The sequence below is a fragment of the Dermacentor andersoni genome, chromosome 3 (assembly GCF_023375885.2).
Source record: "Dermacentor andersoni chromosome 3, qqDerAnde1_hic_scaffold, whole genome shotgun sequence".
Lineage (NCBI taxonomy): Eukaryota > Metazoa > Arthropoda > Arachnida > Ixodida > Ixodidae > Dermacentor > Dermacentor andersoni.
Window position 1 is genome coordinate 98,035,785 of NC_092816.1, and position 72,089 is coordinate 98,107,873.

The window sequence follows — 72,089 nt, forward strand, 5'->3', positions numbered from 1 at the left end:
GGAGTTGACTTGCAGCGAAGCGTCAAAGGTAAATTTATGCAGGCCTTTTTAGCCTTCTTATGGCAAAAGCAGCACTTCAGTAGGAATAAATCTGTGTTTGCAAAGTGCTTTTACCGTTCAGGTGTGTGACATATGCGTCTTCGGCAGGCAATGGCGAAGGGCTTTGGAATTGCTTTTCGAGAGGCGCACAGTGCTAATGTATCATTGATATACTATTAACTTCGTTGTTACGATGATTGCGGGCATACTGTACTAAACGATTGGGCATTCTGTTTAAATTTGCTTGAAATATTCAGCAAACCGATGGCCTCTCTACAGTGACAATCATTCCTGAGAATACAGTTGGACGACTTTCTCGAGGTCATTATTCCAACAATTTTCTTACCTAGCGTAACATGGGGCCCACATCTGGTGCCACAATGCTGGTAGCGCTCTTTTTTATTTACTTTGCTCAGCTCATTTGGCAGAAAAATATGCACAGCATTTGTTGCTTTTGGTTTGCTCGCGCTCTTTTTGGGACTCTATTAAAGTTGTACGTGAAAGATTTCTTTTAACAAAACATCTCTATAATATGTCTAAGCTGTATTAATTTATCTAAATTTATAGTAAGAGTGTTCGGTATTTTGTTGAATGAGAAGGCAAGAGCATTGTCAACTTTGAACACGGCAAGAAAGCGTTCGAGAGGATTATAGGCGATGTTGATGTGATCCTTATCCTCTTTCTATACCAGCAAACATCTCTGCAACATGTGCAGCCAGCAAAAATACTTCGCCTTAAATACAGGTGAGGCACAGCGTATGTGTGTTGAGAACCAGAAAATACCCCTGAGACACACATACGCCCAATGGACTTGATGAAATATACGTGGATGCGTTTTTTTTGTGCAACGCAATAAAGATCCACTGCATATAAAATGTAATGCATTCTTCATTTATGGTATTCTTTCCTAAAACTTAGACACAAAAGTGAGCTTCGACAAGCATATGCTTAGCATGCAGAACTTACTACGTTCAACACTTTTCCAAGTTTAGAGTTGAAACACTCAAACACATCATGCAGCTGAGAAAAACTAGTGTGGTCGTTTTGGCAAGACCATTCTTAGCAAGACCATTCTTAGAAAAATGACGTACTAAGGAGACCAGTATCTTTTCTCCTTAACAATTTACAAACAAAAGCTTTGCGTACAACGGAAAACGGGGCGCTGCCTCCGTGCCTTCTTCTCTTGTGTGCGCGTGATTCAGCCGCGATTGTCAACTCATCCTTACACGCTTTCACGTACAGCATACGGGGCGCGGCAAACATTTTATTGCCCTTGGACATCATACAAACATCACGGCCATGGTGACAGCAGAAATGTGCCAGGAGCGTCCATGCAACTGAAAAATATGACTTTCCCTTTTATTAGCAGGGTGGAAATGTCTGCGCTGCCTGCGTCGGTATGGTTTTCGGTATCGCAAGCCATAAAGAGTATCAGTTGTACTAAACACAGAAACATACACAGGAAAATGTACGCAAGGTAGACTACACCAAAACACCAAGACACGCTGTTCTTACGCTAAAGACTCAACTACAAATCGGGTCACTGTATATTGTTTGTATACTTAGAAGGAAGAAGTCCGGACACCGAGCAAAATGGTTCAAAACAGATATTTACGTTTAGACTCCCCCACGGGAGCCTTGTTCACAATGAAACAAGCGGCAGAGCTGCGGCCAGTTTATGTGTGGCTCAAAAGATGACTAAGGCCTCTGGCATACAAACGTAAATATCTATTTTAAACAATTTTGGTCGGTGTCCGGACCTCTTCCTTTTGAGTTTGCATCATCCCGACCAGAGGGGCTTCGGTCGTACTCTCGACTTCATATTGTTTGTATGTCTCAAATTTTGTTGTACTTATAATCTGTTCGTTTTGATTGTTCAGTACGAGTTCTTGTTCTTGTTAAAGAACACTTTCGGCAGAAATACGCAAAGGCGCTGTGGACATTGTGTTAAGCACAGCCCTCACTGGTTTATCCGCAAGCGTGATATACAAGTTGCCATGATATAGCATTCGTGTAATAGTTCATTCCTAAATTAGGGATATCTTTATTGTCAGGAAGTGATCATCGTTTTGCGTGACCCACTATATTGGTGCGAAGAATTTCGCAATGAACGTAGCTTTTCTGAGTCTTACGTACGTTGAAGTTCCGACTTTTTCTAAACATTCCTCCTTGTGAGCACTAATAGACCACCGGTTTCTCAACGGAGATATTAGCGAAAGAAAATTGCAGCTGTACGAACTTGCATATTTGAACGCACCGTATCATGCTCCAAAGTAGCAGAGGCCTTTCTTGTATAGCCTCTTCACCCGCAATTAACAATGCACTTGCTACTGCGGGACGATGCTTACGTTTTTCCAGTTCGAAAACTGTCGAGATTCATCGGAATAAATCTAGTAAATTATTTCCACGGAACTTGCTAAGTATCTGTGAAAAATCTACCCACAATTATATGGCCACGTTTCTTATTCACAAGATTCATTCTTTTGTGTGATGGTGAAGGGCGAAATTGTTGAAAAATGTTCGAAGTTGTTGCTCATTTAGGTTTCCATAGGTAGTCCTTGCTGCTGCTATTTGCCCAGTTTTTCTCCATTACTCGAGCAGGGTTCAAAGGGTGTCCTTCGGCTCGCTAGCCACCTGCGAATAGTGAACAACTATTTGTGAAGACATCATTTAGATATGGACTAACAAATACATCCTACGTTGGAAACGAACACAAAAGAAAAAAAGAACTTGGCGGTTTCCCCGACGTGTGAAGCACCGACAGTGACAGCAAGGTTTAGCGTGAAACTCCTCGGGCGGTGTTTTAACTATACGCGGGCCCGTCTAACGCGAACGCCAGGGCCTCGGGTGGGCCAAAATTTTTGGCCTACTTAAAATCTTTAGCAGGCCGAGTAGCGCCTGTAGTGACATTCCGCAGACGCCGTTACGTTGCCGGTAAAAGGCAGTCTCAGTAAATTTGTATCAATTTCTAGTTTGAGCACCTAAATGTTTTTTTTTTGCAATTTGATTATTTAGAAGCCTGAGATGATTTAGGACAAATATTATCGCCAGTGAATGATATTTTTCATGACAATCCGTACGAGATGTCATTCTGAAAAGTTCTGAGGAACAACCCAGTAAATAACGTAAGATCAGGTTTGAGACAATTTTGTTGTTGAATAGCAGGGCATGTGTCTACCTTGCACATAGGATATGCGTAAACATACAACTACATATACCTAAATATAGGCGGAACCTCATGGTAACGTGGATGGCGATGACAACAGAAAAATTTAACCTCCAGTGTCCATGTCATTGATACCGCACCAAAAAATAATCCATAACAGATGCATGGTAATTTGACAACTGATACACCCATTGTCAAATTTATTGCATTAGGCTGTAAAGCGTGTTCTCTTAGCCTTCGGAAGTAGTAAGGGTCAGGTTACTGCCTCACGGCTTCGTTCGAACGCAGCGGTATTTAGAACCCTGTGACGGCATCCACGGCTGCCGCGTTGCAGTACCTCCGCAGCCGTACAATCACCCAGCTGACCTCGCACGTGTAACCGGTCTAATGCGTCATAAGGAACCAAGGATATGGATTAGTGGTTAGAGAAACGGCGCCTATATGTTTTATGTAATCGACTGGATATACAAAAGGTAACTTTTACGTTGAAAACATTGATCGTTACGCTTCAAAGCAAATTTGGAAATCCGACATCTGTTGCGTTCAATTTGCTTTTGATATCGGCCGTGCCATCAAACTCTGGTTTTCAACGTCGCACGAAGGTAACTGCTCTTGAAGACAAAAACTATACGTCGACAAAAAATGACATTCACTTGTGGTAACGTCAAACTGCAGCTATCTTTAGGGCTCTTTTTCGAGCGAAGCTTGCATTACCTCACTTGTGTCAGCGTCGGTGTTGGCGAACGAAAAAAAAAAAGTCAAACCACGTGAAAATAAAAATTATTTTTCGAGATACGGACTTGAATCACCAAATTCCGGGTAGCAACATCACCACGCCAGCCGATTATCCCACTGTCGTTTTGTTCTTTATTGGCGACTTTGACATCATAAACAAATTATACATACAAGCTAAAACTTATCAGCAAGGATTCTTTTTCTGGCACGACATATTAAAATCTTCTCAATGCTGTCAATTTATCTGCCATGTCAGTCCAAGTTGGCTATTAAGGGAGTGCCCGATGGGCATCCCTGAACCGCACTACACCTTCAATGAAGTCATGGCGTGTAGGTCGCGATCTGAGATCCATGTGGATCTAAATGTAACTGTTTCTTTAACGTCCTTCGTAGTAAATCCCAGAAAAAGATGCGATTCCAGCAATCTGGAAACGCATACTCTATCGTTTCAGGTTGCTTAATTGCATAAGAAGCAAGGAAGCCACGGGACAAAAGTACCTCTGTTATGCATCCATGTTCTAATTGATAAGGCATTAGTGTTGTTGCGACATTGACGTGGTCCCGTAGCGCTCGTCACCCGTTTCGTGACAGAGCGCTGGTAGCGAAGACTCCGAGCCAGGCCTCGGTGAGAATAACAAAAGGGACTTTATACACTATATACAGGTCACTATACAGGACAAGATCGGATCGACACGGTGTCCGAGAGCTAACAGCACACGCGACTGTTCCCGCACGGCGACGTCCGGCGAGACTCCAACGCATAACACATCTCACTCCACTCGAGAGCGGCACTCGGCTCACAGTGGTTCGGTGGATCCGGTTCCCCAGGCGGTGGCGTCGGGGCTTATAAAGCTCCGAGAAACGATTGTCACTCAAACGACCCAATACAAAGCCAGTGCTCGACGGCCGTCCGAGAGGTCCAACCAGCGACCGCGCTGGCCACCCGCTTCAAAATTGCCGCGCGCGGTGACCTCCAGGAGAAAGGAAATACGGCGCCGGGCTGTCTAGCACTTTGTTGCACGTTTGGACATGTCGCTCACCGATGCGGCGCAGCATCTTGACTTGTCAAGGGAGCGTTAGGGCGCTGTGGCTTTCGGCGCAGCCCCGGGTAATTCCAAAAGGCGTTCGCAGGATAAATCTTGCATCTTGTAGATTCGGAATCCGGGCTGGTTGTAAGGGCACAACAGCATCCCCGCCATCAGATAAGGCGCCGGGAAGACGAGCTGCCTCCACGTGGCGCGGATGCCAGGCGGGCACGTTTGTCAGGCTCGTCCAAGTTAACGTCCAGTGTCCGGACGCCAGGTAACTTCACGTGCCCAGGTCCCACTCGCCAGGAGAGGAGCTCTGCTTCCAGCGTTGTCGCCAAGGCACCTCGACCAGCTCCGCTCTGGTCGTTCCCATGCCCTTGCTTCTCGCCACTGGTCATGGTTGGTCTTTCTGTAGCTTGCAAAACCGACCAGAAAAGGGCACCACCCAACACGAGCAAGTGCCCTCTGTCCCCCGTCAAACACCACACAAGGCCATAATCCAAATCAACCTAACTAAATTGCTATCCCCCTTTTTGCTCCCACTGCAACAAGAGGCGGGTGTACGATCTGGTACACAAGGCTCAAACAACCATTTTTCAAATTAACAACGCACCAAAATATCAGGAACAATTAATAATCAGCAATAATAATGAAAAATAGAATGGTCCCCTTGAAATCAATTGGACCGAAAACATACTACTGAGGAAGCAAATGAGGTCATTAATTTTTTTACCGATCTCCCTGCGAACATGACAGCTCGTAGCGAAGCAAGAGAAGGTAAGTAACGAATAGGTCACTGAAAGAAGCGAGACCTAGAATGCACGACTTAAAGCATCTGCGTTCGAGTTCAACCATCCCTTCTTATAACGGACAATGAGGCTGTGCTGCTGGAGGGTCATGCTCCGTCTCAGCAAACGGCCGCTTTTAGACGACATGCAACTTAACCAAGTTAGAGGGCAATGGTCCGTTTCCATAACAAACTTAGAACCGGAGACATAACAAGCCAGCTTCTGAACGGCCCACACAACGCAGGCGTACTCTTTCTCAAAGGTACTGTATGCCTCTTCTCTACAACTTAGTTTGCGACTTAAATACACAATTGGCCGTTCATGACCACTAGCATCTTCTTGGCATAGCGCCACTCCCATGCCGCGATCACTAGCGTCACATTGAATGATCAAACCTTTCGAAAAGTCTGGTTCCATCAGAACCGGCTTATGGCTCAATGCTCGCTTCAGCATTTGGAACGCATTTTCTTTCTTCGAGTCCCACGTCACTTACTTCGAAGGTGCGTTTTTTTGCTGACTTGTAGTATTCCTTTGTCAAAGTATTCGCCGCCTTCATGTGTTTTTTCTCTACAATATCTTTGGTTTTCTCGAGCCTCGGGTCTCCAACTCTTTCATTTTAAGCTCGTGCTGCAGGCTTCGGCGTCGGGGCTTATAAAGCCCCGAGAAACGATTGTCTCTCAAACGGCCCAATACAAAGCCAGCGCTCGACGGTCGTCCGAGGGGTACAACCAGAGACCGCGCTGGCCACCCGCTTCAATATTGCCGCGCGCGGGGATTTCCAGGGGAAAGGAAATACGGCGCCGGGCTGTCTAGCAGTTTGTTGCACGTTTGGACATGGCGTTCGCCGACGCTCCTCCACAGGACGTTGTTGCCTGGCGGCGCAGCATCTTGACTTGTCACGGGAGCGTTAGGGCACTGTGCCTTTCGGCGCAGCTCCGGGTTTGTCCAAAGGGCGTTCGCAGGATAAATCCTGCATCTTGTAGATTCAGAATTCGGGCTGGTTGTACGGGCACAACACTGTGTAGTTCAAAGAAAAAAATCTTTTACGGAAGGGTGTACTGGTATTCCTTTAATGGACCTCAACGGTTAGATATACGGTAAATCGGTACAGGGAGCATAGTGTCTATTAGCTCTTTAAACAATTTTTTCCTAAAAATAGTCACGAGATACTGCATTGAAAGGCGCACATGCAACATTTTGTACGGAAGCACGACTTCTCGCAGATAACCTTTAACAGCCCCATGCATTGCTTCACACGAGCATACGACAAATCCTGGAAGGTGGCGACACAAAAGCACTTGCATGACTTTGCAAAGGAACACATCATTCTTATCGCGAAGGTAAATAAAGCCCGACACAACTTGTCGCAGAAATAAATGTGCCAACCCAAGGCCCCAGTTGTTGACGGAGAAGAACAAGTATGTGCTACCGATTATTTCGCAAGTCGATGCCTATAAGAAAACGGCGAAGACACGGTGGATTTTTTTACTGTCGACCCACGAAGCACACAATGCATTCATAACATACCATATTATGGAGGTAAGAAATAGGTTGCAGACTGTGGCACACGAGAACGTTGACAGCTGTCCCCTTGGTCTCGCATTAGCCGTTTTCCTTTAGCCTCGCCGCTTATTCATTACAGTATGGATGCGGGTCACGATAGCAGTTGAGAGGCTCGTCTAGATACGCTCTTGCAGTGGTTGACAACTGAAGTAGAGAGAGGTAGTCTGGCGTTTCATCCCATTCTCGATACCAGAACTCTAACTATTCTGCCAATTTATTTGCGCCCCAGTGCATTTGCAGAAGGTTTCAACTACCACCAAGGCCTCACAAATACTATCTCTATTTGAACAGAATATAGCGATCTCCTTGGCATACGCTAAACTTTTGCCATGTCTTGACTGTAATTTGAGCCCAGTTATCAGTTCATTATTCTGGATGGCCTTGCACAAAGGCTCAAGGTAGGCGCGACGAGCAGGGGTGACAGCGGATATCCCTGCCTAACAGCAGAGTACATTTGTAAGCTGTCAGTGAGATCCCCATTTACAATGACCCTAGTTCAGCAGTTAGCATGCGCCATTCTGACACCTTCTGTTATTACGCTTTCTGCGTTCGAATGCTCTAATATGGCGAATAGAACATAGCGGGATACACGGTCGAATGCTTTAGCCATATCTAGCTGCAGCATAGCCACTGGGTCACCAAATACATCACAACTTTCTAGCACACTTCGAGCTACTTCTATGCTCGTGGCGAGGATTCGACCCTTGATACAAAGGCCTGATGCGTACAAACCAGCCTCGTTATCATATCCTGCAATAATTTGGCCAAAGCCTGCATAAATATCTTATAGCTGACGTTGCTAATCCTTATCAGGCGATAAGCCTGCACCAACTGACGTTTTTCAGGTGCCTCAGTTTTTGGGATGAGAATGATGTGCGAAGTTCGGAAGTGCAGTGGTGTATGTCTTTGTTGATATAATTCGGCGATAACACAGAGCACAATCTGGGCTATCAATCTTTTGAATGTTTTATAAAATGCTACACCTAGGCCGTCAGGGCCTGCAGGTGCCTTGCCAACAGGTAGTGCATCTATTGCGTTTTACGGAAGCGGCTCTTGCAGACACGTTCGTTCTGCTTCATCCTGGTTTGGCACTAAAGACAGAAATGGTGCTTTAAACCCCCTATAACGGTTTACAGTTGACCGAGCAATTCTTTGAAATGATCAGCGACGACGCGCATGATAACGTTGCCGTCCACCGAAACGTCATTCCCGCTTCTTATTTGACGTATTTCCTTATTGCAAGCGTATTGTTTTTTGCCCGATAACGGATGTTTTGTGGGTGTTTCGCCGGCCCACAGCGTCACGGCTCACGCAAGAATAACCCCCGCTTTGTGATTGTCTGCATCAATTGTTTTCAACTGAATGTTTATGCTTTTTAATTCGTTGGTGTGAGCTTGCAAGGCAACTTGTGAAAAGATGGCTGATACGGTGACCGACATTCAAGCCTCTATCAATTTTCTACTTATCAAACTGAAGTGTCTCAGCTACGGGCTCAAGTCGAGCCACTTTCCGGTACAGTCGCCCGTCAGGCTGAAATTCTAGACCAAACGACGGTGCAAATAAATGAACTTGTGCAATATGGCAGACGTTGAAATTTTGAAATCCATGGCCTCTCTTTGAAACCTGGCGAAGACTTCAAATCCTTCATATGCGACTTAGCTGGACAACTGGGCCTAAGGAATCTCCAGGAAGATGAGATTTGCCACATACGCCGTTTACCAGCCCAGAATAAATGTAGCACTAGCCCGCCTATTCTTGTACAAGCACAGAACACTTCAGTGAAAGAAAAATGGTTTCGCGCTCGGAGAGGTCTCCCGGATCTTGCTCAGCCGGAGAACTTTCCTCGTCTGTTCAGTAACGAAAATCTGAAGCGGATGAACCGGGAGCTCCTCCGGTTGGCCCGCTCTAAAGGAAAGGAAAATGGGTGCAAGTTCGTGTGGACGAGAAACGGAAAGGTTCTGGCGAGAAAGTCTAAGGGAGCACCTTTCATTCCAGTTGAAAAAATTCTCGGATTTGGATAAGATTGTCTAGACATGGCTGACATAGAGAGTATCAAATGCACTGACTTTGCGGATGTAAATTTTTTTCTGATGCCTGCACCAGCAGTTTCAAGTTGCACACGTAAACATTCGCAGCCTTCGGAAACATTGGAATCAGTTTTATGCCATCACTTCATCATCTCGCCTAACGTTCGATGCCTTTGTACTTACTGAAATTAACATTTCTTCCGAGAGCATTCCACAGTATTCATTGCGGGGTTGCCAAGCCTTTTCGTACACGCGACCAACCAAAAAAGGAGGAGGCATCGCAGTTTTTTATGATTAACATATGGGCTGCTTCACAGTTAACTTTTTCCTTTTCCCAAGCTGAAGTGAGAACGCTGTGCTTGAGCACACATGTTTTTTCGGTGATTCTGTTATCTGTTTACCGACCTCCCAGTTTCAATGTGCCGCTTTTCTTATCCGAGCTCGATTCCACATTGTCAACCTTATCGCTCGAAGAGCACGTGTGTATCATAGGTAATATCAATATTGACCTTTTGCTTCCTACTGTAGGCTTGGTCGCAGATTACCTAGATAGCCTTTCCAAATGGGGCTTGGAATGCGTCACTCATCAAGCGACTCGTGAGGAATGTTTGGCCGGCAAGCTCGCCGTGTCCTGCATTGATCACGTTATCGCTCGCGCTCAGAATCTAGCCATAAAATTCGCTATAGTAGAAATTAAACTTGCTGATCCTTACTTCGTTTGCGGCTCCAGTTATCCAGATACTGCGGCAGCACCCACAGATTCTAAAGAAACTAATTTCAGTGCTTGATCTGAAAGTATTTGATACGCTGGTGGCTCAATATCACTCGAAATCTTTTTAGCAATAGTGTCTCCTGCTGACCTTTATGACAAAGTCATAGAAGTGTTCCAGAACTCAAAAGAAAGGGCTACCCGAACAATACATATAAAACAACGTAACGTGGATAAGAAGGAGATGTCGTCTGACATACTTGCTGCAATAAAAGAAAAGACATACTTTTGGCCCAATGCAAGCGTGCCCGAAATTGTGCAGACCTACGGGTCCAATTAAAGCAGTTGAGAAATCAAGTTACTGCCATGATCGGCTCCGCGAAGCGAATACATTTTCGAGACAAATTTAAAGCTGCTAGTTACAGCAGTAAGAAAACATGGTCGTTAATAAACAGCTTTAGAGGCGCTAATACGTGAGCTAACATAATGAATTATTTTCCTTCCAGTTTATCCAGCGGCACACAGGATATTTCTGATCAGTTTAACAACCACTTCTGTGACGTAATCAGAAACACAAACTTACAGCGAGATTTGCGCACTTTGCGTCACAGCTTTAGTGAATCGGCGTATCTGCCTTCAATTTCTCAGGAAGAGCTAAGATCGATTATTTTCAGTTTAAAATGTAATAAATCTCCTGGAATCGACGGTATTTCGATTAATGATTTCCGCAGAACATATGAATATACCCAAGAGGTTTTGCTAGCACTACTCAATCGCATAATTTCAAGTGATGAAATTCCTGTAAAACTGAAAACAGCAATAGTTATACCTCTTTACAAAAGTGGAGCGCGGAATAAAACTGAAAATTATTGCCCAATTTCAATTCTACCTTCTATTGCTCAAATACTAGAAAAACGCTTATTGTTAATGGTGACAAGCTTTCTGGACGCCCACAGCATTTTGTCGCCGAGTCAGTATGGCTTCCGGATCGGCAAAAGCACTCACACCCTTCTGGAAGATTTCTCCGATCAGTTGAAGATGGCTTTTGATAATAATAAAGTAGCTTGTGCTCTTCTTCTTGATTGTAGTAAGGCTTTTGACAGTGTTCATGATGGTCTGTTGCTAAAGAAGCTTTCTTTGTTAGGATTTCGGGGTGCCTTCTGGTCGTTGTTAGCAAGTTTCCTTGAGGGCAGGCGTCAGGTCGTCCAGTTGGGCAAGTTCATGGCGCATTCTCCATTATTAATGCTGGAGTTCTGCAGGAATCTATACTCAGCCCGTTATTATTTATTATTTGTGTAAATGAGCTCTATAGCATGATACCCGTTTCTCTTTATCAATACGCCGATGACACGATGATCGTAACTTCTGCCCACAGCTATTACGATGCGATTGCTTCTTTACAGTCTGCGGCCACAAAAGCTATGGACTGGTTTCGAAATAACCTAATTAATATAAACGTATCTAAGACTCAATTATTCTGTTTCCATAATCCTTTGAGGAAGGCAGCCCTTTATTACCCTCTTGTTTTGCATTGTTCAGATTGTTCATCTTGCTCTTGTAGACCATTGCAGTACTCATCTGTTGTAAAGTATCTTGGTCTATATATTGACAGTGACCTTTCTTGGAACAGCCACTTTGCTTACGTTTGTAAAAAACTTCGCGCCGTATCATGTCTACTGTACAATATAAGATATTACATGCCCTTATCGGTAAGGAAAACAATAACACACGCTTTAGGCTACAGTCTGCTGCGGTATGGAATAACAATTTACGGGCACTGTGCTGTTCGCTGGCACAACCGAATAAATGCAGTACTGCATTCGCTCTTAAAAGACATATCTGATGATCTGAGCCTGAATGCTGACATAGACTGTTTCAAAATACTTTCGAAGCCAAATTTCAATGATCTTTTAATGCAAACGGTTGTTTTAAAACACTTCTGGTCCAGTGAATTCGTAGTTCCGTACACCTCTTCCCATTGCTTAAGGCCCAGGGACCCCTTTTGAAGGCCACGCTGTTCCACAAGGTACCCCCCAGCATCCTCTATGCAAAAAAAAAAAAAAAAAAAATACAAGTTAAAGAGACTGCTAAGGCGTATCTGTTTGTAAAGACGTATTTGTTTCTTTTGTTTACCGTTTTTGCTTGTGTTCATGCATGGGATTGTGCAATTCCTTTGCACCATGACGGTTAGATTGGTGTATGATCATATTATCTCATGGTCATTTCGTTCACACGCATTGCTGCGTTTCTGTTTCATTATTCTCGATGAAAATTCTTCTATTAAACACCGTATAAATTTTAATAACTTTTTTTCTGGTATGCTATACTCGAGTTCGCTGCTTATAATCTATTATGTACCGTGTATGGTTTTGCTGCCTGCCAGGCTCTGCCGCTCAAGCCTTTAAAGGCTTTGGCAGGCCTGTATGAATGTACTCATTTCATTGTTGGAAACAAAGGTACTATTATTACTACTATTATCTGGTTAGGAGCATTGTATATCCGTAAGAAATTCAAGTTGCTCACGAAGCAGTGTTTTGTTTCGTTTGTCTTCATACCGCAATGTGTGACTTCTTCCGATGGCTTTCATTTTCATCACTTCCTTAAACTCCTACCACTCTACACCAACGCCTAAAGATTGCATTGCGAGTAGCCTCTGTAACTTCTCATCTACGTCCTTAACGAAACCCTCATCCTCCATCAATTTTGCATTAACCTCGCACTGACAAACCTTTTACAGAGTCTACCGCACGACAAATATAATTCAAGTCTCCCAACAAAACTAGTACTTTTCCTCAATCGAGATACATAGGAAAACGCTCAAAAACAGTTTTTTCCTACCTCCATATTAGGAGCATACGCGCAAATGGTACGCAAGTTCATACCACAGCGCGACAAATCAACAACCAAGAGGCGGCCACTGCCACGAAAAGAGCGACTGCACAGTTATACCAATACTATTGCGGATCAGAAAGCACCAGATGCACTGACAGATTGACACACCCACAAATATCGCAATGCTGACGGAAAGCTGACACCATTCAGTCGGTCGCTTCCTGGCTATCAATTTTGGTTTCTTGCATCGCCACTACGTGTACACTGTTCTCTAAGAGAAGGCTACTAAGTTGACACTTATCGCCTTGCTCCAAAACCTCGTACATTCAGAGTCGCTACACATAATATTTCAGAAAGGTGGATTGCCATAGCGAGAGAATAAAAGATCATATTTTATGGTGTCTACCCTCCTGACAATATCGCAAACCTCTCACACCACATTTCAGGATCGGCAGCAAGGAATTACGGAGGCAGTTTCTCCACTTGCTGTGAGTGTGCCGCAGTGTTCGGCCGCTGTTTCCAGGACGTCCACTTCATATCTGCTGTTTTAAGAGGAGGCTCGTTACTGCCTATGTCATAGGGTGCAACACCTTGCGGGAGGCATCATCTTGCGACCATGGGCTCCGCCACCGGTTGGATGCTGTTCTGCGAAGTCGCGTCAGAAGTTTCCCTGCGTTCTTCGACGCCACCTCGGCGTCCTGAGCAGGAGGTAGAGGCATCTGTCCAGGAGTTGCGCTGCCCTTGGCTTGCGCTTCCAATTGATGCGGCCAAGGAGTAGCCGATGTGGTCTCCGGCACCACTGATCCGCTGGATTCTTTCGATGCCTCCGCCGCACCGGCCTCATCCATGAGGAGCGCTAAGGTTACATCACTGCTCACACGCCCGATGACGCTGGTGTACGTGAGTGCACTCTGGCCCTCGTCATGCCTGAAGCGACGGCACGAACCACACAATAAAATTCGACCATCACGCTGAATATGACCTTTGCTACGGCAGCGAAGGCACAGGGATAGCCTGCCCGACACGACCACGAGCGCCAGGTCTCCAGCTACGTTGACCTTGCGGGGCAGGTCGCCGTGCTTCACGCCAGCGTTCAACTTCAGGGAAACCAGCATCGTAGTTGACCCCTTATCAGACACGCCCTGTGCCTGCTACAGCTCTCTTGAGACGTCCGTCACCTTCCCAAATGACGAGAAGGCAACACGCACGTTCTTGTCTTGTACGCTGCGAAGGAGCCGGTGCAGCATGCTTCGGACGTCTCGGTTTGCAGGGTTGATCACAGACACCTCGCATTTTTCACTTTCAACTTGCCGATGCTAACCGTCTCCTTCAGGGCGTCTGCATCCCTGAATGTAACCGCCCACACACGACTCATGCGGTACGCCCCTAAGGAGATGATTTCCGGAAGGAGCGAAAGCGGAGCGAGCGCATCACAAAAATCTTCCACCCCGTGCGGGTGGGCAGTGGTGCCCCCGTGCAGGAAAATAGTATTTAAAACAAAACGACTTGTTGGCAAAGTAGGCAGTGCGACCTGGTATTCGTTGTCCGATGCAATAGCTCTGTTTTCGGCACCAGTTATGACCACTGTAGCCGCTCTGATGGAGCCCGTCATCGTATGTCCGTCACGCTCGGTGGCCGGAAGCAGAGTGATCAGCAACTGTTGGTTCATTAAACGCGCCTTTTAAAGCGGGGTTTTATATACATGAAGAAGTAGACGCAACGCAAGGGGCAAACAAATCACAGGCACCTCCTCCCTTCGGAGGAGGTGCCTCACGCCCGCCGTTTCTCACCAGTTCATGCGCGGCAGTCAGATCGGGAGGCCACGTTTTGTTTGTTCTGCCGCAGAGCAGGCTGCGTTGAAGGAACGGCAGTGGGAGCGGGCCGCGCATCGTGCATTCGGCCGAAGAACAGGCGGCGTTTGATTAACGCCACAGGGGAACTCGCTCGAGAAAGGGCTTGTCGTTGACATGCCCACCTCGCTGGAAGGAAGCAGGAAGGCGAGGCGTTACGACAACGGAAGCGGCGGATCCCGAGCTCTCCTTGCACCCCTCTTCACAGTAGTGGGGGTGGTCTTTTTTCTAGACTGCCCTTCATTATGGCTACTGCTTTCTGAGGTTGATAGTATTTATGCATCCAGAATGTTTAGCAGATCGTTAGGCATATTTATCACTGTTGTTGTTTTACATTCTCGAACCGACTCACTCTTCCTACTTAAAAATTTGAGGTGTGCCTCACTGGATATATATTTTAGACAGCGCCTATCTGGAGGCAATCAATTTGTAGCTCTTGAGATTTGAACCTAATGTACATTCGTAAAGCGACCAGTTAGTTTTCTAAATAAGCATATATCACATTTATGAAAAATAATCAGTGGGCAGAAACAGTAAGCCACAAATGAAATAATTTCGATTGAATTGAAACAGAATGTGTAAAAAATAAGGGAAACCTGGTTATTGATGACTGTCGACGTCAAGCTGAGAGCGTTTGAACGGTGTCTGATTTGATTAGGCGTCTATTCGGTCAATGGGCTAAGTCAGTATTACGCCTCCTCTGAGGTCACTAGCCAGTAGTGTCGCTGCTTAAATGAGCCGTTCATTCTCCTTCATATTCCTGCTTCTGTTGCACTCACTCCGCTTTATTGTCGTACCTCAAAGCGGCAACACGCTCGTGCTTTGCTGTTTTTGTTCGCCATCTGTTTCAACATATCTTCACGCGCTGCAGCAATTAGTAATGCGGAAATGTGAGATTGCGCATTTCCACAGCTATTTTTCTGCACACTGTCGCTTTGCATGCTCCTGTTTCCTTGGCAACAAATTAAATGGTCACCGTAGCATGTGATTATGTTGCTGATTTAATTTTTTCCTTTAATGATGATAAAAAAAGACGCCACTCCGCATAAAAAGCCGAAAGTCTAAAGTTCTCATCTATTATGTCGAATGTCCCGTTCTGGTTAAACAAATGCTGCGACAGTCATAGGTACCGTGATTTTGCCTATTGCAACCTTACTCAAATGCACTGCTGCACATGCTTTAATCGTTTACAGTAATTATTTATTAGCAATCATCAATTTGTTCCAGTAGATTTGAAGCAATAACGCTTGTGGTTCAATGCGGTGTAAAGTGATCAGTTTAACCCTGGTACGCTGATGTATGTTTATATTTACGAGAACAATGTTGCAGCAGATGACCTCAGAAAGACACTTCAAGGAATGGTTTACGTACTTCGGGATATCTTCAAAATCATTTGCATTTTACTTAATCGCGCAGTGAGTGAGTGAATGAGTGAGTGAGTGAGTGAGTGAGTGAGTGAGTGAGTGAGTGAGTGAGTGAGTGAGTGAGTGAGTGAGTGAGTGAGTGAGGTAACGTTATTTCGATCCAGAGAAGACGCAGGGGAGACCCCGCGCCACCCGGCTAGTCCCACGTAGGGACCGCCAATCCCAGCTTGATGGCCCGGCACTCTGGAGGGCCAAGGTTTGGTCGCTGAGTTCGGGGCTGCCCAACAGCGCAGCCCACCTATCCTCGCTGAAGAAGGAGCCGATGGCTTCACATTCCCAAAACGAATGGTCCAATGTCGCCCTTAGTCCACAGGCAGGGCAGTCCACACTGGGATATCTTTCAGGGTATATGGCATGAATAACCGCGAGGTTAGGGTACGCACGGGCTTGTAAAAGTCGAAGGATAACCGCCCGCGTCCTGCATAAGGCGGGGTGTGGGAGGGGGAATACCCGTCTTGACAGATAGTAGTGTGTGGTGATTTCATTAAACGTGACCAAGGGTTCCCCACGTAGCAGGGGGACTGCTGAGGTGGCGCGGTCAGTGAGTCCTCGCGCAGCCTCGTGCGCGCCCTCGTTAGGGTTGGAGGGAGAACCTTCAATCGACCCCAAGTGAGCGGGAAACCATATGAGAGAATGCGGAGAGATACTTTTGGTGCTTTCGAGAATGCGGAGTGAGACTTCTTTCTTTTTTAAATGTAAGCTCTTGTTCAATTTGCTTGACTACTAAATTACGGACTGTTCTTCGTTTCTCAAATTTATCATTTTCTACCTCTTGGTTTTATTGAAGGGAAGCTTTGTTTGCCATTTCGTCCTACATAAAGGTGGCTGTCTTGGATGATGGCCCTACGAATTCTCAGGACTCGAATTTTCCACATTAGCCATGTGATAGTCATAATATTGTCGCAGTACAACGCGGACTGTAGACAGGGAGACGTTCAAGAGCCGTAGGACAACTTGTTCAAATACAGAACAGGCCAGAGACACGTCTTCTTCATCCTCGCCGAATCCCACTGACCCACTAGACGAAATCCGTTAATGTCCCTATCTTCGTTGTCGTCTGCATAGAAGAATAGACGCACGCGTCATTTGTCCGCCCCCCCCCCCCCCCCCCCCCCCTAAGAGAGCATCGTCCCGATGCTAGACCAGAAGTGTCACTTGCGGAATTAAGGGTCTCTCGCATAGTTATTCGCTCACATACGGCTTCATGCGGACAACGTGCACAAGTTCAGGACGGTGCGTGCGGCGCCGCGTACAATGGGGACTATCGGGGACGACCTCGTACGTGACGTCACTGAGTCGGCGCAATACTCGATATGGTCCGAAGTATCGCCTTAACAGCTTCTCGGAGAGGCCTCGTTTTCGTATGGGTGTCCAAACACACACTCTGTCGCCGACGTCATAGATTACTATTCGACGGTGAAGGTCATAGCGCCCGGCGTCGTAGTCTTGCTGCTGGCAGATCCGCAAGCGCGCGAGTTGCCGAGCCTCTTCTGCGCGTTGCGTAAACACAACGGCGTCCGTATCAGCGTCGTCAAAGTCATGTGGAAGCATAGCATCCAACATCGTCTGTACATCCCGCCCATGAACAAGGGTGAACGGAGTCATGCGCGTCGTCTCTTGTTTCGCCGTGTTATATGCAAAGGTGATATACGGTAGGATGTCGTCCCAATTTTTATGTTCAACATGCACGTACATGGAGAGCATGTCTTCAATTGTTTTGTTTAGGCGTTCTGTTAATCCGTTGGTTTGTGGATGGTAGGCGGTTGATTTCCGATGCGCCGTTCCACTTAGCAGCAAAACGTGATCTAAAAGCGCAGCAGTGAATGCGGTTCCTCGGTCTGTTATTACGACGGTTGGTGCGCCGTGTCATAACACAATGTGCTCAATGAAAAAGCGCGCCACCTCTTCCGCTGTGCTTCTCTGGATTGCCTTTGTTTCAGCGTAACGTGTGAGATAGTCGGTTGCTACGATAACAAAGCGATTCCCGGCAGTAGAAGTAGGAAGCGGACCCAATATATCCATTCCTACTTGGTCAAATGGTCTTCGAGGAACCTGGACGGGTTGCAGGAGGCCGGCTGGTTTTGACGGAGGCGACTTGCGCCTCTGGCAGTCGAGGCAAGTGCGGACGTGATGTTTCACGGTGGTGTTAAGTCTCGGCCAGTAGCACATCTGCTTCACTCTGGCCAACGTTCTCGTGTAGCCTAAGTGACCAGAAGTCACCTCATTGTGACAGGCTTGAAGTGCTTCCGTACGAAGAGCTGCAGGAATGACGAGCAGATAGGGGGACCCGGTCGAAGAAAAGTTTCTTTTGTAGAGGACTTTGGCCCGCAAACAAAACGACAACAGGCCTCTTGCGAAAACTCTACGCGGTTTCGCAGATCTGCCCTCTAAGTAATTGATGAGCTCAAGCAACTCAGGGTCGTCCCGTTGTTGTTGGGCGATGGTGGATGTGTCCAGGACACAAAGAAATGCCGAGTCTTCTTCGGGTGGAGCAGACGACTCTATCGGCGATCGAGACAGACAGTCAGCATCCGTGTGTCGTTTCCCCGACTTGTACTTGAGAGTCATGTCAAACTCTTGCAGCCGTAGGCTCCAACGTGCCAGTCGTCCCGAAGGGTCTTTAAGGTTTGTCAACCAACACAGTGAATGGTGGTCGCTGGTAACTGTGAATTGGCGGCCATACAAATATGGGCGAAATTTCATAACAGCCCATACTACAGCGAGGCATTCTTTCTCAGTTGTGGAGTAATTGGCCTCTGTGCGTGAGAGTGTTCTGCTTGCATAGGCAAGTACTCTTTCTGTGCCCTCCTGCCACTGCACAAGAACAGCTCCCAAGCCAACATTGCTGGCATCAGTGTGGAGCAATGTAGGAGCGGTCTCATCAAAATGAGCAAGCACTGGAGGTGTCTGGAGACGTTCCCGCAAGTCAGTGAATGCACCTAGCTCTTCGTCGCCCCATACAAAAGCAACGTCGTCTCTCGTCAGGCGAGTTAACGGCGACGCAATGCGAGCAAAGTCCGCAATAAACCCGCGGTAATAGGCACAGGGGCCCAGAAAGCGCCTGACAGCCTTTTTATCGGTTGGTACTGGAAACTGTGCTACGGCCGCAATTTTCTCAGGATCTGGGCGAACACCTGCGTGGCTGACGACGTGACCGAGAAACTGTAGTTGCCCGAAGCCAAAGTGGCACTTCTCCGGCTTAAGCGTGAGGCCGGCGGACCGGATGGACTGCAGAACCGCTTCAAGCCGTTGGAGGTGTTCTTCAAAAGTTGCGGAGAACACGATGACGTCGTCCAGGTACACTAAGCAGGTTTTCCACTTCAGACTCGAAAGCACAGTGTCCATGAGGCGTTGGAATGTAGCAGGGGCAGAGCACAAGCCGAAAGGCAAGACTTTAAATTCGTATAGGCCGTCTGGCGTCACGAAAGCAGTTTTTTCACGGTCTCTCGGATCTACCTCGATTTGACAATATCTACTTTTTAAGTCCATTGAAGAGAAGTAACGCGCGTGACGAAGCCTGTCGAGTGAATCATCTATACGGGGAAGCGGGTAGACGTCTTTCTTTGTCACTTGATTTAGTTTTCGGTAGTCCACGCAGAAACGCAAGCTGCCGTCTTTTTTCTTAACTAGAACTACAGGAGATGCCCAGGGACTCGTTGATGGTTGAATCACGTCGTCTTCCAGCATTTTTGTCACTTGTTGTTGTATGGCTTCACGTTCTCTGGGAGCCACACGATAAGGATTTTGGTGAGTTGGTCTTGCCGTATCCTCTGTAATTATCCGATGCTTCGTTAGAGGCGTCCGTCCGACGCTGGACGTCGACGCAAAGCAGTCATTGAACTTCGACAATAGCGTGAGAAGCCGCTCTCGTTCGTGCTGCGACAAAGCAGTGCTGACGTCGAGTGCAGAAGCTGGGCCTTGCGTAGGTGCTTCTTTGAGTAGCGAACAGCAGCCTCGAAGATCCGCAACACCATCAAAATAAGCCACAGCCGTGCCTTTTGGAAGGTACCGTCGCTCTGTGCTAAAATTGGTTAGTAACAAGTTAGTGCGCCCGTCGGTGACATTTACGATTCCTCGTGCGACCGAGATACTGTGAGTAAGCAACAACGTGGTTATTTGGTCGGCAACTCCCTCGCAATGAAACGGTGTGTCACATGCCACCGTAACAAGGGTGCATGATCGAGGTGGGATGACGACGTCGTCTTCTGCTAGACGAAAGAAGTTGCGTTGCGGCGATAAGCAATGGACTAAACCAGGGCTCTTATAAAACGTCACCATGCGGTCCGGAATGTTAATTACGGCGCCGTATTCTTTAAGGAAATCCATTCCAATAATCAAATCCTTACAGCACACAGGAAGAACGATGAAAGTGGCCACGAAAGAAGAATCCCGGATGCTAATTCTAGCAGTAGATCTTCCAATAGGCATCAGTAATTGCCCGCCTGCCGTCCTTATGTGGGGTCCCGTCCATGGCGTCTTTACTTTCTTCAGACGGAGGACGAGTTCCTGACTCATTATAGAGAAGTCGGCACCAGTGTCGACTAACGCTGTCACCGGCTGTCCATCCACCAAAACATCAATGTCGGCGCTCACAATTTCTTCGGTGTCGGGGTTTATCGGCTTCACGTCGTTCTGCGGCAAGAGTGTCGGGGGCTTTTTATTGTCTTGCGGTGGGCCTGCAACCTTACCCCCAGAGGTCGCCGCCTTCAGTTTCCCCGGCGTGGGCTGGGCGACCTTCGTCCTCGGAGGTCAGCAAAAGTACGTCCAGTAGGGGAAGGCATCTGACGTGGAGGGGTTGGCGAGCGCGACCGACGGCCGAAATCGGACTGAACATGCGGCACAGATTCGTCATTCGGGTGCGCTATTGGAGGTCCCTGAAAAGCAGTTTCGTCGCGACGTAGCATCGAGTCGTCAGTTGCACGTCGACCATAGGACCACGGACGAAAAGGTCGAAATGATGTGTCGCGATGCCAGCAATGACGCGAAATGTGGCCGACGCCTCCGCAGTGAAAACAGAGTGGGCGCATATCGACGGTGCGCCATGCGTCGGTTCTGCGAAATTGCGGCCGTCCCGTAGTGTCGGTTTGCGGCGTTGGACAAGGCGCTGTAAATGGCGGCTGGTGGTATGACTGTAGCTGCGTGACGGGTGCGCGCCTCGAAGCCCCCTCTTGCGGCGGCGACCAAGGAGCGACTGTCGGAGGCTGGTGGTACGGCGGTGTGGTTGTAATGGGTGGTGGACATCGGACAGCGGCTGCGTAGGTCATGGGACGCTGGGGATCTTGCAGATCGGCTGCCGGTAACACCTGCCTGATTTCGTCACGCACCACTTCGGCGACTGACGCTACAGGTCTATCCACTGTCGGTGTCAGAATTTTTTGAATTTCTTCTCTGACGAGTTCTCTGATCAATTCTCGCAAGGGGTTCTGGTACTCGCCAGTCAGTGCGGCGGCATTGATTGTGGTGCTGGTGGACAGTCGATCGTACTGTCTGCATCTCTGATGAAGGGCCTGCTCAATAGCCGTAGCCTCTTTGATAAAGTCGGTGACGGTGACTGGTGGATTCCGCACAAGTCCCGCGAACAACTGCTCTTTTACACCTCGCATGAGGTAGCGCAACTTTCTTTCGTCAGTCATGTTCGGGTCGGCTCCACGAAAGAGGCGGGCCATGTCCTCGGCGAACATTGTTACCGACTCATTAGGTTGTTGTACGCGTAGCTCCATCGTCTGCTGGGCACGGTCGCGTCGGTCGGCACTCGCAAAAGTATGTGTGATTTTCTGACGAAAGTCATTCCATGTCGTTAGGCTAGCTTCGCGGTTTTCGTACCAAGTACGGCCGCTGTCGTCAAGGGCGATATAGACGTGGGAGAGCTTTTGCTGCTCAGTCCACTGATTAATCTGTGCGACGCGTTCATATTTGTCAGGCCAGTCTTCAATGTCTTCGAAGACTGCTCCGCGATAGCGATCTGGAACCAGAGGATGCAGAACGGTTACCTGCTGTGGACTGGAGAACCGGCTGCTTTGGGGTGCTTGCGTTGGGCTGGTTTCGGCCATTGCGAGATGTGTGGAGCTCCTAGAGAGAGGTGGTTGAAGAGGGGAGAACTCCGGGGCAAGGCCTAGCAGTCGACGACTAAAGCGATGCACGGGTGTTGAAACTGGTAATAACGCGTCCGGGCTAGAGGAACGACTCCCAGAAGGACTCCCGAGCATCAGGCGCGGCCAGTACCCAGCACCTCCACCAGTGTCGCAGTACAACGCGGACTGTAGACAGGGAGACGTTCAAGAGCCGTAGGACAACTTGTTCAAATACAGAACAGGCCAGAGACACGTCTTCTTCATCCTCGCCGAATCCCACTGACCCACTAGACGAAATCCGTTAATGTCCCTATCTTCGTTGTCGTCTGCATAGAAGAATAGACGCACGCGTCAATATGCTGGAGCCTTCGCCTCAGGACATGGGTTAAAATGTGCCTTTTACATGACGTGCGCCCCCTGGCTGGTAAACGCAGCGTGTAGCCGGATTTACTGCGGCGACGCACACTGAAACGGGCAGCGAGCATTTTTGTGCTTTCTTTCTTTCGCTCTATCTTTCTTTATTTCATTTTTTTACTGCCACTTATTCTGCTCATTGCATGCCGATAGGTACCCTTGTGACCTTATGCACCCCTGAAACAATATTGCAGAATTGTAGTTTGGTGGTTTGTTTATATTTGAGTGTCTAGCATTGTTAGAGAATGCAGCAGGTCACTGACCAAGGTAAAAATAAAGAAAAAAATGACGTTTCGGATCCGTACGGATCCCGAAACGTCATTTTTTTTTACCTTGGTCAGTGACCTGCTTCATTTTCTAAGAATGCTCTAAACTGACCAGACGGCATTCTGTCGAACTCTTGACTACACTGAGTGCCTAGCATAGAGTTGTCGTTGACCTCGCTTTTGTTGTCTGTGAAGGTCTCGTACACCCTTAAGCCAATGAGCAATAGAATTTCGGCCGGGATAACCAATAGAAACATACTAAAAGCGACACGAGCATAAAGTACGTAACATAAAACCTAGCCAAACTATGGCGAAACTTCTCAGAAAACAGGAGGGGCGAAACCACCAACACAAACGTGCATTGTCTCTGTCTCTGTTACTTGTGCCGTCGTCTGCGCTATTTGGACAGAATGAATATAAACCAACGAGCCTAACGTAGAACCCTGTAGCGTCTGTCCGAGTTAACGTTAGTCAAGCTATTCAACAAAATAATAAAAAGGTTCAACGAAGACCGCGCAATATACAGTTATCAGACTTACGGTGTTCAGTCGTTAGAAGTCTGGCAACCGTACACGGCAGGTGTTAAAATCGCATGTTGCAGTGTATTTTTAAAACGTCTTTTTTATTGAATACCTTTGCTAAATTTAGCTGGGACACCCTATATACACATAACGATGCCAGGAGAGCAGAAACACCTAAAAGAGGACGTGCAAACAAAGTGCAATAAACACATTACGAGTAGAAGAACTGAACAAACAAAGTGTTGTATTTTAGCATTCATGTATATGATACCGCAGTCACCAGGGCTGCTAGTCTTACACGATACCTACTGGTACGCACACAACAACCAACAAGATGTGGTTCTATTGAAGTTTGCCTGAGTTGGTGGTTCGCGGAACAGCTCTGGACGTGTAGGAGGAAAACACAGTACCGCACTTCGGGTGATCTTTTACTAAATATTCCCTCAGCAAAAACACAATACCCAAACGCCTGTTGAGCATCATCAATGAAAAATTGCGATGGTCGAGTTTCCAAGGCCGTCCTTCGTCTGTAATGTATAGGAGGCCGAAAAGTATCAGCGATTATGATAAGCACTTAGAATTAGTAAGGATGGCCCTCAATGGGTGCCGCTCTCAAGGAAAAATCACACGCAAGGTGTGCCTACACACAAAGATGACTACAGCAGCATGAAGCAGGCGCACTCTCTACCTAATGAAATATAAGCATATTAATTTTTTAAATGTTGTCCATCTCGTGAAAGTTACTACATGTAACGTGCAGCATTTAGGGTAGGGATATTATTTGAGAATCCAGTTCATAAAACATTCATAACATGCACAGTCAGTTCCGCTTTCTAAACATATGACATCAATAGGCTGATCAAATAAACTAAAATTGTTTGAAAACAGTTTTTTTATAACAAACGCAATAAATTACATGAATCATATTTCATTGCAAGGTTGTGTGAAATTAAACCCAAATTATTGTTGAAGACCCAGCTTTCTTTCTAATTTTTCTCTCTAGTAACCACGCTACTTGGTCGATGGAGTAACTATTCCGACGCTTACATTACCTCACTAGACATGAACACAAAGGAACTTATCAGAAAACTCAGTTTTATTTTAATTTCCAAACAAATATCGAAAACAGAAATTGGTATTAGGCTTTCTTTCTTACAAGCAGGAAAAGGAAAATGGAATATGGCTCCAGACCCACCACCACCAAATATTGCGTTTCACTCCAATTTTCACTCCAATTTTCAGTCCTCTTTGAGATAGCAGTGGATTATATATAGGCTGACTGAAAGAATAAAGACGCTTGGTTGTTAGTCAGCGCTGTGGTATAAGTACCTCTTTTCGTACTGTTGTTTATAGCTGTTTTCTGCTCGTTTTCCCTCCTTTTCTAGGTAAAGAATGTGAAGCTCATGAGAGATTTTGCTGTCATCAAAATCACAAGTTTGAATACATAATTGACTGATAATTTTTTTAAGCGGCTGGCTTCATTGTTTGCTATGTTCATACCTTCGTTGCTAAAGCTCGAGGGCCCAGGATCCCCTAATTTTTATCGTGATTTTAGTGGTGCAGGTCGATACGGATGACCACCTTCTCAACGGCTTGTGTCTCTAATGAAGTTTTAAAAAAGTACTCAACAGCGCGCTGCGACTGACGTTGTGTCCGCACCCTGCGCCGTGTTCTGCTCTGGCACGTTCAAGCCAAACTTTTCAATTGTCATACCTACCGACTTTCTAATTGCGCAATATTATGTTTGAAATATTGAAAGGGCTTATATTTGACATATCTGTTTACCCGAATACATACTATGGTTTCCTGATAACTTCCTTCTACAACATAAGGTCATAGTGATAAAGGCAATAGCTCTAGCTTCCATCTTTTTACTACCCCACCCTGCTTGCATTTTTTATCTCGGCCTACTTTTCATCTTATAACTTCTCCCATCCGGACATGTGTGTCTGTCAGAGAGAGAGAGAGAGGAAGGACGCGTACGCTACTGTTTTACTTTACGTCCTATTCAGTAGGCAGCTTTGCGCTAAGAGGGGTTAGCTCAGAGTAAAAAGAGGATGTACGCACTTTGCATTTCTAAAATCTTTATCGGAGGTCTTTTCATGGTTGCCGATGACATCTCATAACGTGGACTAGGACTATGTTTAGTACAGCTATGTGAACTCATTGCAACAGCACTCATACAATGGGCCGCCTTGTCTCATCGTGTACAGGAAGAAAATATTTCCAAACCGAGTAAAACATTTGAATTTGAAAACATCATCATACTTCACATACCAAGAAGCCATGCAGGTGGGGTTGCATCTGGGCACTTTTGTACCCATGCCAAGATAATTAGAAGTGAGCATGAAATAAATGTCATTTTATTTTAGTAGTTTGGTTCTTCTGCACGTGTGCCATCTGGCCTGCATTACTTGCGATTGCTTCTGATCATGGCTTTCCCGTTTCTTGGGTGCCTCATTACTTCCAGAAACCGGAGAACCGTAATCTCAATAGCAAAAAAGACAACGAAAAAAAAAACAAAAACAACATGAAAAAGGAAACATTGACTTAATAATTTTAGCTTCGTAAATGAAGGTGGCGTCTTCAGGACCTCTGTTATACTGAGGATGCCTAATACGTAAAACAAATAACGCCACAACGAGTTCAAAGAAGGTGGCGTCATATCAACGAAGATGGCCCAACAACGATGGCAGCACGGTGACGATGATGATAGCCTCGAAACTTCTTAGACTGTGACGACATCAATGAACTGTTCTTGGGAGAAGTAACGGCAGTACTAAAAGCAGTGCCACAAATGAAAACACATCACTGTGCCTAGAAGGAGCAGATTTGAGTAAATAATGTGGCCGAATATAATTACTCGCTGGTCCAGAAGCTTAGCAATGCTAATATCTAGTTTTACAACTCCATTTATGGCAAATATAATATGTGTGTATTCGTGCAATGAGCGTGACATTCCAGGCAGTCAAACTGGGTGTTGTACGATTACAAATTCAGCCCTGAAAGTGAAGCATGCTAGAAACGGAGCCAAATTGTTGAATATCCTGCAAACGTCTAAATAAACCATGGAACGTTATGATATAGACGCAGCAAAAACCGCTATATCAAAGATATCCCTTGTATACTGGCACAATCGAGTGCATACATAAATGACAAGAACAATTCCTAGGTAGAGGTTCGCGAATATTCAAAACCATTGAATACCAAATGAAATAATGACCTTTGCGAATCTGTCTTCGAGCCGAATAGTAGACTTCGTAGGTTTAAATATTTTTCAAACAGTTTTCATTGGGCATTGGCATTTTACCGGCCTCACTGGCGATGACGCCAATGGTGGTTGGTTGGCGGACTCGGTTCCACATTGTAGCACCTGCAACGCAGGGATACCAATTACACGGACGTTCTAGGGACATTCACGTAATTGCCGTTTCCACAGCCAGCATCGTGCTCTCATTGTATATGGACCGCCATATGTGGCCCAAGCGTGGAGAGTCAAAAGGTCACCAGAGAGGCGCGCTGCGTTTGGCTGCAAAAGCAACGAAGCCAAATGCCCGTCCTATCACCCTTCCGAAGTCGGCTCTGCAGGGAGCCAGGGCAGCGTTCTTGCGTCCGCTGCTGCCTTGAGCATTGTAAAGGCATGCATTATCATTTCCTCTGAGCAGCTGTGTGCATGCCACACAAATGCGTATTCGCTGGGCCGCGCGGAACAGATGGTAAAAGACAAGTTAAGCCTACGGGTTTTTTTCGTGGGGACTGCGAAATGCCAACGGTTTTCTTTCGTTCTCATTCACTGTACTTGCTGCCGCTTAGTTTGATGCCCTAGCACGCCCGTATCACCACACTCTTAGCAATCGCCAATATGATCAGGCTGTTCTTCGCTAACTAGATTTCCACAATAAAGGCACAATAAAGAGTAGTATCTTTCAAGGCCCAGCTAATATTGAATAAGTATGGTTTCAAGTGCACAGAGGTGGCAATTCTGTATATAATATTGCTGTTTACTGTCCTGTGGTACATCACTTATTCAAATGCGTACCTTAAGCACATCACTTTGTCAGCATGAATTGCGTTCCTCTAATTTAGTTCTATAGATTTCAACACAGCGGGTACTTCATAGTCTCTTTCATTTTCTGGCCATGAATACCCTGCATCTTCACTGCACTGGCAAACTTACCCTTGTCATGCTGTCTAAGATAAATAGCGAACAGGAATACCAGAGGTGTCTGTTAGATTTTTTTAGGGACCATTTGGCTGAAATAGGCTATAGGTGTGAAATTATCGAAGGTATTTGAAATTACAAAACTGTTTATGATTCCGTTTCGATAAAACTTGCAAAAACGCATTTTTCTTTATTCGACATTGTGTTATTTTGCCCGCTGTGATTACACGCTCATCATTGATCGTTTTACTGACTCATTCTATATTCATCCAAAATTTATTGTGTTGATATGTTCTCAATGAATTCGTTACTTTCTTCAAGAATACTGTAAAAACATGTTTTTGTTGTTTTGTACTACTGACAACTGAAAAATGTACAACAAAGCCCTCTGCTACACTGGATAACCCGTGAACCTCTGCAACTCCCTCGCCGTGTTGCAAGAGTACGCCGCGCAAAGAGAAGTGGTGAGCCAAACCCGACAATGGTAATCTCTCACAGAGGAAGTTCGAGTTATTCAGTGCAGCTTGGACTTAATACTAAAGCTGTACTTTGCCAAATTTATCTAAACTTAGCTCGCGAATGTTCTTGCCCTTATCCCCACCCCCACCCTAGGTGCTTTGTTCAATTCATTTAGATTTAATTTTTAACTATTACTGACACTCTAGAACTGCGAAAAACACTTGGTGGGTGCATTAGATTGGCTTTACGGCTGATTAGCCCGAAATTCTGCTTCTTGATATTGAATCATACTTTTTAAAGGATGATATTGTAGTGAACGAGAAAGATGTGCTAAACCTAATTATAAACGTACATCTGAGAAGGCACCCAACCCAGATCGTTTAGGTTATGTAATGTGGACTTACACATACCTCATCAATATGTCTAAAAAATCAATTTCCACATGTGTAGACCCAAATTAATAGGTAAATATGGTGCGCAAGAAAATGGTTCACCAAAACATAACACGCGGCAGGACCCATTTCCGAGCGACTGTCGGCAGTAGTGCGTTAGCATTGAATCAATATTGCGACAAAGCGTAGTGCTACCGTTGAAGCTAGTTACGCATCAGGAGTGTACAGCAGCGAGAGTCACGCTTCTGGATGGATGGAGGGGATGCTATGAGCCTGCCCTTTGAAATGGGGTGCTGGGTTGTGCCACCTACCTCTTCTTATTCTGCCTAATTTCCTACATGTATTTTTAAGAAAGCACCCAAACACACGGAATTCCTAGCATCAAACAATTTGAACCATCACTTGGAACAGCTTTTGTAAGCTTCTATTGTTTGGGGTTTCGCTACGCTTCTGCCACCAAACCTCTAATCTCCTCATACTAATCTCTAATCCGGACATGTATACTTTCCCCAGCTATCCCTGCCCCCAAGGGCTTTGAGGAGGCCTGATGAGCCTAAACCGGCTGATGGGTAGATATCTTTACATTTAAATGAAAGATGTTCCTTCTTTTGGTTAGCTTTACCGCAGCACGTACATGCGTCTTCGTCCTTGGTGTACCTCGCTCTATAACTAGGTGTTATAAGACATCCTGACGTCGCTTTTAGTCCCCTTTAGTAAGATCAAATGTTTCGTTCCTGATTTCGTTTTTTTCCTTTGGGGTAGTCAGTAATAGCCGATTTCTCTTCCATGGCTGCCGTACCGTATTTGTTGCCATGTTGCCAATCATAGCGGTCGCATACTTTCTGGTAAGCGTCGCAATTCTTTTCCTCCACTTCTATGAAAGCTTCACGCCATACAGTGCCGCTGCCACGAAGTCTGTGCGTGGCCTCCAAATACAAAGGTGCGTTCGAGCCCTCCGAAACGCGTCATAAGGCAACCGGGCTACTCTGTGGCGCTTTATTTATGGACAATCTGTGCCGAGAAGTACACGCGTGGCCTCCGATACACAAAACGAAGAACTGTTTCCTCACTTAGTGGCACATTTGCAGTGATCCAACTTGTCGAGAGACTAATTGAAAAGCGGCGCACACCTAGTTATTTCGTGGCGCAGCTTGCTAAAGCGGTGGCGTGAAAGACGTTCATTGAAAAGCGGTAGATACCCAGTGCATCTGTAGCGCAGCCTGCTAATGTGTCGGGTTGCTGTCGTTGATGTGTCCTTGGGATGGGTGTTCCATTCCAGGTAAGATCGGAAAATATAAGGGATGAATTTGGTCATTGTAAAGTGGAACATTCCCAGTAGAACGCATCTATTTAAGCAAGTTGGCATCCCAGAGGTTCATTTAAGAGCAGCATGCAGTTGCTGACGCACACCCAGTGACCAAAGTTGTCATCAAAGATATCACAGATAGTACTCCGATTCGGCGTGAAGCACTTCTTCGAACAGCGGTACCTACACAGACCCGCATCTACGGTCACCCATGTCGGGTTAAGCATTGAGTCATAACGAGCTTAGCCTTGAAATGAATATAACCAAGCAACCTATTGCCACCATCGCAACTTGTTATCTGCTGTGTACTGCAGGGGTACTTCTCTATCGCGCTTCCCTAAGAACCCTCGGAACCATTTAGTGGCACCCCCGCGAAGCCTACGCTTGGAATCCAAATGCGTGGCTTGCAAACGTGTCCTGTAGCAACCGGGCCTCCTCTATCGCTCTGCTTTGTGGATACGCTGCGTCATCTGGAGTCCTACACTGCGATGATCACTTTCGGGGATACTATGGTCTCGGACATAAGGCGCGCGCTGATGGGCTGGTTTAGCAAAATCGGATTAGCTGATCGGCTCTTTGATCACTACGTTACGCGTAGGCGATAGTAACGCCGAAAGTGGTCGCCCGAGAATACATCACTTAGTGGCTCTGTCGAGATGTCCACGCCTGCCCTCCGACACAATAGGCATAGCGCACTGGAGCACGAGAACGCTGAAAATTATGGCCAGAAGACTGACCATGCACGGGGTGGCAACTCCTAAATGAAATGAACAGCCGCACGCAGGCCAAGTATCTGACTAGGCCAATGAGTGCTAGGATGAATAGCGTCGGGCCCAACAGTCCGCCTTGCTGTACTACACGGAATGTTTGGTGTTGAGTTGTGGCGTCATGCTCGTTGATCATGAAGAAATGCCTGTCGGTCAAATAACTACACATTCACTGAAAATTGCGGCCGCCGATTCCGGCTTCAGTGAGAGCCTGTATAATGGCATAACGTGCTACATTGTCATATGCGCATTTTGGGTCAAGGAATAATGCCGCAGTGAGTCGTTTTAGACGTTTTTGATGTTGAACAAACATGACCAAATCGATGACATTATCTATGGATAAGCGCCCACGCCTGAAGCCAGCCACTGCATCGGAGTACACGTTGTGATTTCCGAGTTACCATTCCAGGCACGTGAAAATGATTTTTTCCATTATTTTTCCTATGCAACTGGCCAGAGCGATGGGGCGGTACGATAATAAATCTAACGGTGATTTACCAGGTTTTAGAAGTGGAACATAGCGGCTGAATTTCCATTGACGTGGAACCAAACCGTTGCGCCAACGCTAGTTGTAATGGTTTAGCAGCATGAGTGGGGCTTTATGCATAACAGTGTCGAGCGCCGCATAGGTAACGCCATGCGGTCCAGGTGACGAAGAGCGCCTGCAAGTCACCATTGCCGGTTCAAACTCCTCCACCGAAAATATTACATCCACGCGGGAATCCCGCGGCACAGGAGTGGCACATGGTGTAAATGAGCATTGCAGCTTCAAGCTGGCAAGTATTCAGCAAAATTCTTCGGCAATGTTAATTTTTCTGCGACCTTGGTGCAAAGCGAGGGATTTGAACGGAACACGCTGTTGCGGTGATACGCGAAGTCCGCGCACGCTTCTCCATACCTGAGATAATCGCTGACGTGGATCCAACGAATCTCAGAAACGTTCCCACCTTTGAGATTGTAGTGAATAAATGGGACGTTGAATCTTCTTTGCATCCGCCTTGCCTCTGTTTGATCATGGATGGATTTAGTTCTCCTGTATCTTCTTTCAGCCCCCAGGCGAATTGCTGGTAGTCGCTGTAGTTCAGCTTCAAATTCTTCATATTTCGATAAAGGCTGAAAACCGCGCGTAGCCTCTTGGATGGCTTTTTTGAATTTCATGTTCCAGACTTGAATGGTTCCCTTGCTGACATACTTCCTCCATGTGCGGCCGAAACGCCGACCAGTCAATTCGCCAGAGGGTCGTGGAGGAGCATTTATATAGTGCCTTGATCATTAGATATGTGGGGATATGGTCGCTTCGGTGTGATTCCATGCTTGGTAACCATTGCACGTTTCTTTCAAGACGCCAAGAAACCAGGGTCAAGTCTAGGCAGCTGCTGTATGTAAACCCGCCTAAATATATCGGACTAACATTGTTTAGGCAGTAAAGATCGCCCTGTGTGGCAAGCGAAGCTAGTCTCCTTCCCCTGGAGTTAATATTTAAACTCGCCTAAAGTGGATGGTGAGCATAAAAATCTCCGATGAGAATCATAGGGCCGCGTGTCGCTGATAGCACTTCGTGCAATCGTTTAGCGTCGAAGCCACTTGAACGAGCAATGTAAACACCGACGAATGTGAACGTAAGCTTCTTCGTTTTTACAATTGAACAAGCGTGCTGGTTTTCGTCAAGAGGCGGAACTGTGTGCAACACGTATGTTACATCACATGTAATATATGCAATGACCTTGCTCACATCACCACAGGTAAAGGACATGAATGCCTCATAGCCAGAAATGCGTATTTAACTTGTTTCGAAAGTAACTAGCGTATGTAATGCGGTCTTGACTGGTTGCCCGGATGATCTGATTTTGTTCGCGCAACTTGCTCGATGTTCTGGTTTCTTTGCCTGGATAACGGCCCTGGCTTTAGGCCCAAGGCCACGTGACGGTCACCGACAACGCGAGCGAACAGAATTTCATGCTTAAAGACTTGTTAAACATCATCATCATCATCATCATCATCATCATCATCATCATCATCATCATCATCATCATCATCATCATCACCACCACCATCAACGTCGTCATCGTCGTCGTCGTCATAATCATCATCATCATCATCATCATCCTTTTTCATGTCCACTGCAGTAAACGCTTCTCCCTGCGATCTTCAATTACCGCTATCCTGCGCCAACCGATTCCAACTAGCACCCGCAAATTTCCTAATTTCATCGCACAACCTAGTCTTCTGCCGTCCTCTACTGCACTTCCCTTCTCTTGGTACCAATTTTGTCTCCCTAATGGTCCAACGGTTATCTAATCTGCGCATTACATGACCCACCCAGCGAACTTAATGTCAATTAGAAAATCGTCTATACTGGTTTGCTCTCTCATCCAAACCACTCTCTTTCCGTCTCTTAACACGCCGTGGTTTCTCAGTGGCTATGGCGTTGGGCTGCTGAGCACGAGGTCGCGGGATCGAATCCCGGCCTCGGCGGCCTCCTTTCGGTGGGGGCGAAATGCGAAAAAACCCGTGTACCTAGATTTAGGCACAAGTTAAAGAACCCTAGGTGGTTAAAATTTCAGAGTCCTCCACTACGGCATGCCTCATAATCAAAAAGTGGTTTTGGCATGTAAAACTTCATAATTTATAGTAATTAATACTGTCTCCTATCGTTATCTGTTATTCTTGGTTCTTTCGCTCTTTGCGCGGTGCTTAACTTGATCTCAAGCTTCTTTGTCAGTCTTCAAGTCTCTGTCCCATATCTCAGCACCGGTAAAATGCACTGATTGTATTCCTTCCTTTTCAATGATAACGGTAAGGTTCCAGTCAGGAGCTCACGATGTCTGCAGTACGTGATCCAACCTATTTTTATTCTCCTTGGAATTTTCTTCTCATGGTCATGGTTCCCCGTGATTAGTTCACCTAAGTAAACGTAATCCTTATACTCTACAAGCTGAATTGCGATCCTGTACTCTTGTTTTCTTGCCAGGTTGCATCATTATCTTTGTCTTCTGCATATTAATCTTGAACCCCGCTCTTACACTCTCCCTGTTAAGGTCTTCAGTCATTTGTTCTAACTCGTCTGCAGTGTTGCTGAATAGAACAATGTCATCGGCAAGCCGAAGGTTGCTGAGGTATTCACCTTCGATCCTTACTGCTAAACCTTCCCAGTTTAATAGCTTGAATACTTCTGCCAAGCATGCAGTGAATAGTAAATATTATCCAGAAATCTGTAAGTAAAAAGCACTTGCCACATTCATTCAGTGGCCATAGCCTCCTGTGCCTGAAGTTCAGGTCTTCAGTTTGATTATCTCCTCGCGGCTACAATGTCATGAGGTGGAATACAAAAATATGCTGTTGTATCATGCGCCAAGCCTACGTTAACTGATACCTTGTGGCATAAACTATTCCCGAGCCACTGGCTCTGCCCACCCTTCTAAGTGTCCCTCAAATTCAGTGTCACGGGGGACTTCAAACCTATGAAATTGTCTAGATTAACAAGAATAAAACAAAATGCGTAAGCTTCCTTGCGTGACAATTTCATACGTGCAGTTCCTTTAATTTGCATTGGAACCGCCACATTTCAACAACTTGCTGGAGATGAGGAAGCACATCCTGTATATTTCTGTCAAGTTAAACGCGGTGCTTATTTGCAGTAGCTTCACTTCAGGTGGGTAGCAGCGTCTCTAGCAAAATATAATTAGAAGAAATGTTACGTACATGGACGTGGTGTCGTAGGTCTTGTTAAAATACGCGTAGGCCGCCTCGTAGTCGGACGGGTCGTACATCGCGGATGACGCCCACACTTACTATAGCTATGCGACGGCATTGCATCAGCGAGCACCATACCTCCTTGTTTGAACGTGGATAGAGAAAATACCAGAATGATCAACATGCTCAAGCTTGAAACCTTCGCCATACTTCACAGTTACAAAAACCTGCAAGCTTCTGCGAGCGTCTAGTCGCTCTTATAACAATGCCGACAGAATTCTGGGAAAGAAAAAAAACTATCTCTTCTGATTTGTACATATACCTTCGCCTGTTCACTTGGTTCGTTGCGGGTACTTCTTGTCTATATATAAAAGCTGTGTTCGTTGTTCGCGTGGCATGTTATATTCAGTCGAGGGTTAGTCATTGTCCCATGGTGTGCAAAAAACGCACGAGTATGAAAAGGAAAAGACATAACAGGAACGTGACGCTGGAGTGTTGAAGCAGCATTCTGAATGCCCTCTTGTTCAATGTCGATTCCAAATTATTGCAGAAGATGTCATTTCATTCTCAACTGTTTAACATTTTAAATATCTCTCTTGGTATATAGCACACTACTCCTGAATTAGTGAAAAAGGGTGAAATACGTTCACATAAAATTGTAATTCATAAACGAGGGATAAACAAAATTTCCATATCCACCTAAATTTTCTGCTAATGGCCTTAAGACAAATATTACAATATACTTCAATTAATTATATCATCTAATTACAACGCTGTGTGAACAAACCGAGTCTATTTGAAACTAAAACAGTGCCAAATGCACTTTTGCGCCCTTTACATTCCTGCTGCTGCCGGCTAGCGGCGACACGATATGTGCCAAGGCCGGCTGTTCAGGCGCCATTTTTCCCATAGGCGCTAACAGTTTCTCATTTTTGTTTGAAAAAATAGGCGACTAATCGTGCCAAGTGTTACACTAAACGAAGTCAACGAGAAAATGCGATCGTTCTGCAATATTTGAGCAAGAACAGTGCCACGATGAGGTCAAAATCTTTTTTCAACACGCACAGCGAATTGTTCAGGAACCCGTACTTGGCGACAACATTCTGTGGCAGTGCACCGAAGGCTACATGGGTAGAGCCTATGCACATGTATTTCTACGCCACGTAGTCCAAAACATTCGCTCGAGGTTTCGGTTTTCGGTTTCGGCTTTCGGCTGTGCCAGCGCTTTCTGCAAATGGGCGTTTTCGTTGACTGCCTTCGCGCATGCATGTGGTAGATATATATTAGCCGTTTTAAGGTACTGTAAAGATGAATCATACGTATATCGCAACATATTAATGTAAAGCTGATATATATCTTGTATGGGAATGCTTAAAAATTGGTTGTTTCGCGAGGAACCATAACGTTTAAGAAACTGCCGTTGCAGCTCCGTACGAACTGAATTTCAGTGGAACTCTTATCCAAAATACACTATTTCTCTAACTTTTGGAAAATGCCTCCGACTATGCACTTTGCTGCGCATTCTCCATAAACATTGTGCGGCATGCCGCGCCACGACATGCCATATGCGATGTGTTTCATTGCAAGGAGCAAATTCAACGTCTTTATTACAGCGAAGCTGTATACCTCTACCGTCCATGAAAATTTTCGTGTCGTTGTTGGCGTGGTAAGCAAAAAAAACTTCTTATGCGTGGGCCGATCCTGGAGATAGTGTAATGCCGGGCCGACCCGCGGCGGAGGTGAAGCAGGCGTTAAGCACACTCCGTAAGTGGGCCGATCCCGTAGATAGTGCAATGCCGGGCCGAAGCATGACGGAGGTGAAGCAGGCGTCAAGCACTCCCCATACGTGGGCCGATCCCGAAACTTGAGCAACGCCGGGCCGACCGCGGCAGATGTCCATTTCCCCATTAAGGGGTCCACATACACAGCTTCGCTGGTCATCCTTCTTCACAGAGTGGAAGGGCACTGAGAGCTTTTTTATACCAATACTCTTTCCAGGTAGATAGAGGGTGGACAAAGCAGTGGGTGAAGACGTCCAGGAAAGACACAAAGAGGAAGACCATCCCCTAAAGAATCCACCCCAGCCTCAGAAAAACACAATTACTAGAGCTCCATAACGTTTTCACTCACTTACTCACTTCCATGTGATTGCAGCTTTCCAGAGCTATTTATAACTATTGCCACAACTGTTATGACTACCATGGTAATGCACATGTCCTGCGCCCACCACGACTGCGTAGCAGCTTTGCGCTGCTAATGGCTAGCTTGCGGGTTCGCTCCCCCAGTACGGCCAAATTTCCATGTGGGCAAAATGTAAAACCGCCCGTACGTTAAATTGTGGTGCTTGTCTAAAAGCGCATTTTTTTACGTATTTTTCACGCCGGCTTGGTTAAGCAGCTTTTAAAATTAAAAGGAAAAACAAAGTGGCACACAATGTTCCAGGGTGAAGCTCTGTGCTGTTCGTTGGGCCCATACTGTGGTTTAGGCACGTAAAACCTCACAGTCGATTATTTCATGTGCTGCGTGATAAGTAAAATCTTGACACAAAAGCCCAAGAACAAAACGCAATGTTGGGGAGGCTTCTGCGACCATGCCCGTATTCACAGCAGGTCTTCCATTCCGCTCATCTCACTATCACTCGCATCATTCTCGCTGCTGGTATCTGATACGAGTGAAATTTCAAGCCCGTCGAGGCTTGCGTCAATGATGCTGTCACGCTGCCAGAATTCCTCTGCGATTCTCTGATTATGAGAACACGCCCTGAGCCACTTGTCTGCCGTCGCAAGATTGATACATCCCTGCAGCAACTTTTCGACAGCTGCAAGGACGAATTCGGTGTTGTTAGCCACTCCTTAACCTTTCACCTGGCTCCAACTCAGTTCGATTGGATTCAAATCGCAGTGGTATGGAGGAAGCTTCATGACGTCGGGACCGGCAGGCTTAGCAGGCACGTCCACGCGCTTAGCTGAAAACATCTTCTTTTGTTGGCTGACGAGCTCCAGCAACTCTGGCTTTAATTGACCCTAAAAAAAATGTGATGCCATTTTCGGTTAGCCAAGACTGAATGTCAACCTTTCCTGTTGATGCTGTCGGTACTTTCTCGAGGTGAACACTGGGGCAGGGTGCATTGTCCATTACTATAACGTTGCATGGTCTGCTGTTTTGTAGAAGCTGCTCAGGTAACCCCTTCTCGAACCAGGCCCACCCATTTCTTTGTGGTAGTCACCATCTCCTTTCGCTGCTCGGAAAACGAGGCAAGCGCCATTTACGGTGCCATCCTCGCTACTGGCGTGCAATAGGATCAGCCTGCCACCTTTGCCACTGGGTGCGCGAAGACCTGTTGTCAGACCTTCCCGATAAGTATCCTGGCGTGTAACGACGTTCACATCCTCCCGAACCTTTTCTTTGGTATGTCCAGCGTTCATCCGAGTTTCGTCAACGTAGTATATGCACCTGCAAAAAAGAAACAAGCAACGCAAAGAATTGAAGCATGTCGCCACGCATACGCACCTCACAATTTCTCAAGACAGGTGCAGGACTGAGTGAAATCGGACTGCTCAGCTATTGTTCCTAAGCGATATCCAGGATCCGCATATTCGTGAGACGCAATAAACGAAGAATATTATTGTGCGCAGCGTACAAGCGCTGGCTAAGTGATCGGCGCAAGCTGAACAATGGGCATCGAAATGTGGTGATGCAAGACATGCGGACACACAAAAAACGCCACCACTTGCGACGCTAACCTTAATGTCTGTTCCACGAGGATAAACGACGCACCCAACTGTCAAGCAATAACGCTTGTGTTTGTGCACACAGTGCTTGTGTGAGCAGCGAAAGCTTGGGCGCTACCATTTTTTATGCTAACAATTACACCCAACCGCAGTTTGCGTCTTTTGTATCTCGGAAAAGCCTTTTTTACGGAACAATTAAAGGTTCAGGTTTATGTTGTGATAAAAAATCACTTATTCGTACATACACTATTAAACTTGCAGAAAGGGTCGATTATCGTACATACCAATTTTGGGTGGGAAGTTCCCACATTTTACGCAGGTACGGCCGCTGCCACAAGATGATGTCGTTTCTCTCGAGGAGAGCACAGTTTCTTTTCCGTTTGCGAAACGAAAACCCAATCTCATTGAGAGCCTTTTGCATTGAACGCACACACATTTTAGGTATATCCATGTCACTGTTGCTGACCACATCTCGAGGAAGATTTGCGGCTGTCGGAATTTCATTTCGCAAGAAATACTGGTGCACTTTTCTTCGTAGAGCGGCTAGGGAGAAACTGTCGTTAAGCAGCAGTCTAGTTTTTCTGTTCAGACACTGCTGTGTGGGGCTGGGAGACGCGGTTGTCTGCGCTTCGGTGACTTCAAGGTGCCGCACTGTACGTCACGCTTAATCCGGTCCATACAGCATTCGCTAGCCCCAGTTAGATCGCTCGGCTTCCGACATGCGTCTGTGATAGATTGCTGCGGGTCGCTTTTGCGTACTTGTGCGTAAACGTTGTACACAACTTTCTTGGTCTGCGTGGACATCTTTTCCTTCAACAAATCTTCCCACAGATGCACAGCGGCTGGGGTATAGTATAGGCGACCTCCAGCTCTGGAATCAGCCTAGAAGAAGTAGTAAAACATTCGGTAAGCTCGCACGCCCTTAGACCCGTGCAACTAGATAAGCTAAAAGGGATGTTAGGGGAATGTCTTACAGATTCAGTGATCGGCCAGGTAGAACCGAACTATTAACGCATGAAACTGCGCTAACATCAACCGAACCCGTAAGATCGAAGCCTTACAGGGTGTCTCCACGACAGGGAGAAATTATGGAGGCCGAGATAGAGCACATGCTAGAGTTGGGAGTTACTGAGACTGCTGAGAGTGACTACACGTCACCACTAATACTTGTAGAAACCCATAAAAAAGACCATCGTCTGTGTATTGACTACAGCAAGTAAAAGGTCATCACTAGGTATCAACTGTACCCGATACCCAACATTGAGGAACGAATCGAAAGAGTTAGCGCTGATAAATACATTTCAACTATAGATCTCGTGCGGGGATACTGGCAAGTTCCCCTTTCATATAGTGCCACTTTTCGCCCTCTCGCCCTCAGCCTCGGGCTGAACAACGCGCCGTTTAGCTTCTCTAAGTTAATGAATATTGTCCTAAAAGACATGTAGGAGTCCGCCTTGCCATATCTTGATGATGTAGCAATTTTTTCGTACAGCTGGGAACAGCACGTATCGCACCTCACACAGGTGTTCTCACGATTGAGGGAAGCAGGCTTGACGATGAAGGCGGAAAAGTGTAGATTTGGCTGTTCACATGTCACTTATCTAGGCCATGTTGTCGGTGATAGCGCGAGACGGCCGGCCGACTTGAAAATAGCTACGATTGGAGAATTTTCACAGCCGCTCACGAAAACAGACATTCGTTCATTTTTGGGACTTGTGGGGTACTATCAAAGGTACATTCCGCATCACTCGCAAATAGCAAGTCCTTTAACAGACACCCTCTGAAAGGGAGCCCCGAAGAGCGTGCACTGGGATAAGGACAAAGAGAACGCTTTCCAAAGTTTGAAAACGCTATTGGTTTCTCGTCCTGTGCTTGGCACCCAAGACTACGCAAAAGAATTTATACTTCAGTGCGACGCAAGCGACAGGGGTATGGGCGTGGTACTTTGTCAGGTCGGCCACGATAATGAGGAACATCCTATCCTCTATGCCAGCCGTAAAGTAACTATAAGAGAGGAAGCCTACAGCGCTTCAGGGAAGGGATGTTCTTGTTTAGTTTGGGCAGCCCAGAAGTTGTCGTGTTATTTGTACGGAGTGAGCTTCATCTTCGGGACCGACTACTGTCCCTTTGACGTGGCTCAATCAAATGTCACACAACAATGGCCGCTTTCTCGATGGAGCCTCACTCTCGAAGAGTACAATTTCTTCCTTAGATATAAGAAGCGAAAGTTGCATAGCAATGCGGATGGTTTGAGCAGGCTAATTTGAATTCGGCGTTTAAGTATCCCGCCTATATTTTGGGGCGTTGTTATTATTAATTTTGTTAAGTCAAGAAGATCCCCTCATATTTAGCAGGACTCCATCTATGATTGCTCAATTTGTCAGCACGAAACTACTTCGAAAATTGGCGTAGCGAAATGCAGCATTTGTTGTTTCGGCACTTATGTTTTCTTTGAAGCCTAGCGGGTCTAAAGTGAGATCCAAGATACGTTACGTCGGCGCAGAGCCGTTTTGTGGGGTTCGCTTTGCAGTTGCCTGTCCTTGTTGGATGTTTTGAGGAGGTGTCTTCATGTCGCAGCTGGTCGCTGCAAGCCAAGGCGTCCCCCCCCCCCCCCTCTAGCCACCAGCCATTCTCTTGCTGTCCTGCCGTTGTCAGCACTGCCAGTCGAGGTTTTCCAGGCCATGGAGGAGCTGTTACGAACGGCCTGCAAGGGTAGCGACCTACAAAATTTTCCCAGCGAGCTGCTGCTGCGGGGGTGTCAAGCTTCCCAGAAGCGACCGTGGAACCCTTCCCCACCTGGTGCGGCGACTCGCTTTGTAGGAGTTACGATGTGCCGCATCAGCACCCCCTCGTCGCTGCTTTGACTAAAGGCGGTCGGCGGACCAAGTATTGTTAGTGGATTCGCCGTCGCCGTCACGGCTTGTCATAAGCGGTGGAAATCCTGGGAGAAGATGTCTTGCGGCGCTCTCTAGGGGCTTAGAAGTCATGGAGAGACGCGGCGGCCATTGTCTGCGGAGTCAACACTGGGATGAAGAGGATCCTGCTCGGGTCAAGCACCGTGTCTGCGAGAACCCGCTCAACTTGGTGTGGTCAGTGCAACCTGTGCAGAAGTGAGTGTGTAAACCCTCCCCCTCAAAGGGGGATCGGCTACGATGACTTTGGATGCTCCGAATTGGTCGGCGGTGAACTGCCGTTTTCCTCACCTAGGGATCTAGGGAGGACAGAGTGCATTTAAGGAGCCATTGGCAGCTTCTCAGTGTGCATTCCTCTTTCAGTCATGTTAGACTGATTAACTATAACGTACTCATGTAAATACTGTAAATAAACCCATATTCCTCGTTCTCGATGAGAACAAGTCTCTGCCTTCAACAATGTCCTCAGCGTGGATAAGATGGACGACGGCGTGGGTCAGCTTCCATTTATTTTATGCCCGAGCCCAACCATTACAACGCGTCCAGGTGGGCCTTAGCGGTGCCAGTGTATCCGGGAGCGGGCGTTGTAGGTTGAGGTTCTACTTAATGGTCTATCAGCTCTTGAAAAACTGCGTGTGCGAGCCGGGATGGGTGTGAATAATCTTTTACAAGTTGTGCTGTTGTGTGTTCTTGCTGTTGGCCTGATCGAGAATCAAACGGAGTATATTCCACGCGTTGGGCAGGTTTCGTTGCCGTGCCATGCTGTCTCATGTGCTGTGCCAATTTTGACGAGGAAGTGGTTGTGCGTAGGTTTCGAGGTGAAGGGTGCTAGTGCTAATACGTTTTCTGAGCGTTCAGTCGAGCTTGTTGCCCTTGTATCTGGGTTGCAGACTGGCGAGGGCTTCACGCATATGCAGTAACTTGCTATCTGCCTCCTTTAGATTGGCTTCCTCAGGCACCAATTTAGTGGTTTCGCTTGCGTCTTGCAATAAGGATGTGACCAAACCTTCCAAAGGGGGTTGGGTACCGGAGAAAGTGGGGAGGGCTCTCGCCTGCCGGAATGCGTCCCAATTCATGATGCAGGGTTGATGGCTCTTGGGCTTTCGGGGGCCCGCTCGAACTGATGTTTGGATTAAATAGTTGCCGCTGCGCAAGTTCGCTCGAAGTGATGTTTGGATTAAATAGTGGCCGCTGCGCAAGTTGTCTTGTGTGTTGATCCAGTCTACTTGTGGAATTCATTTTGCGAATGTCAGATTCGGAGTAGTGTCGCTGCTAACGCTGTTTCCCATACGAATGGGACAAGTTGGATCCGTAACAAGAGTTAAACCTAAATCCTGACCATCAAGCCATAGTTATCTGCCCTTGCGGTGGTCAACCTGGTATCCCCATGCCACCGCAGGGGCGTTTAGGCCCCCTGCGATGAGCAGGGGGGCTCCCCTAGCTACTCGATCCACTTTGGCGCAGAGTCGTAGTAGCCGATGTTGTTGTTTGGAGCTGCTGCAGGCATTGAAGATGAAAAGACTGTGTTGAGTGTGCCTTGCAGACGGAATGATCTCCAGGAGAATGTTGGCTGCTGTGTCAATGCCTATGTGTTGCAGCATTAACGAAATCTTTTGCTCAACTAGTGTGGTGTTTTGGGACCTGCGGTTATCATGGCAAACTGCAGTGTACGTCGCATGTCCCGACAGCTTAGCCGCTTCTGCAGTCTCTTGTAATGCGATAACATCTGGGGAAGTATGTGGTGCGAGAGAGGTAAAGTAATGCTGTAAGTGTGCCCGTTTTCGCCGGAAGCTCTGGAAAAAAATGCTTTTTTGCAGTCACTATAATTCGTGTTTCTCTCTCAACGGTAAGAAATTTAGTTTAAATCGGTAAAGTAGTTGCCTCCTAAAGGCATATTCGTGTTTTATATGCACTTGAATAGGCGGCATGGGAGTTGGCCCCGAGCTACTTCGTGCTCTTAAGTGAGTGTACTAATGTTGCGGTCATCCTCCAAAGAAGTGTTGTGATCCAAAGAAGAGTTGAAAGAACACTATTATTTGACGGTTTGCGTCCCGTGAGAGGACAGGACTGATGGTGGGTATGTGAAACGACCCTATGCGCAAAGCTTGAGAGAGTAGCGGAGCGTGCTGGCACACGATGTTGCGCGACATCTCCGAAATGGTGTTTGAATATTTCGATGCTGCGGAGGAACACAATTTGTCAAAAGCTCTGACAAAAACTACGCCAAGGGATGATAGAGCAAACAAACGAAATTCGCGTTTTATATATCCTTGCACTTAGCAAACATTTACACATAGGTGGACAGTTTAATAATAAAAATGCTGGCTCTCCCGTAATCGAGAGTAGATGTAGGCATGAAATGGCTACCGACAAAGTAGATTGCTTGGAGATGATACTAAGCACAATCATAGAATAGGTGTAGTGCGTGTTCGCAACAGCACACCCCACCACACCGCAACACAACATACTGCGAACTGGCCCCTATGCACGAAATAGGTTCCTCTCCCAGACAGCACCTAATTGCAAGTATCGTACCCGTCAAACACCCATCCGCGGTGGGCGGGACACTACCGGAGCTGCCCGTGCGCCGTGCGCGCTCCGGAACTCACGGACCGCTGCCATTGAAGAGAGCACAGGCAACTGTGTCTCAGACCCAAAAGATGACAATCAACTATATTGTGCCGTGTATCTGCCTTTTTGAACCTCACTATTGGAAATGACAAGTTAAACTTCAGCGTAATAAAAGCTAGAGCTTGAGAAATAACCATTTCAAAGAACTCTGAAGCCATATGTTTTTAACTTGTTTGGAAAGTAAGTAGCGTATGTAATGCGGTCTTGACTGGTTTCCCGGATGCTCTCGTTTCGGTGCCTCGATAACGGCTCTGGCTTTGGCTCAAGGCCACTTGAAGGTCGCCAACAACGGGAGCGAAAAGAACCTCATGCTTAAAGACTTGTTAAGTAATATCTAGAAATCTGTAAGTAAGAAGAACTCGCCACATTTATTCAGTTACTATAGCCTCCTGTGTCTGTGGGTTAGGTCTTCGGCTTCATTCTACCTCGTGGCAGCTGCATTACGATGAAGTGGAATACAAAAAACGTTGTTGTATCGTGTACCAAACGTGCGTTAACTAAGACATCCTGGTCTAATCTATACTCAATGCACGGGCTCTCTCCCGCCCTTCTAAGCGTCTCTCAAATTCAGTGTCACGTTGGGACTTTAAACCTATGAAAGTACCTAGATAAATAAGAATAAACCAAGATGCGTAGGGTTCCTCGCGGAACCATTTCGTACCTGCAGTTCCTTTGAATTACTTTTCAAAACACTTTTCAGAAACTTGCTGGAGATTAGGCAGCACATCGTGTGTATTTCTGCCAAAATAATTTCGGTACTTCTTTGCAGTACTAAAATTCAGGTGGGTAGCAGTGTGTCTAGCAAAATATCATTAGAAGAAATGTTACGTACATGGACTTCGCGTCACACTCTTGTTAAAATACGCGTGGGCTGCCTTGTAGTAGCACGGGTCGCATGTCGCGGATGACGCCCATACCTGCTATAGCTATGCGACGGCATTGCAGCAGCGAGCACCATACCTCCTTGTTTGATCTTGGATAATAGAGAAAATACCAGAATGATCAACACGCTCAAGCTTGAAACCTTTGCCAAACTTAACAGTTACAAAAGCCTCCAAGCTTCTGCGAGCGTCCAGTCGCTCTTATAACAATTCCAACACAATTCTTGGAAAGAAAGAAAAATCAATCTTTCTTTATTTGCGCACATCCGCTCGCCTGTTTACTTCCTTTGTTGCTGGTACTTTTTGTATTTTATATAGAATCGTCGTTCGTTTTTTGTGTGGCATGTTATATTCTGTCGAGGATTATTCATTGTCCCATGGCATGGGGATGAAAAGGAAAAGACATAACAGGAAGGTATCGCTGGACTTTTGAAGCACCATTCTAAACGTCCTCTTGGTCAATAGCAATCCATTCCAAACTATTACCTAAGTTAGCTAATTTTATTTTCAACTGCTTATTCTTTTGCATATCTGTCTCGGTATATAGCACAATACTACTCCTGAGCTACTGAACAAGGGTCAAATACGTTCACATAAAATTGAAACTCATAAACGAGTGAACTAAAGAATTTATGCATCAACCTAAATTTTGGGCTAATTGCCTTAAGGCAAATATTACAATGTACTTCAATTCATTATATTATCTAAATACATGGCGGTGAGAACAAGGAGAGTCTATTTGAATCTAAAAAGCTGTCAAATGCACTTTTGCGCCCCTTACTTTCCTTTCGAATAAAATTTCTTCTTGGGCGCTGAAAGATAAATTTAACTTAAACAGCAAGTCATTGATATGCACAATATTAAAACGCATATCTCGAAATTAGAACTAGTCTCATGTTTGCTGCGAAGTGAATACATCTTGCGAACTCACCGGCCCCCATTTGTAAATTTCATTACTTGCCCTAAAGTTGTGTGTTTACGCCACTTGAAGGCCACCGACAACGGGAGCGAAAAGAACCTCATGCTTAAAAACTTGTTAAGTAATATCTAGAAATCTGTAAGTAAGAAGAACTCGCCACATTTATTCAGTTACTATAGCCTCCGGTGTTTGTGGGTTAGGTCTTCGGCTTCATTCTACCTCGTGGCAGCTGCATTACGATGAAGTGGAATACAAAAAACGCTGTTGTATCGTGTACCAAGCGTGCGTTAACTAAGACATCGTGGTCTAATTGATTACCGATCAGCCGGCTCTCTGCCGCCCTTCTAAGCGTCCCTCAAATTCAGTGTCACGTTGGGACTCTAAACCTATGAAATCACCTAGATAAATAAGAATAAACCAAGATGCGTAGGGTTCCTCGCGGAACCATTTCGTACCTGCAGCTCCATTGATTCACTTTTCAAAACACTTTCCAGAAACTTGCTGGAGATTAGGCAGCACATCGCGTGTATTTCTGCCAAAGTAAATTCGGTGCTTCGTTGCAGTACTGCAATTCAGGTGGGTAGCAGTGTGCCTAGCAAAATATAATTAGAAGGAATGTTACGTACATGGACTTCGCGTCGCACTCTTTGGTAAATTACGGATGTGCTGCCTTGTAGTAGCACGGGTCGCATGTCGCGGATGACACCCATACCTGCTATAGCTATGCGACGGCATTGCAGCAGCGAGCACCATACCTCCTTGTTTGATCTCGGATAATAGAGAAAATATCAGAATGATCAACACGCTCAAGCTTGAAACCTGCGCCATACTTCACAGTTACATACACCTGCAAGCTTCTGCGAGCGTCCAGTCGCTCTTATAACAATGGCGACACATTTCTGGGAAACAAAAAGAAATATCTCTTCTGACTTGTACATATACCTTCGCCTGTTCACTTGGTTTGTTGCGGGTACTTTTTGCCTATATATAGAATTTCTGTTCATTGTTTGCGTGGCATATTATATTCAGTCCAGGATTAGTCATCGTCCCATGGTGTGCAAAAAACGTACGAGTATGAAAAGGAAAAGACATAACAGGAACGTGTCGCTGGAGTATTCAAGCACCATTCTAAACACCCTCTTGTTCAAGCGCCGTCCATTCCAAATTATTGCACCAGTTATATTATTTCATTCTCAACTGTTTAACATTTTAAATATCTCTCTTGGTATATAGCACAATACTACTCCTGAATTACTGAAAAGGGTCAAATACGTTCACATAAAATTGTAATTCATAAACGAGTGATAAAAAAAAATTTCTATACCTAGCTAAATTTTCTGATAATGGCCTTAAGGCAAATATTACAACATACTTCAATTAATTATGTAATCTAATTACAACGCGGTGAGAACAAAGCGAGTGTATTTGAAACTAAAACACTGCCAAATGCACTTTTGCGCCCCTTACTTTCCTGCTGCTGCCGGCAGGTGGCGACACGATATGTGCCAGGGCCGGCTTTGCAGACGCCATTTTTCCCATAGGCGCTAACAGTTTCTCATTCTTGTCTGAAAAAATAGGCGACTAATCGTGCCAAGTATTACACTAAACGAAGTCAATGACAAAATGCGATCGTTCTGCAAAATTTGAGCAAGAGCGGTGCAGCGATGAGGGCAATATCTTTTTTCAACCTATATTTGGAAATTAGTACCAGTCTCATGTTTGCTGCCAAGTGGATACATCTTGCGAACTCACCGGACCCTATTTGTAAATTTCATTACTTGTCCTAAAGTGGTGTGTTTGAAACGTATTTATAGAATCTGCGTTATTCATCAATTTCTATGTCGATGTGTTCTGCAAGTAATACCCGCTTCTTTGGATCTTCTACCTCAATGAGTAGTACAACTCATTATTCCCTAGGTGATTATTGCAATTTCTGTATTGTGTCTCACAATCGCGCCTTCACAGTCGATCAGCAAGGAAGCGCGATCGGTCCCACAGAAAGAATTGAGATAGAGATTTAGAGCACCATAGACGCCTTCGTGAATGAATACTTCAGGTTGTGCAGAATTTCTATTCTGCGCCCGAAACGTAGCCTAGTGGCATAGATGGTTGTACGTGCAGTCTTAATCACACTTGTCTACTGGGGTCGAGTTGCCGATTTCATACAGCGCGAGCGTCAGATGCTGTCTCCTTGCGGTAGCTGCGACGCTCCATACGCTATAGCGCGTGGACCGAGCATGAGGCATGGCCATGCGTGGCCTAAATGCACCGTAGGCCTGGTTTCTATGAATACGAAAGCATTATATGCGTCCTTACGCGAAAATAGATCGGCGTCGGCGCGACCGTAAGAGAGTACTAAAACGGCCGACGGCACAAAGAGTAAAAACGTAAAAAAAATGCTCGGATTGACGTCAAATTTCTGAAGGAGGTTACTGTAAACAAATTATTTTAATGGCTTTGAAAAACAAGATTTGGTAGATTTCGGTCCCATTGGGAATCGAGCCCTGGCCTCCGTGGTTTAAGGCGAGCGCGCTTCTCCAACGCCATGGCGGCTCCACGTTTTCTTCTGAATATAAAAGCTGTCCGTATACTCGCGGACAACATTATGTGGCTATTAGGAGAAAGGTACAGAGGGAAAGCGCGCACAAGTGAGAGAGCTTCTGAAAAGAGTCCCGAGTTTTCATCCACGTTAGTTTAAGCTGAGGAAGGGAAAACGTAAACATCTTATTAGCAAAAGTTAAATTAGAGAAAACACATCTCTGAATGTAAAGGCTCAGTTATTTGGCGGCTTTTCCCTTCCGCGTCTGGGCAAGCGCGGAACCGTGAAAGCTGCGTCGAGTCAGCGTCCGTTCCGAGCAACCTAAAGCACTGTCAAACGCTGGCGGAGTACTAGGCTCGGTGACACATGTGCAGAAGCTCCAGCGCCGTTAGTTTTCTCTTCATAGAAACAAGAAAGATGTGTATAGCGCGTATGAGTGTGTTAATGCATGTAATAGGCGTGTTTATGACGTCCCGAGATCTACAAACAGCATAATGCTTTCGCATTCCCACACGTAGGCAGTATTAAATGCGTGTGTGTGAAAACTTTATTATTTATCCTGCAATTGATGGCCTGGGTCTATAGGCCGTGCCGGGGGTAGCAGAGAGACCCTGTCTCTCAGTAGTCTCCAGGGCTTGCTGGAAGGCCCAAAGCTGGTCCTGAAGATCTGAGCTAGTCAGTGCTGCTCTCCACTGCGCTTCTAGTTCGTCCGGGGGGACTGCGATTCTCTTCTGAACTATTGCACAATCCCAGAGTATATGCTTTAGGGTGGCTCCTATATCACCACATAATTTACATTTCCCATCAGTGTATAACTCTGGAAATATGCGGTTAACGTGTACCGGGTTCGTGTAGGTTCTGGTTTGAAGGCGCCTCCAGTCAACCGCCTGAGCTTTGTCCAATATTGGGCTACAACGTGGATATCCACACCTGGACTTTCTATAGAACTGAGTAACGACACTGAATGAGTCCATCCATATCCTTCCGTTCCATCTCCTCCTCGGTCAGAGCCCCCCCCCCCCCCCCTAATCTGGCACGGTTAATGACTTATCCTGCAACATGATGGGCAGACTCGTTAAGGTTGGGAGTGGTGCTGGATTCGTACGCTGTATGGTTTGGGCACCAGTTGATTTCATCATCATCATCATCATCATCATCATCATCATCATCATCATCCTAGTTACGCCCGCTGCAGGGCAAAGGCCTCTCCCATACTTCCCCAACTACCCCGGTCATGTACTAATTGTGGCCATGTTGTCCCTGCAAACTTCTTAATCTCTTCCGCCCAACAAACTTTCCACCGCCCCCTGCTACGCTTCCCTTCCCTTGGAATTCATTCCGTAACCCTTAATGACCGCCGGTTATCTTCCCGCCTCATTACATGTCCTGCCTATGTCCATTTATGTTTCTTGATTTCAACTAAGATGTAATTAACTCGCGTTTGTTCCCCTCACCCAATCTGCTCTTTTCTTATCTCCTAACGTTACACCCATCATTCTTCTTTCCATAGCTCGTTGCGACGTCCTCAATTTAAGTAGAACCCTTTTCCTGAGCCTCCAGGTTTCTGCCCCGTACGTGAGTACTGGTAAGACACAGATGTTATAAACTTTTCTTTTGAGTGATAATGGCAACCTGCTGTTCATGATCTGAGAATGCCTGCCAGACACACTCCAGCCCATTCTTATTCTTCTGATTATTTCAGTATCATGTTCCTGATCCGCGGTCACTACCTTCCGTAAGTAGATGTACTTCTTTACCACTGCCAGTGCCTCGGTACCTATTGTAAACTGCTGTTCTCTTCCCCGAGACTGTTAAACATTACTTTAGTTTCCTGCAGATAAATCTTTAGACCCACCCTTCTGTTTCGCCTCTCCGGGTCAGTGAGCATGCATTGCAATTGGTCTGCTGAGTTACTAAGCAAGGCAATATCATCAGCGAATCGCAAGTCACTAAGGTATTCTCCATTAACACTTATCCCCAATTCTTCCCAATCCAGGAATCGGAATACGTCCTGCAAACACGCTGTGAATAGCATTGGAGAGATCGTATCTCTCTGCCTGACGTCCTTCTTTATTGGGATTTTGTTGCTTTCAGTATGGAAGACAACGGTGGGTGTGGAGCCACTATAGATATCTTTCAGTATTTTTACATACGGCCCTTCTACACCCTGGTTCAGTAATACCTGCATGAATGCTGAGGTTCGGACCGAATCAAACGCTTTGTCGTAATAAATGAAAGCTATATACAAGGGTTGGTTATATTCCGCACATTTACCAATCACCTGATTGATAGTGTGAATATGGTCTATTGTTGAGTAGCCTTTACGAAATCCTGCCTGGCCCTTTGGTTGGCTGAAGTCTAAGGTGTTTCCGATTCTATTTGCCATTACCTTAGTAAATACCTTGTATTCTTTTTTGCTTTGTACTAATTGTTAATGCTGTAAACGCTTGGTATTTGAATACTCCGCGGCGTCCACGAATAGCGCTTCCTCGTCATTGCCATACTGTTTGAGCAGAGCTTTAGCTCTGCTTGTTCTCCGGCCCTGATTGAATTCCGGATGCTTATTTTTGGGTAAATTTGGAATTTGAATCCTGCTTCAAATATATGTGACCAACGCAACATTGCGTCTTTGCTGGTTATGGTAATTATTTTTTTATTTAGGGATACTGTAGCCCTCACTTGAGGGCCATTACAGGAGAGGAAAAAAATAAAAATTGAAATTTCAACATTGACAATACAACGTTATACATCATTGTCAAACACAAATTACAGGCAGGATGAACAAATATACACAGCATAACAGTAAGCATGATCAGGTCTCAATGATCCCGTTGCCTGTAATACAATTCTAATAGACTACGAAATTCGTTAACATTTTGTGCTGTTACAGTGCAGTTCGGAAGGCCATTCCATATGTTAATAGACGAAGGAAAGAACGAGTATTCAAAACCATCAATGCGTGTTTTATAAGGCTGTACACTAGCACTGTGGTTTAAACGCGCACTGTGTTTTAAAGGGGGGCGAATGTATGTTTCTTTGTTTATTCTTATTTGATTTCTGGTTATCTGGAAAAATAATTTCATTCGTTGTTTTTCTCGTCGTGTTTCTAGCAGTTCCAAGTCACAACATTTCAACATGTGTGTTACAGAATCGGCTCTCCGATAACGCGAACAAACAAAACGCACCGCGGTTCTCTGAATTTTTTCGAGTTTATCTCGAATATTAATTCGTCATTTATCGAGTATACTTCTGCCAGTCCAGATGCTGGAAAGTCTTTCCAACTGAGCTATCTGATGAGCTTCAGTCAATTGTTCTAAGGTGTTATGCATGCACAGATCTTTTAATCTCTTAGTACTGGTGCTTTCGGCTAAGCCTATGGCCTCCTCAAAAGCTTTCCTTATGCGTGTATTGATTTTATCCTTTTCTGCCGTGTACTAGTTAAGGTACGAACCTACGTAAATGATATGGCTGTTAGCAAAAGAGTGAATGAGCCTAACAATCCTAGCTTCCTTCATTCCCTGCTACCTGTTCGTGATTCGCCTGATCGACCTACTGGCGTTACTGACGTTGGTAACAAGATTTCTAAGAGTTTCGCCGTTAGTTCCCTTCGACTTATTGCTGAGTTCCAGGATCCTAATTTTTTAACAATAGGAATGGCGCCGCCATTATTCGTACGAATCTGTATCTCGTCGCACTCTCTCTCCTTGATGTATCCCTTGGGTGGCCTGCCCTTGAGGGTAGGTCTGTAAAGGAGAAGCTCTGATTTCTCTGGAGAGCTTTCACGCCCCCTGCCTGGAAAGTACTCCTCCGCTTTATCTTGCGCTTTCTGTAATTTTTGTTCTATCTCTCCCTCACTGCCTTGCGAGACCCATATCGTAATATTATCCGCGTATAAGGAGTCATTGCTTCCTTCGATGTCATCGACATTTTCTGACAATCCTATCATAATGAGCCTAAAGAGCATGGGCGATATCACGGAGCCCTGAGGCGTACCCAAAATCCCCCCGTCCCTCACCTCAGACTTGAGTTCCCCTGTGGTGAGGGTAGACTTCCTATTCGTTAGGAAGTATGGAGTGAAGTTGTATGCCCTTTCTCCTAGGTTTAGGTTGCTGACCCGACCTAGTGTGGCTGAATGTGCTGCTTTGTCAAATGCTTCTTGAGATCCAACGCTAATATAGCTCTGGTGGACCTCGCTTTACTGTCTAGTACTTGCCCCTTGATTTGCAGCATAACGTCCTTAGTAGAGAGTCCAGCCGGAAACGTACATAGTATTCGGATAGATTTCGTTTTCTTCCAGGTAATTGTTTATTCTGATAAGGAATACATGCTCCATAAGCTTTCCAGCGCAAGGGGTGAGAGACATCGGCCGTAGATTTGCGATAATAACTGGTTTCCCAATTTTAGGAGTCAGTATAACCTGGGCTTCCTTCCACTGCTGTGGTACAGCGCCCTTGGCCCAGCATTCATTTATGTATTTCGTAATATTTTCTATTGCCTGATCATCCATGTTTTTTAGCATCTTGTTATTAATCCCGTCGGTCCCCGGGGCAGATTTCGTATTGTTTTTGCAGCATTGCTTTAATCCCTTGTGTAGTGAAGTCCTCACCTCAGTTCTCGTTAGGCTTTCCCTCATACCGCCCACGCTCGACGATTGGGTTAACAAGAGAGTTAACATCTTCCTCTAATCTACTTCAACTTCTTCCTTTTCTTCACCGTAACAATATATATAAATGCCACTCGGCTTGACAGAAGCACGGTAATATTCTTTGCGTCGCTTGGAGATACTCAGATTATTTTTTCAATCAGCCTATATACCTAATCAGTCTTAATTAATCAATTTCTAAAATATAACTAAATGAAGAGTGTCAATGAAAAAATTGTATAGCAACATGAAAAACTGCCGATAGACCTCTTTGTTGCTCGATACTTACTACATAAAAGTATTTTTGCGAACGTGAAAGCAGCAAGCGAATACACGCAAAGTGCCTCGAGTGGCCCGTCGCCCGGCAATTCTGCGTGAACTTGCGGGCTGCTTTCACGTTCGGAAAAACACATGTAGCACGCATCGAGCAACAGAAAGCTCTATCGGGGGTCTTCAAAGTTGCTTTACAATTTTCTCATCGCAACATTTCATCTAATTATAATATTTGAGAAATTAATTATGTAGGACTAATTATGTAATTAGCTGGAATGAAAAAAAGGAACTGTCGCTTTTAGCAGACGCTAAATAGGGTGAAGGCGAAAGCGTGTGCGCTCCAGAGACACCCATCAAATTACTTGACGTACTCATTAGAATGCGTCGTTACTTATTACTTCTGTTATACCACCAAAGGTCGAGGGTTCGAGCGCCCTAATTAAGGTTACCATAATTTAGCGTGCCTTAATCAACTTTGCCATAATTAACACCAAAGGTCGTGAGCTCGGTGCCCTCCAAGGTCGAGCGTTCAACTCTCAGGAAAGTCGTGGTTTCGAGTGCCCCAATTAACTATGCAATATATACGTGTTTTTTTATGGCATGATTAGCGGTATCGATTCGACAGCGATGTGGAAGAAATGACGGGGAAGAAGACGACGAACGCTGGAGCAGTGGTACAAGCGCTCCGATTTTCTGTGCCTCACAACGCGACCTCGAAACATACAGAACTAAGGCGTTCGCCTTAAGCAACGTGAAACGCAACCTTGGTTCTGTTAGCTACCTGCCATATCCATATCTTTATTGTGTGACTCAAGTTAGATGGGACACACCTGTATTCATTAATCTGTAGTCTGCGTAGGGAGGTGGTCTTTTCCTTGCTTAATTTTGGATGTGGAAATAGATATTGTTTTCATTCCAGTCGGTAGTGTTGTAATATTACGGAATATATGTTGGTAATGTCCTTCACTCTCGTCGGTTTCCGGACCCCCGGTGGTAGGAAATCTCGGCTGGTATGCTATCAGGCGACAGCATGTGGCACATCATTTCCTGAGATTGTGTTCGTGGCCAGTGGCTCATGTGGCAGAGGTTACAGCGCGTTGTCGTCGTGCTATTTCTTTTAGAATCTTCACTGATGTCGCATAGATCTGTCATCTTTGTAGGTTGCTACACGCGATTTGCGAGTCACTCGAGATGATGGCACTGTCTTTGCATGTAGCAATGCCGACTACGATGGCCACTTTCTCCGCCGCTTCTGGACTTGTGGTATGTATGGCAGCAGCGAGTATCAAACCCCCTTGGTAGTTGGTCACGCTAATTGCGTATTCTCTTCTACCTGCGTACTTGGCCGCATCTGCACATCTCGTGTGGGGGTTCTTTAAATATTTCTTACTTAGCGCTCGAACTCCTACTTGTCTCCTGTCTTGGCTCTGTGTTGCATGAATGTTGCAAGGCATTGGAACGACTGAGATCAGGTCTCGGAGAAGTGACAGTAAACGGGCCTTTGAGTCTGAGTCTACTTTGAAGTTTTCACGGTATGCTTGTTGACGAAGTATTAATCGGCCTGTTTGAGTTCGCTCAATGGGGGATGGCACCTGGGCAAACGATTTTAACATTTTGGGCAAATATCAACTATAATCACGACAAACAGATGAAAATTTGCACAGATATTCATGTGGTTTTACTTCTACATGAACATTCGAGCAAAAAAGGTTGAGTAGTATGGAATTGGCAAAAACATAAATAAAAACAATTGTTAGTTTAGTAAAGCAGCATTTATAAAATTAACAAATTAGCCTAGAGCGACGAAAGTGCTGTTACATTGTTGCTACAAAATGGGGACTTTACTGAACTAAAATAAATATATTTTTAGAGGCAGTCGTGAAATACAATTTTATGATATTTCACATTATAACTAAGCAGTTTTGGATAGAAAAAGTTGTAAATAAAAGAAGAAAAATTTGCCAAAGGACGCATTTCGACCAAAGCCAATTGCATCTCAAAGAGAATACGCACCCACAAGGACCAACCGAGTCTAATCGTATGACTCTCCGCCTACGTCAACACTGGCGACCAGCCATCCCTGAACCTCAACTAGGTAGCCCCCCGCAGAGAGCGAGAGCTGACGGACTGCGCCCGGCCGGGCTCTCGCGAAAACCCCCCGAGCCCAAGGAGACAGAACAACCAAATAGAACGACATCACAAGATGTACCAACAAGCCAGCAGAACATTCCCAGCACCACACAAAAACCTAAACAAAACATTGCCCTAAGTCCTAGCAACAAACAAGCATGAAAACGGCCGAAAGAGCCAAATAAAACTATTCGGTCTAAACGCAGGAGCGCGAGATCCATTTCTCGCCGGATATTCTGCAGGCATGGGTTCTCTGTGATCGGGCAACAGGCGAGCTGGCGACACTCAGCGTACTTGAAGGCCTTCGATGCGGGTGCCCACTCGAAGGAATTGGGTCGGTAGCGGTGCACATTATCCAAGCTTTGCGATGACTTTCACACATATAGAAGAAAACCCCTGAAGGCGTCCGCGGCGGTGTTATAGGCGTAGGCAACGAATACCATGAATAAGTCCCTGCTCCTTTGATCGGAAGCCACGTATTTGCAAAGACTGTCGCCACAAGTTCGAATAAACGGTTCATTGAATTAGTTATTTTGCCAGGGGTAGGCCGATGATGTGTGGTGAACTATGTTGCTCATCGTAATAAAGCTTTAGCTACTTCGGACAGGAATACGCGCACCTGGTCACTAAGCAGTTCACGAGGGGCATCACGCCGGAACCAACGAACCAACTTTCCTGGCGGCAGCCGCATAAGGTTCCGAAGTTTCGGCGTATCGCATCAGGCAGCACACGCTTACGATAACTGAGTAGTTTCCAGATCTGCTGCGAGAAAGTGTTCAAAGGCAAGTGGCTGGTGTGTACCACGGGAGCACACAGGAAGGCTTTTTGCCGACGCACGCACAGTGAGCTAGAGTAGGAAGCTGTACCTTACTTGCCTATAATAGTACAGACGAAGCCTGGTGTATATTTCCAAAACGCCTACAGGGGGGGGGGGGGGGGGGGGGGGGCTTCGGGCTTCCGCGTGAAAGTACGCGCACTTCTTTGGCCGCAAATGAGGAGGTATAATAAGTATGCACCTGTGACCTCCTTGAACACCGTGTGTATCATACTTGGTGCGTTGAAGGACGTAGTCGCGCGCAGGAAACATGTTTATCAGCCATAACGCTGATATATCCAGAGTGCTACGCAATTTCAGGTAACTATTAAAGATAAGGAAATTCCCCTGAGCAGGACGGAACCACGACAATGTAGTTTGCTGCTGACTGGATATACTCAGACTATTCTTTCCATTCCATGTAATTACATAGTTAGCCTTAATAATTATTCAACTTTATAAATATTATATTTAGATGAAAAGTACAATTCAGAAAATTTTACACCAACATGAGCAACTCCCTTCAGAGCTTTCTGATGCTCACTACGTGCCACAGAAAAATGTTTTTTCAACCATGAGAGAAGTCTGTCAATAGACGCAAGATTACCGCGCGACTGACCACTCGAGGTACTTTGCTTGTACTCACGGGAAGCAAGGAAACTCTTTGACCCCGACTTGGAGCGCTGGATATGTGCAACTCGCTCTGTGCTGGTGTTCAGTGAGCCTTTTCTATGGCAAACTTGGTTATAGGCTATGTTTGTATGTACGTGTGTGCCGCTCTTTAACGAGCGCCTTCAACGTCAAGTTGGGAAACTACGCGAGTGCCACTGATAATGCGCCACTGAAGAACGATAAAAAATGACCTTCAGATTTTTCGCTGCTGGACGGAATCAAACTCACGTGACAGAAAGCTCCGTAAGGACAACAACCCGGCGCTTTGGCAGGCTGCGCTACAGATGCACAGACTTTGCGCCGTTTTGAAATGAACGTGTTCGATACCAAAGGTTTTAGTGAGCTGAGTAATGAATGCACTGGGTGCGTACCGCTCTTCAACGAACCTCTAGCCAACGTGCCTAACTATGTGCGAGATGGTGTGAGGTAAGCGAGGCCACAATTCCCAGCGTTCGCATGCGCAGGTGCGCCACGCTTATAGCGCACCTGCGGAATAAATGTCCAAACTTGTATGACCGCAAGCAGCCGAGCTGAGTGTACTGTTTGTTATGTTGATTGTATACACAACATTGGAATGTAGGTGCTCCGTGCGTAATCCAGTTTTGCAGTGACTCCTTTTTGCTTCATGTATGAAATAAGCACATAAGGTTCTACCTGGGTTATAAATTTTTCTCGGCTATGGAAAACACCCACTATCATCCTCACAGAAATCGCATGTAGTTCTCGCGTAACCGAACTAAGGCATGCGTTCAGCCGCTTTCACAAACAGACATTCATTTCCCCATCGGTGGGCCGTAGCCACTGGATTCTCAAACGCGACTGGTAACTTGATGCGCCCTTCATCTCATTCTTCAGCGAGAAATAAACTCGGTCCATGTTATAACCGAGAAAAGTTCCAAACTACGTAATATTGGCTTGCTTGGTTCCCGCTCCACCAAAGCTTCTCCGTAGAGTTATTTGTCGTCTTGCGCGAGCGTCCATAAAGGGGCTTTACGCTCGGCCTTATCAGCGGACAACATTTTCATAGTTAACGATGATTCACGGTATGACAAAGGTTTGAGAAATCAGCTAATGACCGCAGGTTTTCCTGGAGCTGCATACGGAGACGCTTTGCTAAAGCCACGAATGGCGCCGCTACGGGCACAAATTGGAAGCGTCATCTGTCGAGCGAGAAGGAAGCACAACAGTATAGACCGAGGGCTGGTGGCGGAGTTCGCTCGCTTAGGCTATGTCTTTCACCGTGGTCCCACCTAATGCGGACTAAACATAAAAAAGAAGTGCTTCGAGATACGACGATGGGGCGCACTGTGTTTTATTAGCAGTGGCTTTGCGCACACTAATTTTGCCGCTTATCATTTTTTTAGATAATTCCTAATAAATAAAACCTGAACCTACAATTATTTCCAAATAGCGTCAGTTGAAATGCCATATTGCGCATCGCAATGTGAGAAACGGTCTCACTGCGTTTTTTTTGTTCACAAAGGGCTGACAGACAGTGAATATTTGATAGAAACAATGAAAACGTTGCACAATAAGCAATGAAAAATGTGCTCGTCTATGGCATATCTGTGAGTAATTATTACACAACGCTCTTTGGAGAACTAGAGTACGGGGATGCAATACAATACGCTCCAGTTTGCCTTGTTTTCCTTCGATAAATGTCAGCGTTTTGTGACTGCTAGGCCATACAGACAACCAGCGTCACAGTTTTTCATCGACGAAAGAACACACTGACTTCGTTCACCACTATCGAGCACATATTTAAGACGGAAAATGCAAGACTATATATAGACACAAAAATTTTGCCATGTTGCAATGTAACCAATAACAACATGACGACACGCTACGGGTTTCGCAAACACGAGAACAATGCTGTCCCCCACTCTGACGGTTTTCTTAATACTGCGGTGTTGTTGCAATGACTGGCTGATTGCCAAATGAGTGTCCTTTTTTCTACCGCCGAATTGTTTCTGTGTTCATTTCTAATGCCATACCTTTTCAGTTATATGTCCTTCCGAGGCGCTTAGATAAACTAATTTCCTTCGATGGAGCTCGCTGCAGTTACTGTGCACAAATTGCTGCATACTGAAAAAAAAAAAATAATGTATGTGGCGTTAACGGTGCAAAAATCAATTTATAGATAAACCTTCTCTGACGATGTCTACATTTAGAAATTGACTGCGCAAGAGCCACTGTATTGTGCACAAGTTTTGCAGAAAGAAAACAAACAGCCGATAATGACAACTTATATGCAAGTAATTACGGATCAATCTTGTTGCTTCTCTCTGCGTATTCTTAAAAACTTAAAGACGCCTAGCACATCCTTTGAGCAGCGGGCAGTACAGCTGACCGGTGATACCCTCGCGGGCCACGAAGCGCTAGTCCAGGAAGTTCCTTGAGCAGCCATGGCGATTGGAGCGCCCTGGCCATGGCCTGCAATGAGCGCACCACCCGCTTGACCTAAGGAGCAATGGACTCGTTGGTTCAAATAAATGTTCTCTCTCTCTCTCTCTCCGCGTATCTTTTAAATGTATCCTGTACAATGGATTCATAAAGGAGTTTTAATCAAATGTGCAGAACGGTAGGCAATTTGCCTGACGCACCGCAATGGACGAAAAAAAATGGAAGGTAGTGGTACGGGACCATCATGAGGCCGTCTACGAGGAATGATGAATGATGACATGTAGGCGGAATGATGAAAAAAAGCATCCATGTACGAGACCGCACGCCTTTATTTCTAATCACATTAGTGGTTGTGCTGCGTTTGTCGAGCTTGTCTGCTGAGCCGTGGTCCTTATTTGTGCGCTTCCACAGTGCGCTAAGTTATCGAATTGGGGCGATGGGAGAGGCCATGGCACCCGTGTGTGACAATCGGCACTGACGACGGGGTAAATCCTACATTCTGGCTGAACCATACGATGTCTGCATTAACGCGCACTCTCGGAACTCTGACGTGCGCATACGCGCGTGCAGGTGCTCCGAAGTTAGTGCGCCATCACAGCAGCAGCAATACGACGAATTATCGAGGTACTAAATAAAATGCTTAAAAGGCGGTGAGAGCAAACAATGCACCATAGGCTGCAATACCTGGTGGGCACTACGGCGACTAGCAGCACTGAGGCCTGCCAGGGCTCAAAGCGTGTAGTGGGAATTAGGAAAGCAAGAGCAATGAACATCGGCTTGAGAAGAAACTGGCTTGCTACGGCTCCTGGCTCCGCCGATAAAGCTGTCTCCTCCATGTTTCATGCGCTGCGCTCGCATTAGGATCCTGCAACTATAAATATATATATATATATATATATATATATATATATATATATATATATATATATATATATATATATATATATATAACGTGATATACATATCTGAAACAAATATTCGCACATTTGCACAACGAAAAGTTGACTCGCCATCCCTGCCTGCCGTAAGCGAATGTCTAGCTGGAAATCCGCCACTAGAACTAGTGAGGGGAACATGCCCAGCTTTATTGCTGTAGAGAAATGGTAGCAATGGTATTTTACAATAATGGTAGCAGTGGGAGAAATGTTAATTTTGGCAGCATGCCGCCGCTGATCGTATTGCTCTTTCTTTTCCATTCCTCGTCCATGAACGCACGCTGCTCCTCGGGAGCCCATAGTGTGCGTTGCCTACACATAGCGGTGCTGCAACGACGATGAAATTAGTTGCTAGAATGGCTATTTTACATAGGAAAGGCTAGTGACGCAACTCACACGTCGCAAGCTGCCATCACCGGGGCAGCTTGCACTGCAGTAATGCTTACCGGGAAATGCGTGCGGAGAGCGCTACGTGCTTCGCATTGTTACGAAAAGCACCTTATCATCAGGGTTGTGGCTTGGATGGTTGTTTAGTCCCTGTTCTTTATTGAAATGAACGCTGTGCTGTATGTTGTATGCGTGATACCAAATAATGTACGCACTTTTTGCTTCATTTGCAGAACGCTTTCTTTCAGTACGCGCCAGGACGCACCGCAAGAAATCTCGAGCAACTAGAGAATAGCAGCTTCGCAGTAAAATACTATTATTGAACTAACGTTTCGGCCGGTGGCCGAGCCTTCGTCGTTGTGAACGGGCCTACACAACATGTTCGTTTCCAGAGTTCCATGGGAAGGACATGTCCCTCCAAACAAAGTGATAGCGAAAAATGAATTTATAAAATAAAAGCTTTCTTTTAGAAAGATGGGCAGAACAGACCACGTGGGTAGTTTTTATGAGTCCCGCAAAGGCAGCGTTTTCCTCACCCTCGATAAAGACAGAAAAAAAGGAACACTAATGACGCATACATGCACAAATTGTTCTTTCTGCGTCGGCGGAAGAAGACAAAATGGGGGCGGCTGTGGTGAGCTGCGCATAAGGAAGCGCTCTTCTCATTCTCGAGGGTCTTCACTGTTTAGGATAAAGAGAAGCCACTTTGCAATTGACCTGCCGTGCGAAGGACATGGGGCACAATGTCGGCCCGCAACAATGAAAAAGAGGCTATTTTTATGTCCGGAGGCTTAGTTTCTTGCAGTGGAGACTGTTCTCCCTCCTTGCACCCGCAGGATGTCGTTCTTGCACTTATATTCCTTGGTTGCCCTTTCTGCTGCCACTTGCGGTAAGTATCCATAAGGTCTCTAAGTTTTAGTTGGACTTACAGGCCACCATAAGTACACTAAAATTGAAAACACTCACAAAATGTAAAACAAGGAAAGCACCTATGAAACACTCGTACCTTTCTCAATAAAATTTAGGAGGGAAAAATGTTATGGCACTTCTGGAATATTGAAGCACAGTGAGCTGCCAGTATTAATATGACAATTTACATCGTCCATCGTTGTGGAAAGCTAACTAGTGTAGGTGAACACCACGAAGTGTTTTTCCTGCCTCTTTCTGCTATTTTTTGTGTATTCCTGGGACCATCGTTCTTCCCCGGGTGGCGATGGATCTCGAACCCCTTTTATGTAGTCCCGACGTGGCACTGCCTTCGACGTCGGCCTCAAGGAGTGGAAAAGCCGAGATGACACCGCCAGTGACAGCATTGCACTTTGTATGGCAAGTAGCGATGACAGTGAAGACAGCTTCGTACCTATGGCGTAACTCTAGGCGAAAAGGACGAACCTCGGCGGGTCTTCGTTGGAACGTACGGCAACCGTGAAGGCTTCCTTTGGTCAGGTGCGTCACACGGTACTGTTTGTTTCCGTAGATAACCCGGACAACTGAGGAGCATGAACCGGCCAGTAATCTCGGTACATAGAAACTTTTGTGCTGAATGAGCTAAGGGACAGTCAACATTATTAACATAAGAACGTCCTGGCCATAGACGTCGAGCACACAACCGCTTTACAACTATTACGTCAAACTCTTGCCCTTGCTTCGAGTTCCCGATAAATTCGACTTCGCCCTGCGGTCTGCTAGCCACCTGGTTAGCAAAAAGGTGGTGGTCCCGGGTTCGAGTCCCGGACCCAGATAAATTTTTCTTCAACTTCGAGGCTTTTCTTTCGAGGAACCCGCATGGCTTTTCTTTGTAGCTATTGCTACAACTGGGTAGATGTCTCATTTTCTCTGTATTATTTACTTCCATCCACCTTGCGGCTTTCCGCAGCACTATTACATACACTCCGAATGGTTACAGAGCTTGACGACATCAGAGTCCGTGCCTACATCCCGTAGGACAGATGCACGGCAACGGGAGTCATTTATGATGTTGCTGCTTCTATTCCGATTACTTGCCTTCCAGTCCTGGTCAAGCCAGCTACTGAGACTATGGACATGTCACAAGTTTGCCGTATAGACAAGTCCAGTAGCGTTAAGGCAATATTTGAAGGCGACTGTCTTCTTTCATATGCGAAGGCTGGTCTTTTACCTCGTGTCATTCTACCCTATATTGCGAGGACTCTTCAATGCCACAAGTGCCTAAGAATGGCCCGCGTGAGTTGTTTGCGTAACAGCAAGCAAGCTTGCCCGCTCTGCGCCGAACCCCATACAGCATAGTCTCACAAAGTGACTACTCTGAAATGCGGAAACTGCAGAAGAAATCATAATGCTTCATCATAAAACTAGGGCATCGAACACCCTTTGGGAATCAGTGTTATACGAAGAGTTGTGCGGGAAGCATACCAAGTTAGCGAAACGGCCATGGGCGAATGAAGACGTAGGTGGCTGTTTCATGACCTATATGACACGCATGACATTACCCATCATTTATGTTCTTTATATACTCTTGTCACGCTATGCTAATATTCGTGCGTACCAAGTTCACAAAACAACCACGACAGCACGAAAATGTAGGTGGCTGTTTCATGACCTACATGAGACACGTGTCAAGATATTCCTGTGATGACCTATGAGTTATCTTCGCCATACACTGTTATCACACTATGCCAATTTTGGTACATACCAAGTTAACGAAATAAGCATGAGCGCACCAAGACGTAGGCAGTTCTTTCATAACCTACATCACACACATACTATGATATTTACTTCAGCACAAATCATTTATGTTCGTCATACACTCTGGTCATACTATGCCGATTTTGGCCCATACCAAGGTAACGAAATGACCGTGAGAGCACCAAGACGTAGACGGCTAGATAGATAATCTGAAAGTGCAAATGTTCGCCAAGAAATGCTTCGTATTTAAAACTGCCCACTTATTGAGGAGAAGAAGAGAGTGTTGAGACAAATGGCGAAGGACAGCTCGTCATATAACGAAGCAATAATGATTGTTAAACAAGACGTTCTCGCCAACGGCGCAGTTCTACAAAAAAAAGAGCTGTTTTGCCACCAGAGCATTCCACCACCACAACCACCACCACCATTACCACGGCCAACCACACTACAGCTATGTCGTCAGAAGAATAATGTGGCTGAAGAAAAAAAGGATCTGACGCTTCTTGAATTAAACTACCGCAGGCGCACTTTTCCGCGGAGCGGCAGCATCGACTGCCGCCAAGTCCTGCTTCGACAAGTAATCAAGCTGCCCAAGATGACCAGCTCGTTACTGCATTGAATTGACTGGTGAGTGTTATCTGTGCACTCCTGAACAACGTGTAAATCCCGCCCACTAAATGCGCACTCAACTTCCTTGAAGCAGTACTTGGGGGTCTACAAGTACAAGTTGATGATTCTTTTCTTAATCTTAGCAAATATCTTTGAATGTTGTCTGTTTCTGCATCCCAAGACAATTATCCGCTCAATAGGCTTGTATTTGTAAATGTTACAATTGTGTTTTTGTGCGAGTTGAACTGTTTTTTAACTGTTTCATGTTATTAAGCACTCTCTGTTAGCGCCCTGCCATGTACAACAACGTCTCTTGGGTCCAGTCAAGCTGCTTATGGCAGCTTTTAGCCCAGGAGGAGGTTTCTAGTGTACTAGAAGAATTAATAAAGTTGAAGTTGAAGTTGAAGATGATGTGCCCTCCATCACCACTGCTGCCTTTACGGGAGCGTAACTAGCACGCATGGAAACTTCAATGGAACACCAGAGGTCTGCAGCCACGAATGTCAGAATTACGGCACTTTGTTTTTGTGAGCAAGTTCCCCATTATCACTTGCTAACCTCATTTTGCAAAGACAATTCGACGGTCGGGTTACGAATCATTTGATTTTTCATAATGCATTGAAAGTAGTCAAGTCATGCATGTATGGAATACGTGTATTCCCGTGCTCAAAAGAAGAAGGTTCCATTCACCTAAATTAGGCGCCTACATACTGCCATGACGTAGACTTGATCGACAGAGGCTAGCCGACATAGCCACAGAAACCCCTAGTTTCTGGATAATGGTGGGTGATATTGCCACTTGACGGCTCAGGACAAATCACCGAGTCTCCAGTCCAGTTGACCTCGTTGCCAATGATGGGCTGAGATTTCTGAACTATGGCAGCGCGACCTATTCCTAAGGAATGACAATTAGCAGCTGTTTTCACTTGGGATTTGGCGTTGCATAGCTTTTGTTCCAAAGTCCAATGATTCAAAGACATGGAAACTCTGGGCGGCGACCACATTCTTACGTATTAGTTACATGTCTACGAGGGGTCATGACAGTTCCGTCTTCCCTGTGCTGTCAATACAGATTGACTGGCAAGCGTACAGAATTTTCATTCAGGGCAAGTGCAGCCATCAACACTCCGATACCCTTGAAATCATGATTGTACAAGTGTTGCATGCTTCTACGCGAACGTTTCAACATCTAGAAGACACACCTACCCTGAATTAGGGAGGCTTCGGTCAATCCGCCGGTGGGCCGAGAGGCTATAAATGCTCAATATGTAAACTAATAACCTGAGGGAAGGCCATCTCATTCATAAGAAAGTTCAGGCTCAGATGAGCAAGCTTGATCACCATCGACAGAAGAGCCTCTGCGAATCGCTGTAACCCCACAAACCATTATCCACCGTGTGAAGAAATCTTCAGGGACTTTGCTCACTTCCACAACTACATCATCTCTCCACCACGCTGACTCAACATCACATTCGTCTAGGGATTAAGGTCGCTGATGATTTTTGTGCGAAGGTTACTGGTGACTTCGTTCTACTGACTGACCTCTCGCAACATGATGTTCCTATGGCGAGGGATCAAAGTATGAAAGTGAATTTCTCTATGGAAGAACTGCAAGCGGCTTTGGCTACGTGCAGGCGGTCTTCATCATCGGGTACCGTGAGGTCAGCTGCTATGGCTTAAGGAACCTAGTTTCAACAATTCAATGCTGTCTTCTGGATATCTTCAATTAACCTTGGCATGACAGCATAGTCACCAAAGATTGGAAGTTTAGCCGACTGAAGTCTCCGCTGGGCCTTACATAGTACCGGCCAATTCCACTTGCGATTGCATTGGTAAGGTCATGAAGAGGATGTTGCTGACACGTATGGAATGATGCCTCGAAGACCATAGCATCTACCGTGATGCTATTACTGGTTTTGGATGTGGATGGTCTTCAACTGACAGCGTTATGGATCTTTGACCTCCGTACAGCAACAAAAAGATTTGAACTGTCTATCTGTGGTTTTCATCCTCGACGTACAAGGTGCCTACGGCAATATAACCAATGTAGTCATTCTCCAAGCTCTTGGGGCAGCAGAACTTGCAGGCCACGTCTTTAGATGGAGTAGGAGATATTACAGCGACGCTGTTTACCTGCGTCCTCGTGTGCATCCATCGCATGCGTTCCCAGGAAGGAAGTAGACGCGTAGGGGAGTGGGGGAAAGAGTGTGGCGACGACCCCTGTGCACGTGGCGTGCGCTTCTGTGGTTATAACGCCACGCGCGTCGGAGGTGCCGGTGCGGCTGCAGCAGCGGTTGCTGCATATGCTTGTGAGGTTCTGTGACAGAGGTGCCCGACCGCCGGCCATCGCCCCTGGATGATGCTGACGTCTGCTGCCTGAAACCTACTCTCCCTTTTTCCCCTCTATCCTCTCATCTTTCTTTCCCCGCCCCCATTCCCCATTACGCTGCGCCGTGCTCCCATATGGGCTGCAGAACTGAGCGTATTTTCCATCTCCCAAATCACGAAGAAGAAGAAGACAGAGGCGGAGCTTCCTTTTGTCGGCGTAGTGTTGTGCCGTACGAAAGAAAAATTATGATTTCATAGCCTTTTCGGAACATGTCTGAGCTCATGTATGCAGCCTAACAGCGTCACTGGTAATCCGTCCCCACATAAGTGTTGCGGCTCCACGATATTTTTTCACGAGAGCGGTATTGGTAGTTGCATATGATGGCCTAACAAAGAAATATATCTGCATTCGTGGTGTATAACAAAGTGGACGGTTGAGCAAGACTCTTAAATCTCGTTCTAGAGGGCCAAACCTAAATGGTGCAAACGGCTAAGGTCTCACACTACGCTAATGATATTTGCATCTAGGTTTCCTACATGATACACCAACTAGTGCGCGTCAGAAAAGACAAAGCGACGACCCTGACAGCGGCATGCCTTCGCCCACATTACGTGACATATGCTCAACTAAGCCTGTTAGATAATAGAGCGCTCTCGGAAGAAAATATCCTTGCGCCTTGGCCTACACACTCGTGCATACAAAATGCAAGAAAGGCCGTCTGCAATTTTGAAGGCTACTGGATTTTACGAACGCTTCTGATTGCGGACTCTTTTCTGAGACTGACTATGACCATGACTGTCCATTTATTTTTCTTCTCTTTCCTTCTGATATATTCTTCCCCTTTCCCCTTACCAAGTGTAGGGTAGCCAACCGGCGGCGTCCTTAGTTAACTTCCCTGCCTTCTTTCTTCGTTTCTCTCTCGAGCTCTCTTTCTTGTCCAGCACACAAACATGAATACGATAAGAAGGAAGATGCTATTATACAGCAACAAGTACGATTTGTATCAGCTGTGGGAGTTATAGAAATCAGCAGAAAATGCAGCAAACAGAAAGTCAGTTTATGTGTGGCACAGAGGCGTCGTAACATATACGCCTGACAAAAATGTATGCCCAGCAGCACCTTTCGAAGGTGATAATTAGCTGTCACCATCAAATTAGTCGAGCCAACACATTTGTTAACGATCGGAGGGAAGTGCCGTCAGTCAGACAATTGAAGTAGACTGCAAATACATGGCAGAAATGAACTACATATATAATTTCTTAGCAACGCTTCTTCGATAATTGAGACATCTTACACAAACTTCCTCAGGAAAGAGATGCCGCCCTGCGTCATTCGCGCAGTAAAATACGGTCACAATATAGCGTTAGAGAAATTTTATTTCAAAGGAAAAGCGTGTAGGTCGATCTTGCGTAAGGTGGTTTAGCGTGGTGCACTGCATGAATGCAATGAAAAGTGGAAAGAAAAGAGGGGATGAGTGATTATGAATACAGATTAGAGGAATTCTGCATGTCCTATGTTGCCGCACTGATAAATGCGCAGGTCCGCTTCAAATCAGCTTTTGCTGTACAGGCGAGGACAAAATAGGGCCCACAATTTTACTCACTTAGGGTATTTTTGACTGGTCGCTTCCATTCTCAGGATAAGCGTCAGTCAGAGCTGGCGTTTATTGACCTGACGTCAGACCTGACGTCAGAGGCAGAGGAGAAGGACACAAGGCCAACATGTGATTTACTCTCGGTGGAGGAAATAGGAGAGGTGAAAAGACATGCCTAGAGCTAACGTGCAATTTTACCAAGCCAAAGTTGGCGGCACTCCCGCGAGAAACGGCGAACGCGCTCGTGGGAATAACACTCGTTGATGTGCCAGTATGCAGTGGCCCAGGTTAAGGTCGACCGTTGTCTGCAACAATGACGCTGTGTTGTTTTGTTTAGACGCCAAACTCTCTCAACCTTGATGACTGCTCCAAACACAGGGTTTGGAGCGCCATAAAGCGCTGTACATGGGAGCAGAGCGATGGAAAAAGCCAGCTGAAAGGCCAAGCGCTTGCTCTATTTCTTAAAAAGCGAAGACAACGCGGGTCCGAAGAACGGTTTTAGTGTACTTCGAAATGACCAGCCGGAAATACGATAAATGTGCAGCCAACAGTCATGAAGTACCTGCGTTTAAAAAGCAGCGCTGAAAAGTTGAACCTCAGAGAGGATGACAGTACATGACAGAAGTATAATATTCCAACTAGCCCCAACGCAAGCCTAATTGAATCATAATGTAGCTGCACAACCAACGGACATTACGCCGAATAAGGCAGCTCAGCTCGATTCATGAAAACCGTTTTCCTTTTTAACGCATCAGCATTATGACCCTAACGTCAAAAGTGTAATTGCAGGGTTGAAGAGTATTATGCAGAGACACGAAGTTAATGTTGAATATCCTTGCAATGGAACAAGAATTCATGATCACTAGCCAACCTGTAGAAACTGTTGTAGGAAAATAATGAGATACTATAAACCATACAGAAAACGACTTTTCCTTCCAATTTATTTTTTTCGAAGTGCCTGCCTGCTCACGTTTAACCGTCTTTTTCTACATACTCCTGCCACCCAGTAGCTTTGTGCAATTCGAGCTTGTACAATTTCTGCAGGGGCCTTCTTAAGAACTTGCCATCTTTAGCTTTCACATGACAGGCTTGGATTATTCCATATTCACCAGGGTACACGTATACGGCTCACTCAAGTGACCAATCATGTGTAGAGACGTTAGGATTAATTATGCGGACCGCATCATCTACTTGTACACTGTACTAGTATGCAATGAGTAGACGTTAAGTAGGCGCGGCTCGAAGATGTACTTCTTTCTTTTCAACAAATCCACAGATGATCGACGAGTTCCTGTCGGTATGGCAACTTCTTTCTAAGGTCATGTCCAGATGGCTGAGCACTTTGAGCTCCGTAGTCACTGTTCGTTCGCAACGGAGAGGCAAGCAATGAGCGTCCGACCAGATAATATGAAGGACATAGGGGAGAGGGCTCGCGAGCGTCCCTATATGTATAGGTGAAGGGTCTTGAACCGAAAAGCGCTTCTACTTCCAGCTGCACAATCTCAGTTTGTTCGCTGTTGAGCTTGCTCTTTCCGAGAAGTTTGGATAAAGATGACTTGACTGATCGGAGGAGTCTCTCGCACGAGCTCCAACTTCACGCAATGCGTCAAGCTCCGTGGTTTTACAATGCCCCATTGCTCTCAGGATGCTCTCTTGAATGCGAGAGCACTATCAGAGTACCGTGTTACGGTACGGCTAGACGCCGCATACTCAAAAGCAGTTCTGTCGGAACAAGGTCTACTGCCATCGGACTTCGCAGCGTATGAGACAGCGAAAGTTCCGCTCTAGACCGTGCCAAATTTGGCGGAGAGACTCTCAGTCTCCGAAATGAGCAAGTCGCAAATGCCGATTGCTTAACTAAAGGATTTTGCATTATCCTAGATTGCTTGCACGTACTGATATACAGAACATGTTTTTGCAAATGGTTCTGTCTCCCAGACGCTTTGCATGGCAGCTTACATGGTACCTGGAATGGTGATCAGGCAACATTCCAAGATAGCACACAGAATGTCGTCAGTAGCAGGTGATTTGACCGGCATTCTAGAACCAGTCCGCCGCATGCTGCAACAAAGACTTTTTTTTTTTTTGATGCGAGGATAAATGCCTCAGGGCATACAAGGGTATGTGATGGGGGTGAATAAGGATGATTAAATGAATGAAAAAAGATTTGCTGACTTAATGAAGTCCAAGAGGGACCGATAATGCGGTCCCTGCGTCCAAGCAGTGTAATGGCTCAGATTATGCGGCGAGAGTCCCGCTGCTGCGAGGTGCCGGAGCCTCGTCGGTTTGAGTGCAGGGCAAACCCACAGCAGGTGGTGGATGTCGGCTTCAACATTTCGCGACTTGCAGAGCGGACACTCAGGACGATGATATAGCGGGCGAAAGTGCGGCCACTTCCTAGTCACGGCAGGAGTGAGGGCTACCCCGACCCGTATCCTCCGAAGCGCAACCTCCTCTGCACGGGTAAGACCGCGGGGGAGGTTTACCGCACACGGAGGTATGAGAGCACGTGTGCGGCGCCGGAGGTGCTCCTTTCTTGTTAAAAGGAGGGTGGCATCATCTAGGTGAAAGAGTTGAGGCAGTGACGATGGAGAGGTCGCTAGACGGGTCGCAGAATCCGCACGGCTTTGGAAGCTTAGAAGGTCGCGTGGGATCCACTCGACAGATATTGGCTGCGGGATGCGTGCCGCCAGAAGATGGATCTCTTGGCATATGTCAGGGCTGCGACTGACGCGTCGCAGAAGCCGCGTCGCCTGGAGGGCATCAGTGCGGATGACGATGCGGGCCGTGGGGACCATGGGAAAGGCGGCTACAGAGCACAACGCTTCTCGGATAGCAAGGAGCTCAGCACAAAAGGAGGAAGGAGATTCTTGGACTTGAAACCGGGTCGTCTTATTAAGGGCAGGTGCGCATGGGCAATAAATTGCAGTGGTTGTTTCACAGCCCTTAATGCTTGCATCCACGTAAAGGACGATGGAGCCAAGCGGCAGGTGGGCATCTTGAGCTACAATTCGGTCACGAAGCGACGCCGCCGCGTGAGTTGATGTCGGGCGATGTATATCAGTTGGCTTGTTATCACTCAGTTGTACAAAACTCCAGGGAGGAAGAACTGGCGATGGTGGTGGTAGAAGCGAGTTCGAGAAAGCGTAAGCCCTGAGAGCACACGGTGCGTGTGAAAGGCTGGTCTTAAGCTTGCGAGCATCACGTCGCTGCTGCACCAGCTCATCTAGTGGGTTGAGCTGTGCATTTTCTTGGAGAGCCACGATCGGGGTGATGCGGGGAAGGCAAGTGATGACCCTCATTGCCTCGCGATTAACAGCCTCAAGGCGATCCCATTGTGCCCTCGTCAAATGCTGGAATTGGGCTTGATAAATAAGGCGTGGTTGCACTACCGCCTTCACCAATTGTCGCGCAACATATGAGCGGGCGCCGCCCATTTTAGGAGCAATGCGCCTAATCAGACCCAACGTCTGAATTGCCTGCTTTTTAGCGCTGGAGAGCCAAGCAGTTCCGGTTCCCGACTCGTGTACCATCAGACCCAGAATTTTTATAGTTGAACATTGTTGAAGAGGGGTTCCGGACAGATGAAGACGAATGGGTGTTCCAGAGAGTTTACGCCGGCCCCAGCGATTGGCGACTGACATGTAAGCAGATTTGCTGACGGAAAGCCTAAGGCCGACCGAAGAGGCGTAAGTCGCCGTGATATCTAAAGCTGATTGAAGGGCAGCGGCTTGAGTCTGCAGGTCCTGATGAGTGCTCCATACCGTGATGTCATCAGCGTACAACAAGAACTTTATGTTGGGTACATCGTGCAAGCGCCATGCAAGCGGGATGAAAGCAATATTGAATAACGTAGGTGACAATACAGATCCCTGGGGTACGCCACGAAGAGGGACGAATGAGCCGACGGCGTTACCACTGAGGCGAATCGCAAAATGTCGGTCTTCAAGGAAAGATTTCACAAAATTCCGTACTCTAGGGGGAAAATGCAGTATGTCAATTGAAGCCAAGATGGCAGCATGACTGATGTTATCGTACGCCTTTTCGACGTCCATAGCGAGGACAGTACGGACACTGTGGCTACGAGTTGACGATAAAACCGAGGATGCCAAGACAGCCAGCCCATCTTCAGTACCTGTGGATGGACGGAAGCCAATTTGAGCAGGGTGGTAGAAACCGTGGTGCTCTAGCCACCACGACATTCGTGTGGCTAGCATTTTCTCAGCAAGCTTGCACAACGTTGACGTTAGGGAAATGGGTCGGAAGTTGCCAAGGTCAGTCGGCGGCTTGCTTGGTTTCGGAATCGGGATCACAATAGCTGACTTCCAGCCTGGAGGGGCAACGCCATCTAGCCATACCTTGTTAATGGTGTCGAGGAGTTGAGGCAGCACAGCGGAACTCAGGTTCTTGTAGGCCTCATAAGTTATAGAGTCTGGACCTGGTGCTGTCTTGCGACTGGTACCATCTATCGCTGCAAGCAACTCAGGCATGGTGAAAGAGCTTGCAATCCCCTCGGAGTCTGCTGTAGATGGTAACCTGTCGATATGTGTCGGAATGCCTGCCAAGGGAGCACCATTGGCTGTTTGAGGCAACACGTCGTACTGCGGGAAAAACTTCCGGGCTGCTTCTCGGGCGAAATCATCCGGCGACAAGCCAGCAGCGAAGCAGGCTGTGGCTGCCGCGTCTGGACGGCGGCCACCGTGTTCCATGGCACGGAAGGTTCGCCAGAGAGAAGCATTCGATGTCTTGGATGAAAAACGCTCACACCACGTATGCCAGTGCCTCCGCGAGAGGTCGCGTTCATATCTGCGG

At 46.3% G+C, this 72,089-nt stretch overlaps 2 long non-coding RNA genes across 2 annotated transcripts; both read right to left on the bottom strand.

Annotated features, from left to right (window-relative positions):
- Nucleotides 1-2,484: 2,484 nt before the first annotated feature.
- Nucleotides 2,485-34,555, bottom strand: LOC129387264 (uncharacterized). Its single transcript, XR_008614522.1, has 2 exons — nucleotides 34,222-34,555; nucleotides 2,485-2,673 (listed from the first exon to the last, which is right to left on the bottom strand). It is a non-coding gene; the product is annotated as an uncharacterized lncRNA (long non-coding RNA).
- Nucleotides 34,556-35,665: 1,110 nt separating this feature from the next.
- LOC129387406 (uncharacterized) lies at nucleotides 35,666-46,331 on the bottom strand. Its single transcript, XR_008614642.1, has 3 exons — nucleotides 45,913-46,331; nucleotides 44,319-44,459; nucleotides 35,666-37,665 (listed from the first exon to the last, which is right to left on the bottom strand). It is a non-coding gene; the product is annotated as an uncharacterized lncRNA (long non-coding RNA).
- Between the last annotated feature and the right edge of the window lie 25,758 nt (nucleotides 46,332-72,089).